Source organism: Poecile atricapillus, chromosome W, assembly GCF_030490865.1.
Source record: "Poecile atricapillus isolate bPoeAtr1 chromosome W, bPoeAtr1.hap1, whole genome shotgun sequence".
In the NCBI taxonomy this organism is placed as follows: Eukaryota; Metazoa; Chordata; class Aves; order Passeriformes; family Paridae; genus Poecile; species Poecile atricapillus.
Window position 1 is genome coordinate 45965758 of NC_081288.1, and position 72089 is coordinate 46037846.

Consider the following 72089-nt stretch of genomic DNA (forward strand, 5'->3'; position numbering starts at 1 on the left):
GGCAGCAGTGATGGGTAACATGATTAGTGTCAGTATCTGGAGTATTTCCCGTGTAGGAATATGATCTTCATATTGGTGGTGTCTTCTTCCTCAATAAGTGATATACCTGAGAACATTTTTATGTTTGCTAACATGCTTTTACCCTTTCTTTTTTCTCCGGTGATCTGAACCTCCACGTTACCACCAAATTAACTATATCAGTGTACATATATATCTACCTGTATAATGTATTATCTGTTTCTTTGTTGTCTCTAAAAAATGGGGATACCCCTAAAAGCAGTTCCAGATGTTGCTTCCTTTACCTGACCACTGGTGAGTTGTTTACAAGCCTGTGTCATAAACAGTCCCAGTGTCAGCCTGTGCCCATTTATCATCACATCTGCCCTTCTCTGTTCTGCATTCTATATTTCCATCTCTTAATGCCTTTGCTATCTTAGCAAGCTGGTATTTCTGTACACTGCATATTTATGGTTGCCCTAAATGTATCATTCTACACAGAACAACGGCTTATTATTGCTATCTCAATAAAACTATGACTTAATACTTTAAAAGGTTAAAGTAAAGTAGAATTAATTAGTGACAACCATCTAGTCAAGAGAAAAAAAGTGTTAAGTAAAACAACAACAGTTCAGAGAGGGCAAGCCTGATGCACTTCAGTTCTGGGCCTTGAAAACTCATTTCAAAGTCTGTAGCTAGGTACAAGCAATACCAATACTGTATTGCAGGTGTACAAAGTCAGAAAGTGTATGTTTTGTAACTACACCATATCTCATGAGAAGTCCCTAGAACTTATTTTCATTCTGTGAGATGAAGGTTGCTTCAGATCACTCTGTATTGTATCAAATTCCCCTACTGAATTTTTGTTGGCAAATTATTGGCAAACTTTCAGTCTGGATTTTTACAGAGCTCTTCTGATCAGCCTGCAGAACACATCCTGACCTAACACACCCAGTTGCTGCCTGGAGTCCTCTTCTGTCTCCAATATGCAGTCTGTGAGAGACCTGCCTCCCTGCTGCTGCATCAACTGGGACTAGAAATTTGCACAGTAAAGGGAAGACAGATAATCCAGACAACCTTGGGAAAGAATTAAAAAGGAGCTGATGTGAGACAGAAATAGGACAGAAAATGGGATTAAGCAGGTTTTACGAATGGGAAGAAAAGGAGGTGTCAAAGAGTCTGAGCTCTTGGGAGAGAAAGAGACATGATCAGCAAGAAAGCTCAGTGTCTATTACATGTGAGGCAGAGAACTCACAAATGTAAAATTAGCAGCATGTTCACCTTCAGCTTCAGAAACCGCATCACTGTGAGAAGTATAGAGCTAATTCAAATACCAGATGAGTAATACTCTTCATGAAATTCCTAGATGAAATGTAAACTAAATGCAAAAAGCTCTACAGATCCACACAAGACCTGAAATGTGATGCATTTCTTCGGTCTAGCATTAAACCACTATTTGTATTTCTCAACACTGATTAATTTTAAAAATGTATTTACTTTCAATCTTAAAACAGTCAGGCAATTAAAATTCCAATCTAAATTTACACAGATCAAGCAACTACTTATGGAAAGTGTTTGATAGGTGTTGCAAAACACATTTATGGTTTACAGTGGTCCAACAAATGCAAAAATAGTCTATGCTTTCAGACCATGCAAAAGAAGCCAAAAACTTGTTACTATGAATTTAAAATATTGAAATAAAATCAATCTTTAACCTAAAATCATCTAGATAAGTGATTGTAAAATTTTTGTTAAAAAGTCTAGATATAGGAAGAGGCTTGTAGTTTCCGAAGTCTGATATCTAAAAATGAAATTACAATTATTCAATTTACTTTAAAAAATACTTCTTCCATCAAAAACCAGTTGAAATTTGCAAGAATTTATCTGCCTTTAAAAGTCACTTTGAGCAACAGCAGTAATCCCTTTTTAGATGGAGAACACTGAAGCTACCTGTAAACCAAATTGCATTTTCCACAGATGACAAGGCAGCTCAGTGTAATGGAACCCAGGTGTTAGACTAATTTCTAATTTAACCATAAATGAAGAAAAGAAAAACATAATCCTCAATGGAAGTTGTTGTGATATTACAGAATCCATCATAATGAAGAAATGCCCCCACTTTGCACAAAGGTTAACTGTACAAATGGCATTGAATCAACGGAAATGTTAATGAGTTTGTGTGGCAGCAGGTAAGCAAGAGCTGGCAGGGAGAAGCTATTGTGGTAGGCAGATAATTACAATGGAAGTCATGTCTTTGGTAATGACTGGGATTCACATCACATATCTTTTCAGTCACAGTACAATTTCTCTAGCTCTGTTTATGGTAATCTATGGGATTATTTGACAGCAAGGTGACACTTTGACTTTGGAACAAATTCCTTTCATAGACAGCACAATTACTGGTATTGTGACATTCAATTAGACACATCTCTGATGTATAATTTTGATTTTAGAAAACACACAAACATAAGGTATATTTTTTCATTAGTACGTGAAGTTATTTTGGTTCTTAATTTGTGTTTCATCATGCTATTCCTTTGATCTTACTTATGTGTGGGAGTTGGGAGAAATTTAAAAGCTGTGAGTTTTTAACCATTCAGATGCAGGATTAGTAAAGAAAAAGGAAAAAAGTTACACCTTACAAACATGTCATTGTCTTAAAGAGAAGTAAAATAGATTTCTAGGAAATGTTTATCTGTGTTATAAACTCTACTACATAACAATAAATCTGTAATATGCTTTTCAGAGGGAATTCTGACAGTAGCTACACGTGCTTTATTATATCGTAGGCCAAATCCCCAGCTAAGCTATTTACCTCAATCTCACAAAACAGTTAAAAATAGGAAGATATTCAGGTGAAGAATCAAACCTCTGTGACCCATTCTTCCCTTTACAGAAGGAATGTGAAATAACAGAGAGAGGACAACGCTGACAACACTGTGGTGGGTTACCTGCTGAAATTCCACCTTGGTCTATGGCAATAAGCAGGGTCTCAATCTGGGTATTTCATTGCAAGAGCAGAGAACACAGCACCCCACCAATACTTGCATGTAAGTGTTCTACACTCAGATAAAATATGTACTTTGGTAAACAGAAAATAGTTTTCTGTTTAAAATTCCTCAATAAATTCTTTGTGCAAATGAAGTTTGGCTTCTGTGGTGCAATGTGTCTAGTCATCGAAAACACCTTTTATTACTTCAGTCCTCTGAGTAGCTCACCTAATTTTACACAACTGGCTCATCTAAAATCTCACTTGCTCCATAAAAATACAGCATCGTAAATATTAAATTTATGGGGAAAAAGAAAACAGGAAAGGAAGATACAAGGAGGAGTATGAATATATCAGAAGCAAAACCTTCATTAGAAGACAAAAGCATTTCTGCAAATACATTGCCTTACTGTATGCACAGCTCTTGCCCTACTAGTGATCTCCCTTCTGCACTTGTAGGTTTTACAATTGAAAGTTGTAAAAAAAAAATTTCACCTTCTTTGTAACTTTGTCTCCGTGTGAAATGATTGTTATTTTAAGTTATGGGATCTAAGTATTTTAATCAAAGAACAATAAGGAACAATAGTCACTCTTACTCTGCATCATTCTTCCATTGAACTTAGCTGTACGCTTTCATACAGAAACTGGATTAGAAAAGTTGGCTTAGGTAACTTATTTATAGTCATGATGTGGAAAAAAGCAATTTGCTATCAGAATGCTGTTATTTCCACTTCTGTTGAGAAATCTGTGACTTGAATGAGCAAAACCTAAGGCCTTAACAGGATGTTGATAGCATTTTTCAGACTAGTCACATTTTTCTCTCTCCAAGGAGACAAGTCACAGTCATAATGATCTTACCTTTGTAGAGTGGTTTTTATGCCAAAGAATACACAAATGCATCAAAACTTGACTAATTACACACATGAATCTTACCATTCACCACTGAATACCAGCAGCCTCTGTTGTGAAAGGTTTTTAACAATACACCGTAAAGTTTGCTTTAGTACAAGATATGACTGCTATAAAGCAGAAAAAATCTCGGCAGGCAGACAATAACACTTTAAATGGAAATGCAAAGAGACCCCTGAAGTTAACATACTGCTTAGGAAGTGTGTCACATCGATTTAATGACCTTCCTTTTGTGTTTTGAGAGGACCATACATGCAATAGCTCACTGAGCAAGTTAGAGTGCCCTTGATACGCTTAGAGCACCATTCTCCAAGGTGCTGAGTATTGTGGTTCACAAGGCAACAAATGGTGAGTCTGTAAAAATGGCATGATTAAATGTAGGTTCTTAAGTGCTTTACTGATCAGAACTTCCAGAGCTGTATAAAACAGTCTGTGTTCCTGAAAGTCTGACAGTCACATCTTGAAAGCAGGATTCTTGAAATAGAGAAATAGAGGCAGTGAAAATGTTTGGGTTTTTTCACTGACACAGTTCACAAGGCCAGAAATAAGTAATTTCTCCCCAAATCCCTTCTCTCACCCATTCCTTTAGAGTTTCGTTTTTGAGGCTACAGCTGAAGAGGACACAGGTTCTGTTAAAAACAAAAAAACGCAAGCCAAAACAGAACAAACAAAGAAAAATAGCAACAAAAAACCCCACTTAAAACATACTAGAAGATATTTAGACAAAACCTAGATCTCTAAAAGACTTCTACACAGCTGTTAACATAACTATAGAGATGCTGGTTTCCACAGACATCTCCAGTGCTGCAATGAAGATTGTACAAGAGAGAGGTTTATGCTAAGCACTACTTTAAGAATTTCTCAGGTGAAAGAAAATGTTCCTGAAGATGGATAGCTGCCACAGCCACTGCTGCTGAAGGGGGTGGAGAGAGTGGACAGCAGTTTGATGAGACTCTCATCAAGATAAGGAGCATGTCCAAGACTATTGAAGAAAGAGGGTCACCACAGGGAATGGTGATTTTGAATAGGAAAATCTCTTACCCAAGTGTTTTCCTAAAGTTCCTCCATAGGTGCTTCAGCCACCCTTGTAAAACATAGGACCATCAATTCTCAAGACACCCAGCCTCTGGGACCAGATCTGTTGCCTTTTATGTCAGCATTTGGATTGGAGTTATATTGCTTACATTAAGCATGTCATGAATGGTGACAGTTACATGTCTCAAAAAACATCAACAAAGGCCAATGTGCCAAAACAAAAACAACCTAAACTAATACTAACACTTCCTAAACATAATACATCCTGAAGTGAAATCTAAAAGAAATGATAAAGAAAGTGTTAAAATTTACCTATTTTCCCCGCATGTTGGCTGTTGCACTGCACATACAAAAGATGCCTTACTTCATGGCGATATATGCAATGTAGAAGTTACATGCTCAGCCTCACTGAATGGGGTTAGCAGTTTTCTAGAAAATGTCCTCATAAAAGTGCATTTTCTATGTGAGATGGGCATTTTAAAAGGCCTGTGAACAGTATTATTTCTAAAAACCTAACTGCACCAAAGACTCAGCTATCCAAGGTTCATTGACTGAACCCAGGAAGGCTTCCTGAGCCCATGTGTCTGAAGCACAGAGCATCTCTTTCTTTCTGAGCAAAGGTCTTAAAGGTTTGAACCTAGATTTCTCACCTTTTGGGGAATATTATGTCATAGTATGGGTATTGGGTATCGTAAAGGAAAGGAAGGGGACACCCTTGGTATCTCTTCTTTGCATGAAGTAGAAGTGTTACAGGAACGAGAAAGAGTTGACATAATATCCAGTCCACTTCAGTTAGTGTCTGGCAGAAAAATTCACTCTATTGGAGGCATCCAAAGAGCAGGAAAGGACTGTTATATTAAAGCTGTCCTTTTAAGTCTGCTTTTATTCAGCAGTCAGAAAAATGCATCAAGATGGAAATATGTACCTGTGACCTTCTTTTCTTGTATTCCCAGTCCTACAGGTAATTAGTCTCCTACTCCTCGTACCAGAAGGTCTAAGGCAGAAGGCGTGAAACCTGAGGGTAATATATATTCTGTGATACCAAGGAATGCTCCAGTTCCCATGAATGAATATTCAGCCCTGACAGAAATTCAATTCAGTATCAGCATGAGGTCTGACAGGTAATCCCCTCCCCCTGCCATGGTTCCTATGGCAAAGAAACACATTCCCCAATTGTTTTCCCAGGTGCATTCCAGTAAAGTGTCAAATCAAGAGACTAAAACGTGGTGAGACACCAGCTGGCACCAACAGTTTGGCATGGATGCAGAGAGTGTGAGGGCACCTGAGAGCAGAGGAGGACAGTAGCAGGAGCTGGGGCACAGGAGAAGTGGGGGAGACACAGTCAAGACGCCTACAGGTATCTAGGTTTATTCATGGGCATATGACCAGAGGTGAGAAGGAAGCTCTGTAAAATAGGACCTGGGGAAGGGGATCACTCACAGCCTGATCCTGGGAACTCCCAGCTGGTTCCCACCAGACCAGATTGAAGCTATCAGAGTAAAATCCAGTGCTGTGGCATTAGGAAGTAGAAATTAAAAGAGGATGCTTGGAAGAAATACTCCTTGTTCTCACACATTTAGCAGATTCATGCTCCAGATAAAATTTGATTTATCCTGTCCCTTGTGTGTGTTGGAGATGCCCAGTGAGAGAAGAAGGATGTAGCTATTAATGAAAAGAAGAAAGGTCATCATTTACTTGCATATGCAAACTGTGGTGGTGCATCCCCCCCATCCTGAGGCCTCAATATGTTCTGAGATAGGCTTGTCAAGCCTCAGCCCTGAGCAACAGCACCTAGACTGAGCAACTGTTGAGTTTATCAGAAACACCATCTGCTCCCAGGAACTTGTACTGCCTAACTCCTCCCCTTTGAACAACTTTGGAAACTTTTTTTTGCCTGAATAGAACTCAAGTGGAATGATATTTTTGTTCTCATACTTTCAAAGGAAGTTTATGACCTGAAGTGTGGCCAAGATGAGACATTGCTATGACTAAAGCCGGCTGTCTTGTGGCCTAAAAGACAGTGGTCTAAAATGAGAGCCTTTGAGCTGTCCTGGACCACGGCAGGCTGTGAGCAGCAACCTCTCTCTGAGCAGAGCACCTCGCAGAGCCAGCCAACTCTCAGGTTTGCTGTACTGATGGATTGCTGAATGACAATAGATCAATGATGACAATAGATGAATGACAACCCCACTCACCAAGGCTCAACTCTTCGCACATTGACAAGATGAAAAGGCATCTGAAGTGAATGTTCCACTACCTTTGAGGGTAATTTTTCATAGGTACTTTGTACAGACTCTTTATGTATATGTGCATTCAAGCATGCATATCAAATGTGGGAGAAATGCTTCTCTCCTTGATTCTTAAGTACTTTGGATTTGTAAGTTAGGCCTGAAAGTAAATTACTGTTGTGATATAGTAAATCCTATATGAATTATTTGCCAAATTGTTTAAGTTATGATGTAAATTAAGTTAAATGTTGTTAAGTTTAAGTACTATCAAATTTAAATGCTGCTAAGTGCTATTGCGCCCTTAGGGTTTGAATTGATTGACTGTGGATTTTTTTTTGTTCTTTTTCCTTGGTGTGCCTTAAACATCTAGTAAGTAGTAGAGTAAACCTTGCCAACAAACTTTGTTGTGCTGTCATTTTTATATTAAACCTGTTCTTACTGATGCCTTTGCTGTTATTTCTTTAAGCAATCTTAAAACACTGATTATACACATGCATAGGAAGAATTTGAGTAGAAAAGAGGAACAGGGGTAACGTATTCACGGAGAAGTAATTCCCTCAAATGAGAAGAAAACAGCAGGACAAAAAATGGAGACAAAGGAAAATCATTCAACAGTGAAACACTCTGGGGGTGGGACCGGTGTCTCTAAGGCCTCCACTTTGCACTTGGAAGGAGTGAGAGGACCACCAAAAGTGCCTGGATACCAGAGGCTTCCTGTTGTTCCTGCAGCCATCGTGCTGCCCAGCTGTTACACAGCTTGTCCTGTTTACAGCCTTTTCCCCAGGCTTTTCCTCCACTCACATGTCTGTGAGTGGAGAACATGGGTGTAAAGCCAGCAAACACTTGGAACTTTTTGCTCAGAACAGGGGTCTGAGCAAGATCTCTTGTCATATACTGGTTCCTTACTCAGCATCACAGTGTGCTTTGTGTGAGCCCTTCTTCTCGTTTTCCCTACTTTCATCTTCTTTCTCCTATTTTCATCTTCTTTCTCCTACTTTCATCTTTTTTCTCCTGCTTTCATCTTTTTCTCAAGAAAAGTGAGAGTAATGATTTAATTCCCTCCTAAGCTATGAATTATTTTCTCATGACCCATTAAAGAGCTACAACAACAGCAAAAAACCCTCAAAAAAAAAAAACCCAAGAAAACAAAAAGAAAACAAAAAACCCTCCAAGCCCCCATACAAACCAACCAACCAAAAAAACAAACAAACAAAAAACCAAGAAAAAAACCCCAAATTATCGAGTAACTCTTTCTTTTCTAGTTTTCGTTTTAATCAGGCATACAGGCAGGCTAAAGGACAAATGCTTGTTAGGTAATTTGGGTGGATATCCAGTGGATAATAACCTCTTGGTGCTGAATTCTTAAATCTAGCAAGAGATAGGACTCCCTGACCATGCCCTGGAAATTTCTGAAATTATCCATATTTCAGAGTTGGATTTTTCTGTTTACTGATTATTTTTGTTGTTTTCACTTATATTGCTACAGTCTCTAAAACCATTTTAAAAAACTACAATCAATATATGAAGGCTCCTGTGGTAACTGACATACATTCGTGCAACTGAGAGCTAGGGGCTACAGACTTTAAAAGAATTCTGCCAAGGAGCTATTCAATGGGGTATGTCACAGCCAGAACTTCCTCTCTAGCAGGAATAAAATACCTGAAGGCTCTTTGTTAAATTACTCTTCTATGTAAAATTATGTATCTTTACTATTTGGACAATAATGCTCTTTTCTTTTGGTCAAAACTTGAAAATCTTTAAGATTTAAGAGAAAAAAAGTTATGATCTTGTGAAAATTTAGGCATGAGGAATAAGGAATTAGGCTAATGTAGTTTGCATGGTTGTGATTACCAATGATGGGTCATTACAACTTCATGTTTTGGTCTGCCACATGCATCCCAGCATTTATTAAAGTGTCCCTGTGAACACAATCACACTCTAAAACAGCACAGATGGCAAAAGTATTTCCATACATGTTTTGAAGTGGTCTTCTAAAGGAAGCAAATATTCTTCAGAAACAGAAAAAAAAAAGTGATTGAAATATGGTTTAAATTTCAACCTCTTTTAATATTAAAATTATGCAAGTTTGATTAAATAGAAATTTAAACTGAGTGAACTGCTCACTGAAGAACAGCTGTGTAATCTGCAGCTGATTTTCCACAGCAGCATGCTGTTCCACAGTCCTTCAGCTCCCTCTGCTGCTTAATTGATTCACAAATTTTTCATATTTGCATGGAGTTTTTACTTGGTTTTTCTATTCTCTGTCTTGATGAGAAAAAAGGATGCAGATTAAAATTGCACCTGAAGCAATGAAATGATTGCTTGAATTGATAAACAGTGTGTGCAAAGTTCCATGTAATTATTGTCCCTCCTTTTCTCAGGGAATGAGAAGAAGCCTGTCAGATTGTCCTGATTGCTTTCTGGTGACTTGCTGTGCATATATTCAGCCATTATAATTTGACTTGTTATAAATGAAAAGTATCTGTTGCTTAAACTGACTTTTTCTGGATATGCAATTTTATTTCATAGACATTATTACATGGAATCAAAGAATCATTTAGGTTGGAAAGATCATTGAGTCCAGCTGTTAACCTAACTAAAACTACACCTATGTATCTTATAAATACTTTCAGGGATTGTGACTCAGCCATTGCTCTGGGCAGCCTGGTCCAATGCTTGACAGCCCTTTCCATGAAGTAGTATCTCCTAATACCCAATCTAAACCTCTCCTGGCACAACTTGAAGTTGTTTTCTCTTGTCCTGTCACTTGTTATTTGGGAAAAGAGACCAAGCCCCACTTGGCTACAACCTGCTTTCAGGCAGTTGTAGGGAGAGATAAAGTCTCCCCCAGGACGCCTTTTCTTCAAGGTAAAGAACTCCAATTTTTTCAATTGCTTTTTTATATGACCTGTGCTCTAGGTGCTTCCTATTTCCCTTTCCTAAACATGCTCCACTGGGCTCAAAACTGACCACAGGATTCAAGGTGTGGACTCACCAGTGCTGAGTACAGGGGGATGATCACTGCCCTGGTCCTGCTGGCCTCACTGTTTCTGATACAGGCCAGGTGCCACTGGCCTTGGCCACCTGGGCACACACTGCCTCATGTTCAGACAACTGTCAGCCAACAGCCCAGGTGCACCTTTCCAGACACTCTCCCCACTGCCTGTAGTGCTGCACAGGGCTGTTGTGACCCACAAGCAGGACCTGGCTCTTCCTTGCCCTAGTGAACCTCATACCATTGACCTTGACCCATCAATCCAGCCTTACCAGAATACTCTGCTTCCTACCCTCCAGCAGATCTACACTCCCACCCAGCTTGGTGTCACCTGCAAACTTGATGAGGGTGCACTTGATCCCCTCATCCAGATCATCAATAATGATATTACACAGGACTGGCCCCAATACTGAGCCTTGGTGAATGTCATGAATGACCCAAAGCCAGCTGGATGCAGCACCTTTCACAACCACTCTCTGGGTCCAGCCACCCCACCAGTTTTTAACCCATGGAACAGTGCCCGTATCCAAGCCAAGAGCAGCAAGCTTCTCCAGGAGAATGTTGTAAGAGAAAGCGTAAAAGGTTTTACCAGTCCATGTAGACTACATCCACTAGGTGACTTTGTCACAGAAGATCAGATTGGTCACCTGCCTTTCATAAACCATGCTGGCTGGGCCTGATTCCTTGGTTGTCCTGCATGTGCATATGATGGCACTCAAAATGACATTCCCCACCCCAAAGGCCAGGCTGACAGACCTCTAGTTCCCTGAATCCTTTTGACCCTGCTTGTAACTGGGCATCACATTTTCTAACCTCCAACTGACCACTGAGCTGTGTCCTTCCCATTAGACCATGATTGCTAATAAATGATGGAACATAGTTCAGTGAGCACTTCTGCCTGCTCCCTCAGTATCCATGCTTGGATCCCATACAGCCCCAAAGTCTTGTCTGTGTCTAAGTGGTGTAGCAGGTCACTGACCATTTCCCCTTGGATTACAAGGGCTTCATTCTGCTCCCTGACCCTGTCTCCCAGCTCAGCGGGCTGGGTTCTCAGAGAACTTGGTCTTACTAATAAAGATTGAGGCAAAAAAGCCATTGAGTACCTCAGCCTTTTCATTATTCTTACTGTGCTTCCCCTCCCATCCAAAAAAGGATCCAGAGTCGTCTCAGCCCTCTTTTTGTCACAAAGGTATTTACTGAAACACCTTTATTGCCTTTTACACAGTAGCCAGATTAAGTTCTACTTGGGCTTTGGTCCTAATTTTCTCACACAAAGCCTCATGACATCCTTGTACTCCTCCTGAGCTGCCTGGCCCTTCTTCCAACTCTCCTTTTTCCCCCTGAGTTCCAGCCAAAGCTCTCTGTGCAGTCAAGCTGGCTGCTCCAGCCCCTTGACAATTTCCTTCCTTAACAATGTCCAGCCTTCCTGGACTCCATCGCCCTTCAGGACTGCCTCCCAAGGTACCCTGTCAACCAAGCTCCTAAACAAGACAAAGTCTGCCCTCTCAAAGTCCAAAACACCAGTTCTGCTGAGTCCCCTCCTTACTTCTCTAAGAATTACAAATCAAATATTTTGTGATTACAGTGGCAAATAATGTCTCCAAATGTTTCATAATGATATACATATATATGTTAATAATTATGTCTTTATATAGCTCAAGGTCCTCTTTATTAGCAATATTTCTTGCAGATTTCTCTGGAACACTTTCTTTCCAAGATTTTCATCATGTTCACCTATCAAAAATGTTAAAGTAAAAAAAGAAGCAGCTTGTATGCTTGCATTTTCTAGTTTTTATTGCTGTATTTTTCATTTCTAAGTAGACTTGATAAAGCTTATCCCAGATAGAAGACAAATGGATATATTCAAACTAGGTATTGGCCAAAATGCAATATAAATGCAAACACACACACATTCATTAAAGCAGGACTTTGGTTAATTAGGTATAATGAAGGGATTATCTACCAGAATGTATGTCAGAAGTATAAAAAACCCAGCATCATACATCATACTGACTAAAATGGTGACTTGAAGAGCAGTAAAGGTTAAGGGAATATTAACACATGCTGTTATGCTGATTTCAAGGCATCTCTGAGGCAAAGGGGTTTTGGAAACTGCAGGTCTATACAGTGGAATATGGGAAGCCTACAAGTCAATGTGTAATTTTCTCCACAGGTATCTGGGTTATTGTACCCATTTTTTTGTCTTCAGATATTCAGCCACGAGATTATGTCAGTCACTGATTAATTACGCTGGGAAAATAAGATTATGAAATCTCCATTCGCAATTTTGTAAAACTACTGAAAGCACAGGTTTGAAAAATCATACTCCAGACCTTACTTCCTCCAGTACAATTGACTTTATGAGGGATCCACATTAATGCTTAGCCCCCTAGAAGTAATGGTTCCTGTAGGTATGAATTATGCTACACCAGGAAATAAATACAACCCAGAGACACTCCAATACAAACTCAGGCAATTCAGGCTTGATGAGCTCTCAGGAACTTTGTGTGTGCTCTGGTTTGTCCTTTGTGAGGATTGTGTTACGTTTGAATCTTCTCATAGCCTTTGCTGCTGATCAGGAAAAGGCAACACTGTTGTCATCTTCAGGCACCTTGTTCCCCAGTGACACCTTAGAAGTGACACCTTAGAAGCAGGACCACTGGTATGGAGACTAATCACATGACTGAATACCTCCCAGGAGGAAATTACAGCATGATGGTCAGATCCAAAACGTTGTAGGCACATGAAATAAATAGGTGAATGGTGGGAGCCCAAGTCTGCAGTCAAACAAAGGCCCTGCCAAAGGCTGCCAAATTCTGGAGATACTTGGGAGTGCCTCCCCCTTTCAGCTGTAGCATGACAGGCACTTGAAACTGGTGCATGTGCTGACATTTCCCCTACCTGAGCAGTTCAGTGCCCCACTCCAGCTCCAGTCTCAGAGTCTGCTGCCCCACCACAGCCAAATCTCAGCTATCCATTGCCTGAAAAAGCTTCATACATTGACTGTCCTGTTGTCACAAATCATATTGGGACACAGAACAGGAGAAGGCAACACTGATCATCATAACCAGTCCTCCACTGCCAGAGACAATCAGGACATGAGCAGCAATTCAAAGCATAAAGGACTCAAGTCACAAAAGCCTTCCTACCACTGGAAATGTTAGATGACCCAAGAATTTCAGGAGGTGATCAAAAGAAAATAATTAAATTTAATTAAATTTTGGGTTTATCCATAGTTATTAAATCCAGTGCATAGAGCCGTAGTTCAGGCGCTCATCTTTTAAAATAGAGTGATGAAGATTACCAAGTTCATGACTGTGTATCGAGGATAGAGGAAATGTAAAGATTTTATGAAAAGATTTATTCAGTAACAACAAAATTTTCAGAAACCAAGTCCGAGTCAGTCAGAGTGAAAAAATTAAAAGCACATTGAATTGTATTTGACAAGTCATTTGACATAGTAAATTATCTTTCTGGAACAACAGGTTAGGAAACAGTTTTTAGTCTTGTTCATTTACTCCATTTACTTCCATGGAAGTTGGCTCATGAAAAATAAAAAATTAATCAATAAGTTTGATAGCTTTGCCCTTTCCATCAGCACTGTGGGCATAGACTGTAACTCCAGGTGTCACTGAACAACCAGGTATTAATGTAATTTCTCATGTGGCTTTCCCTCCCCACCTTACAAATTAGCAGTATAGCGATCTCTGTTCTGAAAGTCTCTGTAAGCACGTTTTGCATCTGCTTTGCTGTGTGGGATTCTTCCAAAAGGTTCCAGATCATTGAAGCAGGCATCAAAAACTTCATCCACAGCTTTTTCTGCTGTTTCTTTACTAACTTTTCTAACAGCCAGAATGGAACGGATTGCTCTGTCTCGCACACAAGTCTAAAGTGAAAAAAAAAATTATGAAAAATGTCATTATTAGCAAAGTTTTTTTCCAGATTTTCCAAATATTAACTCCTATTGTATAGGCAGTAATTTTGTATGAAAGAGTCAAACAGTGCCTGTAACAAGCATTAAAGTACATTTTAGTTCCATCCTGTGTGAACTACGTGCTTTAGTTTTCCATGTATACATAAACCATGAAATAATTAAAAGACATTTCTTAGAGCAGGAATTAAAATACAATTTGTCATTTGTTGTAGGTATGAAGTATTTGTAAAACTTTTGTTTGTAAATTTGTAAAACTTGACCTGGACGCAAAAAAAAAAAAAAAAAAAAAAAATCAGAAAGAAAGACACAAATACCAGTTAGGTTCTTTACAAACTGAAATGCTGTAAAAAAAAAGGGATGACTTCTCTACTGGCCTTCATTTTGACACCTCTCTTTATGGTAACCTTTTCTTACAGTTTGTTTACCAAAAGACAAAAAAATATGTAAACATCATCTACAAGCTAACTGCCAGTCTAACCCAAGCAACTACTTGGGTCTCAATCTGTAGACTTCATACTATTTACAAAAATTAATTCCTACGAGATTTAACACACATGGTTACTTAGAAATCTTCTCATTTTGCTTCCTTAAGTTTTCAAAGACTTTTTCTGAGTGTCACCCGCTTATAGTGGATAAGGTATCTCCACTACGTTTCCTGCAAGCCCTGCTTGTTTGATTAGCCATCCATTGTCAGTGGTAATGCCTTAAAACACGACTAAATATTCAGGGATTTCAATAAAAATAACAAGGTGGGAAAAAAAAAACTTAACATCTATCATTAAGGGTTAGTCAACAGGAAATCAATGATCAAGGGTTAGTTAAGAGGAAACACCAAGCCCATGGCATCTATTTCTTTTTTTAAAGTTTTCAGCTATGAAAGTGCAGAAGGCTGAGACCAAGTAGGTAGAGATGACTCATAACAAATTATTATATTTTAACATCCACAGCCTTTACCTGATGGTGTCCTTTCAATCCAAACTTAAACCTGGCTATTTCATTCATCAGTGTACAGTCTCCACTGAGATTAGCAGCTCGAATCTATTGAGAAAAATAAAAAGTCACAAGATCAGAGAAACACATGAAAATACGAAGTCAAAAAAGTTGTAACAAATGCTTTTCTTCAGTATATTTCTGGTGACTGCTGGTAGAGGATATTCCTGAGGCCACTTTAACTTCTTAAGTACCTGCTAATACCATATCCTTTACATCCATCTCAGCCTCGGTGAACTACAGCAAGTAGTCCTTCCAACTCCTTCAAGTTTCTCCAGGAACTACATCTCACATATCCCTAAAGTTTAAATAAATGAGCAGTAGAGCTTATATGTGTGAGTGTATTTATATATACAAACTGCTAAAAGAATGTGAAAAGCAATATTCTCCCCAGTCTATATCAGAATCTGTTACAAGAATCAGGAAGAAAGGCAGGTACCTTTCAAAGACTACAGCTGCAATACCCAGAAGAGCAGTAACCCATCTGTTTTTAAAAAGCTACATTTAAATGTATGCTTTAGCTTAACTGTCTTGTCCTGTACACTAGAATTTCTTTTGTCTCCTAAATATTCTATACCCGATACAGTATGTTAGAAAATGTAAATAAATCTTGATTTCCTATAATTAAGTACCAGAGTAGAAATAAATGCATGGAAAAAATGAAAAGTAAGAATTAAAAAGCTGCTAACAAAAAATGTAGATACCATATAATTAAGTAATCAAAATACCCAAAATGAAAGGACAATCCTGAAAAGAGCAAGAACATGCACAATCTTGATTTATATAAAACTTATGTTTGAGGTTTACATGCTTTATTCTGCACTGTGTAAATGCTTGGATAATAAAATAAAGTAGATGACAGTTAATAATTCAGAATTATTATATTGACTTTACATGGCAAAATGTTGGCAGTGAGGGGCCTGCCAGGGTGGCTTCCATGAGACTGGAGAAGTGGCTGTCCCTGTGTCAGAGACTGTTTTAACTGGTTTTAAAAGGGACCCACCATTAGTGGTGCTGGTTTGATTGGTGCTGGTTGTATCTCTGTGATGACACGTGTAAGAAAGGATAAAAAAAAAAAACTACAGGGCAGCTGTGAGACACATGAGTGATGAAAATGTGAGGGAAACAGCCCCACAAACACCAAAACAGTGAGGAAGGACAGGGAGGAGGTGCTGCAGGCATCAAAGGAGATTCCCTGGCTACCTGTGGAGAAGACCATGGAGACAGAGGTTGTCTCCCTGCAATCTGTGAAGTAACACAGTAGAGCACATATCCACACTGCAGTCCAAGGAAGACATCATGACATAAGAGACAAGCATGCCCTGAAAAAAGCCCATAGAGAGCCCATGCAGGAGTAGATTTTCTGCCAGGAAATGTGGGCCTTGGGGGACCAATGCTGGAGTACTCCGTTCCTGAAACATTGTATGCTGTGGAAAGAACTCAAGTTGGAGCACGTCTTGAAGAATAGCAGCTCAAGGGAAAGATTCATGTTGAAGTAGCTCACAAATGACTATCCTGTGGGAAGGACCTCCCAAGACCAGGGAAAGAGTGCAAGGATGAAGGAGCAGCAAAGACAAAGCATTATGAACTGACCACAGCTCACATCCCCTAGGTCACTGTGCAACATGGCAGGGAAGGAGATAGAAGAATCAGAAATGAGGGAGTGAAGCTTAGCCTGGGATAAGTTTTTCTGTGACCAAATGGTAAGGATTACATCAGAAATCAAATAAAAACATGTAGACTTTACAGATACATCACCTGTGTCACACACATAGGAGGATGTACTCCATTTAATTTCATCCTAAATTAAAGCACCAAGTATTAAGGCCTTTAATTCTCAAATGTCCTCTGAGACCACAGAATCATAGAACGGTTTGCGTTCTAAAGGACCTTAAAGATCATTCTAGCTCTCATCTCCCTGCCATGGGCAGGGACACCTACTAGACCAGGTTGCTCAGAACCCCATTGAATGGAGATGGATTCATAACTACAGTGTACCAGCAGCAATAAATACCACAATTACTCAAAAAATGAACATTACAGGAAAAGACAAGTTATTTATTAATTAAAAAAAAAATTAAATAAAAACAAGGTTATTGTGATAACTACCAAACATACCAAGACTTGCATGGGATAAAAAGAATTCTATAAGCATTTGATTAATGTGTGAATGTGTTTTCACTTCTAACTACTCTCTTATTTATCAATTACCACTTACGTTCACAATGATCACATTCTACTTAGTATGACATTAACTTACTAATAATTGTGAAAACTAAGTATTTGTTTTACGAACAAACCTCTTTAGGCTGACCTGACAGAAAGGACAAAATGTACTAACAGGATTAAAACAAATGAATTATGTGTAACAGACCATATAACACAAAGCAACCCTAATAACCAGCAATAATTAACAAAATGACAACATTAGAAGCATTTTAACTTACCTCTGAACATGCCAAGTGTTTGACATTTTTGAACCAGTCAACATGTGCACGACAGTGATCAAATGCATGAATCAATTCATGTGTGACCACCCGGTTCATATGGGATTGTTGGCGAATGTTGTTCTGACACAGAACAATCTGCAGAAGAAGAGAGATAGGTTCTCACTAAGTTTCCTCCCTTACTCCTCAGAGACACAGCATACACCACTGACAGGATTTGGGGTGTTTGGATTGCTGTTTTCCAATATTAACAGCATTATCATCCTGAAGGGTACTAGTTACAACATCACGGAACATCTTTCATTTATCTCTTTTCATGAATAACTTAGGTATCAGTATTGGCAGATTTAATCCTAGCAATAAAACACTAAAGAAATTGCAGTCCTTTGAAAGGGGACTGTGTCTAGCACCTACCTGTGATGTGGCAGCATCAAAACCTCCACTAACACAGCCATCACAGTTTTCACAAGAAAAGTGTCGGTCGTTGAAGACAGTGCTGAAAGGCCCAAACAAAGTTACAGAAAAGAATTTGAAAAACTTCAGTCACTACTTATCACAGTGACGTCACTACACAGAACAAGACAAATAAATCTACATACCAACCAGATTGCTTCAGAGCCTCAAGGAGAAGTCGAGCATATGGATCTAGAAAAAATTCCTGCAATCAGTTTCTCTAGACAAAAGTTTTGAAAATCATCTATAAAAAAATATAAAGACAGTCAAGGAAAAAAAAACAAACAAGAAAAGTTCTATACACCCTAATTCATACATTGCAGAATTTAATCCTATTGCAATGCAACTGACATCTGTTACAGATCACGTTATGTGATATAGAATCATAGAACGGTTTGAATTGGAAGGGACCTTAGAGATAACCTAGTCTCAATCGCCCTGTCTTGGGCAATGACACGTGTCACTCGACCAGGTTCCTCAGAGCCCCATCTAACTGGGCCTTGGAAAACTCCCAGAGATGGTGCAACCACAGCTTTTCTGGGCAACTGTCCCAGTGTCTCATCACCCTCACAAAAAATTTCTTCTGTATATTTAGCCTAATTTTGCCCTGTTGTAGTTTGAACCCATTACTCCTCGTGCTATCACTGCAATTCATGATGAGGAGTCTCTGTCTGGCTTCCATGTGGGCCCCTTCAGACACTGAAAGATTGTTCTGAGGTTTCCATGCAGCCTTCTCCAAGCTGAACAGCCCCAACTTTCTCAGCCTCTCTTTGTAGGGGCTGTTCGAAATCGTATTCTGTCTTAACCAAAATCAGCGCTTTGCTAAAGCGGCAGTGCGGGGGTGCTGCGGCAGGAGGGCAGGGCCCTCCCCGGGACCCGCGGCACAAGGTCACCGCTGCGGGCGGCCCGGGCTCCGCCTCGGCACCTCCGCTGCGCCGCGGGGGCCGGGGGAGCGCTTACTCGTTTCCAGGGTCAGCCTCAGCATCAGCTGGCACTTGTTGTGGAAGGTGAAGAGGCTGCGGAACAGGAAACTCTGTGGCTTCTTATTCCGGTCTGGGAAAAGTCTGTAGCCGAAATCATCCTCCTCCTCCTCCGCCGCCCCTTTCTTCTCCGCGGCCGGCGGCGAATCAGCCTCCCCGTGCCCCATGTCCGGCCGTGCTGAGCCGGGCCGTGCCGTGCCGTGCCTGCCGGCGCCGCGGCCGCGCCAATCGCCGGCTCCGCTCCCGGCACGTGGGAGGGAGGGCGGCCGTGCGCAGGCGCCGTGAGCTGCTGCTGCCCGGGCCGCGCTGCACGCTGGGAACGGGCTGGCAGCGGCGGCGGCGCGGGCGGAGCCGCGGCGCGGCTCAGGTGAGGCTGGGACGGGACGGGACGGGACGGGACGGGGCGCGGCGGCCAGTGACCAGCCCTGTGGTCCATGGGCGGCTTGGCTGCGCGGGGTGGCCAGGCGAGGCGAGGTGGGCACACCCTGATGGAGTGAAGGCCTCGCTTGCGACTTGCGGGCGGTGCAGAGGCGGGTGTTGAGGCTCAGAGGGGCTGCTCTGCCTCGGGGCCTCCTGCGGCGCGGCCTCGGGAGCCGCTCCAGGGCGGGCCTGTGCTGCCGGCCGCGCCGCCGGCGTGGTGCGGCCGCTCCAAGGGAATCGCTGGAACCAACAGCCCTCGGGTGTTGGAAGGACACAGCATTGAGATTCGAATAAAAGTGCCCTGAAGAGTGTAAGAACTGTGCTGCAGAGACTGCTGTCAGTGCGTGGATTAAGGTCGTTGCTAAGTTGTGTGCGGCTAGTGGATAACGGAGTAGTTTGACTTTATGGACTCGAGCAGGATGCTTCAGAGTGGCAGAGAACAAACAGCCAGATTTCGTGCTGGGTTTTTGCATGCGTGAGAATGCTGTTTTAGTCAGAGATAGGAAAAAGAAAAGTTCAGCAGATTACAAGCTATTTTTTAATATTTTTATATTTTAAGTATCTTGTTCTAGCTACCTAGAAATGCTAGGCTGTATGGAATTTTTGATGTGTTCATGCACAAGTTGCACGAAATTAGCAGACTGAATATTACAGTGGTAGCTCGGCGTTGGACAACAGTTGAAGGTGGAAAAAAGCATAGTAAGCTCCTTAACTGAAAATGTGATGAAACTTACATATTTTTGGCTTCAATGAAAGGTTCATTTCAACTAGAACTAATATGTTGCTCAGGATAACCATGTCACCAGCTGTGTATGAACTAGGGATAAACACAACTGCTGCATCTACTCAGCTGCTTACTCCTCAGCATGTAAAACCATTTCTGCTTGGGTAGCATTAGTTCAGCAGTAATCATGCAGTGTTTTTCCATCTCTTTGAGACCTTTGTCTGTAATTAGGGATGGAACATTGTACCACAGAAATCATTATATTTGTTTGGCTCATAAATTTTTATATTATTCTGCTACTAAGTTATTGCACAGATGTGAAAAATAATTTTAAATAAAGCATGTTAAATAGCCTAAACTTTTTTCTTCCTGAAAAGCTTTGTGTAGTATCACTACAAATAGCTTATTTAATACTTCCATGAGGCTTGTAACATCCTGAAGCTTGTCCTCAAGAGGTTAGAGTTAGCAACCATTCATAACTCTCTTTGTCTAAGTTCGTATTTAGCTTATCACAAGTTACTTAATCATGATTGTTTTCAAAACATGTTTGCTTCACGCGTTCAGATTTTTGTGCTATGAACTCGACGAACGTGGCGTGTTTTTTTCTGAATTGTAACCAAGATTTTTTAAGGTTACTTTTTAATTGACTTGTTATTTTTTATGATTATAAAACTTCTTTCACTTAAGACAATAAAATTGAGACAACAAAATTTATGAAGACAGTCAAGTGTTGATAATTATTAAACAGTGTTTTAGGGACTTGCTTGCACTTTCAGGATTACCATTTTCTTGTTGGGTGCTTTACCTTCCATTTAGTTAGGAAAACATGAATTGCTGTTTTTTATTTTATTTACTTTGTTTTATCGGAGTTACATGGCTTCACTTCTTTTTTTCAAAGACATTTAAACTGTGTTTCTTCTTAGTCTCTTAGTGTTTAGTATTTCTGCAATGCTATTAGGAAGCCTGACTGGCATGCAAGTCAGACTTTATTTATGAAGTAGCTAGTTTCCTTCAACTTCTTTTTTTCTTGAATTTTGGCAGATCACGATGAGCACACCAAGTAAAGCGATAGAACTGCAGCTGCAAGTGAAGCAAAATGCTGAAGAGCTGCAGGATTTCATGAGAGAATTGGAGAGCTGGGAAAAAGATATTAAAGAAGTGGATTCTGAACTCAGGAAACAGAGTGGGGTCCCAGAAGAGGTACAAAACACAAGACCAGTGTCAACTCAGCTATTCATACTGTGATAATGTTTATAATAATTATGTTTTGCTTTAGCAAAATTACATTTATTGACTTAAAACATCTGAATAGAAGGTATGAACTAACCCATGACATATTCTTCATCTGAAGTTAATCAGAGATTTTTCTGTAAGCTGGACCACCAACAAAGTTGTGGGGCAGTAGCCTCTGAAGGTGATGAGGCCAGTAAATTTTTTATCAGTTCTGAGTAGATCTATGAGACTATTTCTGTTCGCAGCATCAATATTGCTAATTTATGACTGACATTTAGTATACTGAAGTTATTCCTCAGTGCTACTCTGAAGAGATTTTTCTTCTAAAACTCAGTTTCATATCAGACATGTAATATTTGCTATTATGTGTTGAAAGATTTATGCTTGTTGTTGTTAGTGGTTTTGTAGAGTTCATGAGAACAGCTTGCTGATAGATGGATACACTGTCTAGATATAGGTACTGTAGATTCTTCAGTGCAAGTGATTTTCACACATCTGTTTTATAATAAGTTACTTAATTCAATTTAGAATTTGCCACCAATTCGAAACAAGGCTTTTAAGAAAAAGAAGAAAAGCAAAAATAAAGTCTGTTCAAAGATAACCTGTGAGGAAAACAAGAAAAACAAGATCAAGTCATACGACTATGAAGCATGGGGAAAACTTGATGTGGTGAGTCTTAAGATTTGTTTTGTTGTCTGAGTCTTGTCTGCAGTTGATTCTGTGTTAAATAAGATATTGTTAGTGCTGAGAATTCAGTCCACTTGTCAGTATCTTACTGTGCTTCATACTGTATAGGGTAGATTTTTCCCAAAAATATTACATGTTTAATATATGGAATATTGATAAATACTTAGTTTCCTATTGAGTGCTTTTATCCAGCAGATTGAATTTAAGGGGAAAAATGCCTGTTTTAACAATAGACCTATTTAAAGATCATAATTATAGTAGAATATAGGACTAAGCACAGCTGTCAGTAGTGGAGGACACATTAATAATTCTCCTAAAATCTTGCTTGTATTGTTTTGCACTGTTAAATTATAATGAAGACAATGGTTTGTTTTGTTTTTTTTCTGATTCCAGGATAAAATACTTGAAGAACTTGATAAAGAAGATAGTACTCATGATTCTGTATCTCCAGAATCAGACTCTGAAGAAGATGGAATTCGTGTAGATGCTGAAAAGGCTCTTGCAGAGAAGGAAAAGGTTATAGAATTATAGATGTTTATTATAAAGTAGCAATTTTGGTATAGGAGTATTTGCAATTTTCTTTTAAAAGATCATCCACTGAGGCTATACATCCGGTAAAAGAATTGCCTGTTTGGAAGTCCTTCTGTTTTTTTCCCTGCCCATTTTTCCAAAACAGAAAATTCTCACTGCAGTTCTATTCCTTCTCATTGTCAGTGGCAGCAAGCCTGGCAGATTCTAATTAATACATACTTGTGATGACAAATGTATTGATGATGTTTTTGAGAAGTTGAATGGCTGTATAGCGTTGCTATAGACAGTAAACTGGTTTTTACCTGAACGCAACATCTGAATGCCCCAAACTAAATCTGCAAAAATTTAAAAATACTCCTTTGTGATGCCAGTACATCTGGGAACAATGGGTGAACTTCTTTACTTCAATAATGGCAAGTTCATACCGGTTCAGTTTTACCTAATAAGCTAGGATATAGAAAGAGGTTTATCTCAGGCTTCATTGCCATGAGAAAGAGACTAGGTTGTGTAGCAGCTTCTGTGTTTTTGATAAACTTCTTTGTAAGCAATCACCTAACCCATCTGTCAGTCAATATTGACTTCAGTAGTTTTAGCTTTGGTTTGAGTTTTTGTGGGGTTGTTTGTTTTAAATTGTCTGCATGGGTGATATTTTTGTTGTATTCCTGCTACTGTGGGAATTCCTAGACGTGTAATCTGCAGTCTACACTGAGAAGTTGATGTGTCTTTAGCCATTATTATCCTGGCTTCAGTGAGGTCATTGAGGGTAAAAGAGATAAAAGTTGTGTCCCAGAGGAGACAGAAATGGGAATGTTGGCTTGGAAAGCAAAGATGCTAAATCTAGTAACTAAAAACTTAACCCCATTCAGTAATTTGAGTATCTCTGTATGTGCTTATTACAGGTTTCTGGAAATGACCTGGAGATACTGAAAATTATTTTATGGACCCATGTTATAGAATATATAATGAAAATTATTCAATATGGTGGACTTAGGATATATTAGTTAGAAAGCATATTTCATGGTAAAGCAGTACTTCGTGAGAAGCGTTGAAGAAAAATATTTAAACATTTCTAAAATACTTTGATTTTTTAGGGTTTTTAATTAGCAACGTGTCTGCCAATGTACAGTAACTTGCTGAAAATGCTTTTTTCTATTCACAGGGTAATAACTACTTTAAACAAGGAAACTTTGATGAAGCTATAAAATGCTATACTAGAGGGATGCATTCTGATCCATACAATCCAGTATTGCCCACAAACAGAGCATCAGCTTTTTATAGAATGAAAAAGTAAGACTTGTATTGTTAAATCTGTAATATTTTCATACTTGAAATGCTACCTTCAGATATTTGGTCTAGTTTTAATTCTTGATTTTATACATCAAATGCTGTGATGCACTCTGTGTAAGGCTGTTGTAACCTGCCTTCCAGTTTCAAAGTAAAACAGGAATTGCCAGGAGAAGCAATCTGGTAGTCTTCCTCATCAATTTTTCCTTGGTTTGCACACTAGCAGTTCACCATCTCTTGTGTTACAGTGTAAAACTTGAAGAAAAGAGAGAAAGTGAAATTGCCTTTCAGATTCAGTGATCTCTATTTCTAAGGCCTTGATTATTGGGTGAAGAAAGGATACAGGGGAGTTGGTTATTCTTGCTTTGGCAGTAGAGATTCTTGACTGATGTTTGCTTGTGTTGTTTTAATGGATTTGGAATCAATAAACATGTAGCTACTTGGTTTGTGCCCCTTCTGAAGTAAGTAAGATATCCTTGTTATCAAGACCCTGGAGAGGCTCAGAGTAGGATAAACTGCTGAAGTGTTGGGGCTTGTTACCTAGATGTGTCCAAGCTACTCATTTGTTTTTTTGATAGGTTTTCTGTTGCAGAATCTGACTGCAATTTAGCACTTGCTTTAGATAAAAATTACGTAAAGGCTTATGTGAGAAGAGGGGCTGCTCGCTTTGCTTTGAAAAATCTTCAAGGTGCCAAAGAAGGTGGGTCTTTTTTTAATTCTTTTCTTAAAATATATACAAACTTGTGTGATCTGCTTCTTTAATGTAGAGTTTTTCATTTCTTATAAACAAAGAAATAAAATACCATGTTGCATATTCTTCTGGTATAAAAGGTAGAATTAAAGTAGCAAGTCCAAACGATAGCAGTAGATGTTAGTAGTTCTGGAATAATTCAGTTTTAACTGTTTTAAAATGATGCATTCATTGAAATATCTCAGGCTTCTTGGGTAACTGCAAAAAAAATGTATCTCAAAAGAATGCTCTGCTTACTGGTCTGTGCTTCTTACCTGAAACATTTTTTCTGGTCTTCTGATAGATTATGAAAAAGTTTTGGAGCTGGATGCAAACAACTTGGAAGCAAAAAATGAACTGAAGAAAATTGATCAGGTAATAATATTAATAGGCCCTAACATAAATTAATACACAATTAATAATACAATGTTCAATTTACAATGTGTCATTTTTTATAACAAGAACTGATTCAGCAAATTCTCACATGCTTTTTCTAGCATCTGAAGTTCACTGAGGTCCAAATCTTTAATGGAGTTTCTTTTGGAGAAACTCACACATATGCAAATATCAATGTAATGGTGGATCGCAGACTAAGACTGCATGTGTGCAGCATCTGGCCTTTTTTGGATTCTTTGTTGGTTGGTTGATTGGGTTTTGCTGGTTAGTTGGTTTATTTTTTAATTTTCCCCCATTTTCTACTTCCTTTGTTAATGCTTTTTTCAATCACGCTTAGTATTTTGGTATAAGGAAGCACAGCACATGAGAGAACCTGTGTGTTCTCTTGGCCACAAAACTGCATTGCTAGCCTGTTTGTAGCCCCAGTGATTGCTGTGGTCACCCAAACCAGAAAATCGTTCTAAGAACAGAACAAAATACTCCAGTGCAAGTTCATCCCTTTTGTGACAGGGAGGAGAATGTTAATTGTGATGACCTTTGTACATATAAGCTCACTTGTCACTTCTGTATGAATTTACTTACACCTCTTCAACTCTATTTTTGACAGTGCTTGACAAAATTATTTTCAGAATGAAGATGCAAAGTCTCCAGTAATGAAGAAATAGATGATAGGTGAATTAGACTGTATACAAAGGTTCCATGAGTCATTTCACACTGTGTTTCAGAAGTTACATACTTTCTATTTACCAAGCATTTTTGTGACTTGTAATCTCTCATAGAAATGCATTTTCAAGAAACTATTTCAAATTGTTTTTAAATTGTCTCTTCAATTTGCATTTAATTTACCACACAGGTATTTCTGTTAAAAAGCTTGGCAGATTTTCTTATCTTAAAAGTTTGGAAATTATTGTAATTTATGTTCTGAAGATGAAAGGTGGGGAAATACTTACTGAAGGGAAAAAATTAATGTTTTTACAGGCTCTGTCATCAAAAGAAAATTCAGAACCGAAAAAGTTTGAAGATGCAGTCAGAACAGGATTAACGGATGAAGAGAAGCAGCACATTGAAAACCAGCAGCTGAAGCAAAAGGCAATTGCAGAAAAAGATCTGGTAGGTCACAGGTTCTGGTGCAACAGGAGAAACCTAGCAAATAAAAGGGCTGTGTTGTGCTGGTAGTTATGCAAATATATAAATTAAACCTGATACTGCCTTGAATTTCATACATGGAATGTCCTTAAATGTTTCCTATTTTGCCCTCTAGAAAGGTGAGTGGGACAGTGAGTTCCGTTTGGATTTGTCTGGAGGAGTAATTATAAAACATAACTTTTACAGCCCAAATTATATGTGCAAAATTTCAAATATGTGGTAAGACAAGTAGAACTTAAAATGCACTTTACAAAGATCCTATTTCTCCATTATTACAAACATTTTGATGCTTTCTTGTCCAAGGGGAGTTGTAGGCTATTTCTTGTTTTCAAACCTCTGATTGCATGATGAGCAGTAGTTATAAAAAGGACTTCGGGGGTGCAGGCAACAATGACAATGAAAATGTATTTCTGGATACATAGTCTTGACTCATGGTTGGCTTATTGATTTCTCCCTCTCACCACTTTTTCAAGAAATTAAGAACATTACCAACTAAACTAAAGTTTTTCTGTTCATTTACCTAACTATGTAACTTCTGACTTATTATCATTATTCAGGTTTGTGATACTGATTGTAAGAAGTAATTAGTCAAATAAGAATGAAAGTATGCATTAAGGAACAAGAGTTTGAATAAGTTTCAGGAGAGGTATTTCAGTCTAATGCAGTACTTCATTGGCAGCAGAGCTGACTGACTGCAGACTTGTTCCTGTTGACATGGATCCTTGTCAAGTCTGAACTGTGGCCGTTCTGGTTTTTTGTCAGTCAGTAGAGTAGTAGCAGTGCAGCTTTGAATTAGTACTGAGAAGCAAAAGCTAATTTTAGTCCACCCAGAAACAAACAAAAAAGTAATGTAGTTTTCTTGTATGGAGCATTAATTAGAAAACAACAACATCATTTGGACCCAAGTAATATTTGAGGATAAGTTTTATGGAGCAGGATAAAGATGAATTTGTGCAAGAAGTGCAAAAAATCATCTTGAAATGGGAATTGTAAACGTTTAGCTTGTGTTTAAGTTCATGAGGTACAGAGTAGGTTATCCTGCACATCAAATAAAAATATAACAAGCATAAAAAATAACAAGTTATAGACTTAAAAGTCTGCATTTGAACTATGCATGTAGCAAAGGGTTTTTTTTTCCTTGAAGTATTACAAAGCATTAAGATACTTTTTGTGTTCTGCCTCCAAACTTAGATAGGAAGAAATAATCCTGTAGCTGTCTACTCTGAAGTGTGTGTTCTTTGCAATTCATCTTCACAATATTGTGACCCTTTCTGCAAAAAAGGGTAAGAAAAAGTTCACTGCACTAGATTTTCTTAATGCTGTTTTTTTTTTTTTTCCCTGACCTAAATATTCCAGGGTAACGGTTATTTCAAAGAAGGAAAGTATGAGGCTGCAATAGAATGTTACACCCGTGGTATTGCAGCAGATGGCACCAATGCACTACTGCCAGCTAACAGAGCCATGGCCTACCTAAAGATTGAGAAGTAAGTGGAATTGCACATGCTGTGTTGTTTGTTTGTTGCAAATCAGGAGGAATAATGATCCAGCAGATTTTCACTTGAGTTATTGTCACTCCTCATTTCTGTTAAAATTCAGTGTAGAATAAATCACATTAAAAGCAGTAAAGGAGAGGGAACAAAACTGTATGTGTGATCTTGAAATGCAATTTGTAGGAAGGGAGTTCTGAGAGAATAAAATAATACCAGTATGAAATAATGGTTTCTGAAGTTGAATTTTTGTTCTTTCATGTGTGCAAAATTCAGATACTCACCTCTCTAAAAGGAATTGCCCAAAGCTTTGTCTTTGACTAATGAAACCCAGTCAGCTTCTAAATGTTGCACTGTGAAATAAGTGGATTATAATTTCTGACTTTGAGGAGAATGAATAAAAGCTTTTTCTGGAAATTGTTACCTTTTCAAATGTTTTTTTTAACTTCACTGATAGAGACGTGTATGTGTTGCTTGTTTATTTTTAATTAAGTGTTATCCAGATAACCCAGAAACTGCAGGGAAATTCATGCTTTCAGGGCAAATTAGATAAGTTCCATATGGCCAATGTTTAGGTGTGAACTTCTTTTGATTCTGTGATGGTGTGATAATTTGAAAGTTGTAAGCTGGTAGCATGAGAAGCAGAGAGCAGAAAGTTATGTTGGTCATCTGTTCTAATGTGACATGGCTGAGTATCTGTAGAGACAGTAGATTGATCTCAAATTAGGATAAGATGGGTTGCATGGATAGTGTTTCTGACACAACACTTGTAATTTAAAGGACGTCAAAATGCAAATAATCTTCTGTGAGATTCGGAGGAAGCGATACTTTAATTGAATGACGAAGCAAGAAAATTAATTCCCTATGATAAGTCTTGTATCATGGGTCTTTACATTTGAAAGAAGACCAAGCATAGAATGCAACAAAAGCCAGTTGGTATTCTTACAAACTGCTAGTACTGAAGAGAATAGCAAATAAAAATAAATTTGCATAAATTTAATGATAGTTTGAACATGAATGAAAATACTTTCATAAGCACATAGTTGGAACCATGATCTAATGTAACAGTATAAATGGGATGAGGAAATTTAATCTTAAAATAAAGCAAATGACAGTAATGCAAGCATATTCCAAATTCTCATTCTGAAATAGTTATGGACAAGTCACAGAATTCCAAGTGTAGGGAAATTTCTCATGCATATTTGCTTCTCCTCTGTGGTATGTTTTCTTTGTTTGTAATGGTATTTCTGGTTTTCAGAAGTACAAAGCCAAGGTACTAAGTTTGATTTTAAGAATGTTGTTGAATTTTTAAAGTGGACTCTGCTGACAAGCTTTAAGTGTTTTTTTTTCTTTACAGAGGATGTGAATTTTTGTAATGCTAAAAAGTTAGCACTTTGTTATGAAATACCAAAAGATACAGCTAAATTTCAGGGTGCTGAGAAACCATATTTTATGGGAGTTTTTTAATTCACATCTTAGCTCAGTGATACGTTTATGTATGTAAGTAATGAAGATCTACCTTTATATTTTAATTGGTTTGGGTAGCTCTTTCTTTTCAGTTGAAACTGCCTGTTGAAACTGATCATTAATTTTGTACTCTGCTTTTGCTGAGGTACAAAGAGGCAGAAGATGACTGCACACAAGCTCTGCTCTTAGATGCTTCCTACTCTAAAGCTTTTGCCAGAAGAGGAGCTGCCAGAGTTGCTCTTGGAAAGCTAAAGGAAGCTATTCAAGGTATGATTTTGAATTAGCCTAAATGTGGTAGGTAAGAGATCAGTATAAGGACATGCTGATCTTTTTTTTTTGCTCTGACTTACCGAGTTTATCAGTGCAATACTTAAGGATTAAGGGCTACTCTTGGATTTCACTGAACATGTATAAAAACTCCTGTGTTGGTGCCCTCATAATGGGAAGACAGTTCTGTGTGGAATTACAGCTGTTGCTGTTTATGATAAGTAGTATGAAATAGCTTAAACAGTTCCTTTAAAAAGTAAGTCATGGTATAGGCATTAGGATGACTTATAAGGGGACAGTGAGGTACATTGAGAACTGGCTGAAGAACAGATCCCAGAGGAACTTAATCAGTGACAGGTCTCCATCTTGGCATAAGGCCTGTCACTAGTGGTGTCCCTTAAGGTTCAGTAGTGGCCTACAGTGGTTTGACTGGTTCATCAGTGACTTGATGAAGGGGAAGATGCGTCCTCGGCAAGTTAAGTGATGACACAAAGCTTGGAGGAGCAGCCAATACCCCAGAGGGCTGTGAGCCTTCCAGAAGGACCTTGACAGATTAAGGAGATGAGCAGAGAGGTACCTTCAGAAATCCAAAAGGCAAATGCAGGGTCTTGCACCTGGGGAAGAGTAAACCCTGCACTAGCACAGGTGCAGGGCTGACCTGCTGGGAGAAGGACCTAGTTAACAACAAGCTGTCCATGAGCCAGCAGTGCCCTTGTGGTCAGGAAGGCCAGTGGGATCCTGGGCTGCATTAGGAAGAGCATTGCCAGCAGGGCACAGGAGGTGATCCTGCCCCTCCACTCAGCCCTGAGGAGGCACATCTGCAGTGCTGTGTCCAGTTCTGGGCTCCTGAGTGCAAGAGAGACATGGAGCTCCTGGAGTGGGTCCCACAGAGGGTGACAGAGATGATCAGGGGAATGGAGCAACTCTCTTATGGGGAAAGGCTGAGAGAGCTGTGTCTGTTCAGCCTCAAGAAGAGATGACTGAGGGGTGACCACACCAATGTTTATCAGTAGCAGAAGGGAAGGTGTCAAGAGGATGGAGCCAGGCTCTGCTTGGTGGTTCCAAGCAATAGGACAAGAGGCAATGGGCAGAAACTGATGCACAGGGAGTTCCACCTGAACATGAGGAAGAACTTTACTGTGCGGGTGATCAAGCGCTGGAATAGATTGCCCAGAGAAGTTGTGGAGTCTCTCTCACTGGAGATACTCAAGAGCTGTCTGAATTCCATCCTGTGCATTGCTCTCCAGGATGACCCTGCTTGAGCAGGGTGGTTGGACCATATGACCCACTGGTGCTCCCTTTCAACCTTGCCCATTTTGTCACTTACCTGCCTTTAATTATTTTTAGATATATGAAAGGAAGATAGGCCGTTCAAAAATCTGCCATGTGTACATTGTAACTTGAAATATTTACAGTTTACGTGTTGTTTTTCACTCAGATTTTGAAGCTGTTCTGAAGCTGGAACCTGGAAATAAACAAGCAATAAATGAACTCACGAAAATAAGGAATGTATGTATGCTTATTTGGGTATAGTGGAGTTTTGTTTGTTTGGGAGTTTTTTGTGAGGTTATAGTACTAGAAGGTTTTTATTCTTTATTACATTATTTTTAATATACCATGTGTTTATTCATGAAACACCTGATCTTTTTGATCATTTTTTTTCAGGAATTAACTGAGAAAGAGCAGCAGACTCACCAAGAATATCCTGCAGTATTGATAAAAGAAGCGGAAATAAAAAATATAGTGAAAGTGATAGATAATCCATTACAGATTAAGTCAACAGTAAGTTGTTATGTGAATTACTTTCTATAAGGATGGGAAAAGTAGAGCTTAGAATTAAAATCTACTTTCTGTGTTGTAGACTAACCCCTGATAGATAGCTTTGCCTGTGGAAAGCCAAAAATCTATAAATTTACTCTTGATATTTCTCAAGAACATATACACACATGGAAATGGTGAAGTTCACAGCAGTGGTGGTGTAATCACTCAGCCTGTAGTACCACCCTCAGCAAACATGGTGTATGCCTACATTTGTAGTGTGGAATAGGCAGGCAGCCCCAAAACCCTGTCTTGTGCCCATAGGTAACATTGCAGTTGAGAGTAAATACGTAGCAAATGCAATTGAGAAGCTCTGGGTAGACTTTCTTTTGTTTCTACTGCTGTTTTCAGTTTTTACAGCAGCCATAGTGGATATAAGACACCTGCAGTTGCCTGCTTGTGTCGTATGCTGCTGTCACGTAGGGCTACTTTCCAAAGAACTTTGAGCATGCATTTTCATCCATGTAAACTGCAGAACAGCTGGATATTAGTTTTCAATAAGCAATGTATTTGGACTGTGAATTATCAGTGGTTACAGTCAGATGAATGACTTACAGATGAAAAAATGTAATACCAGGTTTCTTTATGTATTAGGCTTCCTCTTTTAGTACGTTTAATCTTCATACATTCAGCAATCAGTTGTGTAAATACAAAAAGTGCTCGTCCTTTGTATATGTATGCACTCATGCTATTTGAAAATGTTTACCCTCATAAATAATAAAATTCAGATGGATAGTTTTAGTAGAAAATGTGTGATTATTTTGATCCTTTGGGAAGAGGAAGTCTTATGTCCTCTCTTCAACTAGAAACATTATTTCTTTAAACCTAAATGAATTCATTGTGAAGTACCTGAAATGCTATAGACAGTTATATTTATTAAGTGTTCACTTTGGCTGCTAAATTAAGTGAAGATGCTAGGTTTGTTGTTTTCCTCTTGTTATTCTGTTAAGGTAGAATAAGTATAGATGAAACATCTGTGCTTTTAGTACTTCCATTTCCTAGAAGTCTAAATTGTTGAGTATGTTAAAACATGTGCATTTGCCTTTGTATTTCTAGAGCAATACATACTCTGTTCATGTTCAGGAAATGAAGTTCTAAAGTAAGAAGTGATGAGAGCTTTTTTTCTAAGACCTGTGATGGTGGCACTAGGTGATGGTCAAAAATAATGAGGATCATGCAGAGATTAACTGAAGCATTTTAGCATGTGGTGGAATTAATTACCTTAGGATGTATGTAATTTGGTCAATCAGCAGGGTTGAGTTTAGATATTCATTATATCAAAATTTTAAGTTGTGGGTCAAGGCCTGTGTTGTTGGATATTTTTCTGTTTTCCTAAATTGCAAAGCTTGACCACATAATGGGACAAACTATATGATAGATCTTGCCTATTCAACTTTAGTGGGAAAAAAATACACGTTTTAAATTATTACTGGGAAAACCAGACTCTATATGGAGATCCTCTAGGGTAAGGATATACTGGTTCATGAGGGTAAAGCAATAAAATTATCATATCAGGCTTCATGTAGAATTTTATGGTTTCCTGGTTTTGCCATTTACCTTTATGCAGTGTCTTCTCTGTGCACCACTGCAGAGGTAACTGGTTATCATGTGATTATTTTAAGTTACAGCTGTGTCGGGAGTCTGTTGAGTCCCCATGTGACATTAGGTCTGTGCTCTGTTTAGAAGCCATTGCGAAGAATAGATATTGAAGAAGTTGATGATGATGCATCAGATGGTGACTTGCCCAGCACTACTTTAGTCAATAACTGGAGGAATTCAATGAGTGTTGAAGCAACAGAAACTCTAGATCAGGATGATCTGTTGACTACAGTTGATATTCCAAAAGCAAAGCACTTGAAAATAGAAGAAATCAGTGATACATCAGTATTACAGTAAGTATTGTAATTGTGATCCTCTTTTAAAAAGGTAAGTGTAGTTGAAATGTAATCTTCATTTCCAGATGTCTACATGTGGTGAGGTATTGAAGAGACTTTGGAAATCTGAATGAAAAATGAAATGTTGAAAGAAACTGCAGTTCTTGTACAGCTGCCTCTTTGACCACTCAGTGTTTGAGACAAATATGATCTATTTAGTGTCATGGAAAACTCTGTCTTATACAAAGGAATTCATATTTTCCTGCATTCTGTACTCTGTATTCTTCTTTGCTTGAACCTCTCCATCTTCCCCAGCTGTTTTTACAATTAGTATTTGTAGTTTTTCAGAAGAGATTTGGAACAGGGTTCCAATATTCTTTGTACACCAGTTGTATGAGAGAAGAGGAGCAGATGTGTGTCACCACCCTTTCCTCTGCTGAGGCAGGTGGTAGCTTCAGATGTGCTCAGTTTCTAAGTCACACTGTGTTAGTTAGGCAAACTCAAGTCTGTCTTGCTGAAACTAGGCTGAAATACAGAACTTTATCTTTGTTCAGTCTTAGAACTCGTCCACTGCATCAACACTGCCTCATTCTGTTCATATAAAGAATCCTTACCAAAGAATTTCTGTGAGAAGCACCGACCCTGACCTTTTCTAGCTGTTAGATGGATTTACTGTGAAGTGTTGAAGAAAAGAATGTGTTCTTAGCCATGTCTTAATTTCTAAAAGATCAATGGACTTAAATGACAAATTATAGGACAAAAAATAGATCTAGCAGTGTTGAAACTAGTTCACCTGTTTGACATTGTTACTGTTTTGCATTATGAAATTGCAGAAAAAGTGATTTATTTTTTTTACAGGTATATATGGGAGAAACCTTCTATAAAATGCAGTTATTTCCAGAAACAAAGTAGAGAGAGACTGAGTAAATTTAAGTATTTGCAGATGTGTTTTTTTTAGAAAAAGTGAATTGAATATAAAGTTTGTATAATTAGAAGGAATTTTGAAATATCTGCTTAAACTAAAACACATTCTTTTTAAGAAAGTTTTCAGTTATTTTAGCTTTTAATGAAAGATCTCCAGTTAGGTCTCATTGTAGAATTCCCTTAAAAGTTGATTTGATGTGTTTCAAAATACTTTTGCAGGCTGCCTGTAAATGTGAAAGGAATTTCATCAACACTGCATCCATCTTTTCCTGCAAGCAAACAGAGAGAAAAAGAAGTCAGAAGGTCATTTACGTCTGCTTCTCCAGTTCCTCCCATTCCTGCAAATTCTTTCCAGCTAGAATCTGACTTCAGGAAGCTGAAAGACTGCCCTGAAAACATGTACTTGTACATGAAGGTATGAAACACAGAGTATCAACACTGGACAGCTTCTTCAACATCAGTTGAAGAAACAGTACCCTTAGGTAGAAGGGATAGCTTTGTTTAGAGTGTCTCATTTGTACAATAGTCCCTTTTCTTAATTGTCTTCACATAACAATAGGTAGTCTTATGTGCATTTGAGTTTTTCTTCTTTTGCAGCTTTTTATTTGCTTTAAGTACAGACTCTGTATTTTTTTTTAAATATAGGCCCTTGTTCCTTAAAGACTTAAATGCATTAGTAACTCTATTAAATTCTCATTTTTCAAATGAGTGCTTCTAGGGTAATTAGACATAGCAACATTTTTAAACTGAGCAAATGCTTGAAATACAGCACTCTACTTAATGTGTACTTTTGCTTACATGTATTTGGGAAAAAAAACACTTAGAATTTTTTAAGAGACGTTAGAAATTACCAATACAAAAAAAAAAAACAAGCAAAAGTTGTTGCTTGATGTCAGATTGTGTGATTTGGTTTTTTGGCTTTCATGCACTTCAGCATTGTCCGTGACCTTCTAAAAATGCACATGTAATTCTCATGACTCAGTTGTATTTTTTTTGTCTAAAATTAACTTTTTAAATTTTTCCATAGCAAATAGAGCCCTCGCTTTATGCGAAGCTGTTTCAGAAATCCTTAGATCCAGACTTATTTAACCAGATCCTGAAAATTCTACATGACTTCTACATTGAGTAAGTTTAACTCCTCCTTAGTTTTATATTGCTTATTGCTATTTCTAAAGAGTTTTGGGGTTTTTTTTGGTAGGGGAAGGTTGTTTTGTGTTTGGGAGTTTTTAATATTCTCTCTAGTCCCATCCTTGGGCTTACAAAATTACATTTTCTAAAACGTAATTTTAATTAAATTTTAAAATGTAAAAATTACATGCAGCATTACATGAGCATAATGAAATCTTTGGAATTACTCAGTAGTTGCTTCTTAAGAAGTGAAACTGATGATGACACATCAGGTAGAAATGTGAAAAAAAACTTGTACTGAGTGTTGTTGAATTGTGCTTTACTAAAGAGCACCAGAAACTTAGATTAGTCTGTATGAAATAACTTTTGTTTATATTATTGTGTGTGTGTGTTCTGAGAGCACATAGACTTCCTCATTGTCCTCTATTTTAACTTTCTAAAGCTGAGAAATTCAGAGGCTTTCAGTTTTATGCCACGCTTATTGTGATCCATTCAGACTTAATTCTCTGCTAGCATTTTACAGTTGCCTGTAGCAAATGTGTATTGGAGACTGAAGTTCTGATAAGACAGGACCTGACAAGTTATTTTTGAAATTTCTATGCATGCTACCATTTGAGTCCTAAAGTTCATTTTGTCTGTCAGAGGCAGTGTACTGCTTTTCTGAATTGCACGGTCTGAGAAGCACACACTCGATGTTTTTCAGCATTGTTTTATGGAGATAAGCAAGCATGTTTATGAAAGGCAATCAATGTTTGCCTTTCCCTTGGTTTCCTTAAAAAGTAAAGTACCCATCACATGGGTGAAAAATGCTGTCTTAGAGATACAGTCCTGCATTTGGTGATACAACAAAAAGGCAACAGAAAAAAGCTGAAATTGTTTTCTGTAAGGAAAGAGTCCTGTCTTCCTCCAAAATAAATGTGAAGTTACAAAAGAAAATTACTATTTGTTAGTATTTGTAACAAAGGCAATACTTGTTTACTGTTGACCAGAAAAATGTAAAATGAACACAATCTAGGAATTTTCTGTATGGGTGAAAATAAAGGCAGCTGTAATTGGTTCAGCTTTTCAATGAGTTTCCTAAGGCACAGGTGCTGCTTTCTTTTACACTACCTGATACATATAAAAATAGTGATGTTATGACCAAGTATAAGCATTAAGTCATGTAATAGGTATTCTGTGCATGACAAGCAGTCAGTTTGCATGAATCTAGGTTTTTGTATTTCTTTGCTTTTACTCAGTAGAACTATAATACCTACATAAAAGTTTCTGTATATTGACTTTCTGCTTTGTGAATGGACAGATGAACAGGAAAGGCAAAGACAGGGAATATGAAAGAGAAGGAAATTCTTTTGGTCCTTTAATTTCTTGTTCCTGAATTCTTCAATATTGCTTGCAGCTACTGAATATTTTTAATCAACAGTGGTTATTTTTATATTTGTAATAATCTTCAGGAAAGAGGAGCCATCGCTCATCCTTGAAATCCTCCGGAGGCTCTCTGAATTAAAAAGATTTGATATGGCAGTAATGTTTATGTCAGCTTCAGAAAAAAAAAGTAAGTAATTTTGTAGTGTCTTTGTAAACTTACTTTGTGATACTGTAGAATCTGGAAAAAAATATGTAAAACTTAGCGCTATTCTTGTTTATTCTACGTAATAATCACTTCAGTGACTATTATTATTATTATTATTATTAATTATTTTAATTATTTTAGAAGTTAATATGAATGTCATGTAATTTGTCTTAATCCTTTGACTCCTTATTTAGTTTAGACTAGAAAGCTACAGCTAAATCCTCTTGCTTTTATCAGTAATACCACTACATTTTATTCTAATAAGCTTTGTCAGTTTGTAGCTGATAGCATTACAAATTGATGAATTTGTATGAAATTCTACATCTGAGTTCCCAGGTATCCAGATTATACACTTTCCCCAATTTACAACTATTTCTTGACAAATCCTGACTTACCTGTTGGCAAAAGAATGCAAACATCTCTAAAGCACTCAGCCTGGTTGTCTGTCCCGTTCCGGAGACATCACTCACATCAGTTTGCAACTTGTGTTGTCATTGGCTTGAATTCATGGTTTATAAAAGTGGGTTTTGTCTCAAACTTTTTCTTTATTTAGCACAGCAGACAGACAGTGTAATAGTGAGACACAAGCCAAACATTTCTCTGGGACAAGGGAAATTTAAATTTACTGTCTACCACTGAGTTTCACTAATAGCCATTATACTTAAAACTTTTTTTGAAACATGAATCTCCTTAAAATAAAATAACTTGACTTACTGAAGTGCAGTGCCTCTTACAAATGGCATTCACACCTTTACCTTATGTAAGCTTTATCTGCCATTGGCATTAACATTTGTCTTCTGCATGTAGTGGCATACTGTCAGGGTAGTAAAGAAACAAATCTGTCTGTTGCCTAGATTATACACTTGTTTAAGGAAGTGTTGTTAGGCAGCTCCTGGGCATTGAAACAAAGTGAGAGTTTTACTTAGCTGCTTTTGTTCATCCTCCCAGTAGTTTAAAAATGTATTCATATTTCATCTGTATAATCCATACACCCCTTACTCTCACAGAGGAAAGAGTTGGATTAATTTACCTTGAGTGCGAGTCACAAAAATAACAGTTCATGTTGGGATTTTCTTTTTCAGTTACACAGGTATTATTCAATCATGTAAACCACATGGGATTAAAAGATGCTTCTGTTGAAGAATTGGAGAAGAAATACGGCATTTTCTCTTAGCAGGATGACTGACAAATGTTTGGATTTGCACCTTTTTCATGTGGAAATTAGCTAAGAAGGATATAACGACAGCAATTTTGTTGCTTTTTGTAAATAATGAAACTCTTAAACTTGGGCTAGCCAAATGGCAAGTGCCTGGAGAGATCATTATTTGGTTCTGCAGTACACTTGTCTTCCAGTACCTGAAACAATATGGATCTACATTTTCTTCAATTGAGTCTGTTTGCCTGAAAAGCAATTGGGCAGATTGGCATTCAGGATCTGGACTGTAGATAGAGATCTTTATTAAAAGGAAAAAAATATTTATAAACATGTCTTTGGTAAGAATCAAACACTGTATATTAGAATTATGCATGGGTTTTTTATTTTAGAAAATAAACTGAATGTTGAATTGAAGATACTATATTTTTAAGGATTACTTTTTATTAAGATGCCTAAATCACTCTTCTGTAAAGGTCCATCACATCAGAACTTGTACTGTGCAAAGTGAACCAGAAGTATGATGGCAAGAAAATTCCAGAATTTTTACTTGAGTTTATCTAAAAGTGAAGTTTTAGCACTGGTAGCTGAGAACCTCTGAAGCTATTCCTTTGAACCTCAAGTGTAATTGCAGAATAGAAGGAAGACAAATACTGTAGAATTAAACTAAAAGTTTAAAGAAAAACACTTTCTCTCATCTTTCAAGAGTACTTTCAAAACAATCTGGTGAAACTTAATCCTTGTGGGTCAGTTGTTCCTGACTAGGTAAACCCCTTAAGATGACTTAGGAGGCTAAGCAAAATACCTCAACAATAGAAGAAGGCAAAAGCATGAAATTAACTGAAATTCTTAGATAAAAGTGAGCATGAGGCATAATAAATTACTTGTACTGCTCACATGACCAGGTGGAAATAACAGCACTTGTCAAGTATACTCTAACTGTAGTATCCAAGTGATGGTGTAGGCTTATCTGCTGGCTCTTCCATCCTGCAAATGTTAATATCCTGCTGGTTTGCTTTCATCCTGATTGAGCCCTTAGAAAACTGATTTTAAAACATTTGCAGCTATGTCCTAGTTCAGATGTAATCCAGTTAAAAAAAATTAGCTGAGCTGCATCCTCAGGCCTGGTAGCAATTGACAGGAATGCCATTAGCACTGGACCCCTAAGGTAGCTTCCAATTAGCCCTGGACCTTAGCACCAGACCTTTATGGTATGGCATGGGGAATGGAAGAGCCCCTATACAGCACTGCTTGCAGGCTACCTATAATAAGAACTGTTACTTCTAGGTGTGCCCTAAGTTACTGCTAACAGGCTATTTATTCCCCTTACTGTAAAGCGTTTCAGATAAGGTATTGGGGATACTGCTATAACTCATAAATGGTGGGGCATGCAGTAGTTACCTGTTAATTTTATAGGTAGAGATTTTGTAATACAGTGTACCTTCCTGTGGACTGTTACAGGTTGTTCTGTGTGGAGCAGAGGTGTTTGCTTGACTAGGTTGTACTAATAAGCCATTTGGTACATTCTCAAAGGCTGTTTTTGGAAGTTGTTGTATGAAAGCAGGTGATTGGAATAGGGACCTTCAAAAGTAAAAGCAAGATCATGGCAGAAATATTTGAGACTGTAGGCCAAGAGTCACCTACAACTCCACTGTGCTGTGCTCTTAATGAAAATAAGCTGTCATGGTTGGGTTTTGTCAAAACTGCAACTTTTACAGAGATTTCTTTTCAGGATTTGTGCCTGTTGAGGAGGGCTGATAAAGTTTCTCAAGCATGTAGAACTTCTTGAGGTGGATGAGTAGACCTGGCTTTATGTTCCTACTGAACTTAGGCCACCAAGATTAATCTTGAAGATGATATGCTACTGTAGAATTTTGCTTTTATTTTTAAATGCAACATCTAAAGTTACTGAAGTTACTTTTCACTGTATAGAAAACAGTGCAAGACGGAGAGCAGAGTGCAGGTATTCAGAGAACTGCCAGCTCCACCTGCTCCAGGAGATGGCAGTGTTTTTCCCTTTTAAATTGTTAAAGACTATGAAATTTCTGAATTGTAGGGTTTGATAAAACATGGAGAAGATTCATAGATGTGAATCCTTTTTGAGGAGAGAAATGGAGGGTTTTTTGTTTTTTTTTTTTTGTTTTTTTTTAATCCAACACACTCTACAGTGGTTACAACCCTATTGTTTTGGGGAAAAAAAAGGTTACATAAACAGTGTGAAGCAGTTAAATTATGAAATACTTTTTATGGGATTTTTTGCTATGTTAAAGCATTCAGGGTATGAAAAATGTGGGTTCATGTTTGCTGCAGTGATGGATTCAGGCTTGAGTTTTGAATGATTCTTTTACTTAACAGTATTAAATTATGTTTTTCTAGATAACTTTTTAATTCATCAAGATATTTTTTTAAGATTTTAATACTGTCCTCCGGTAGATCTCTGAGACAGTCAAATTCCATACTCTCTATTGATTCCATAAGCCAAGTTGTTAGAATATTGAGGGAACTTATCCTAGGACTTACTTCTGTAGAACATGCCTACAGCTTTGCCTTTTGACTGTAAACAGTGACTTTATTTTTTGTTTTTTTACTTTCCAGCAACTCTGGATAGCTCTGCATTCATAAAGTAATTGTTTAATTTGAGTTGTGTTTATCTTGCTTAAAAGGATATCCAGTGACAGTCACACATCAAGACAAAGACACTTGGTTTACTCCTTTTTCATTACATTACTGTCAAAAAAACCCCATAATTTGTACTTGGCAATATTTGTGTTAGTTATTGTGGAAAGCATAACATAGTTTGAGTAATTGTTCCAAAAGATTTTTTAGGGTTGAAAATTAATGGTTGTGACACTGCTCAAGGAGTTCTTGTGCTTCTTGTCTTCTTTGTAATTTTACTTAAAAATAAACATTTCAGTTTGCCAATTCTCACATCAACAACTACTGTTGATTTTGAAGCTACTTTAAAAATATTTTTATAAATTTATATATAATTTTAATAACTTTAATATTAGTATAAGGTTAACATACCAGTTTTTGATATTTAGACTATGAGTCTTTGGGGTCCAGAGAACCTGTGACTATCAGTTTCAGGAAACTTAGGTTCTAGCTTATTCATCTCCTTTACTAGGCAATGAGCTTTGTTTGTCATTGTTGTGAATACAGTTGCTTGTGGGTGCCATCAGTAGAGAATACTGAAATGGAAACATACTGAACAGTTCATTAGCAGTGTCATCAGCTGTCAGTTGTTTCCTTCCATCTTGCATGACTAACATTTCCTTTGTTCAGGGTGGGTTTTTTTGTTTTCTTCTCATGGTTCTGTGTTTTCTTGTTACTGCTACTTAATAATTGTTAAGCAGTCTGTCCTCATTTCCCTTACTTACATGCTTTCCTCTTCTGAGATCATTGAAGAGTCCTTTGTTGTTCACCTTGGTCCCTTTTCACACTTCCTGTCCTTTCTTTCCATTGCCATAATTTGAGCTTGTTATCTTAATATTATTTGGTAACTGCCAACTCTGGTGTACCCTTTTCAGCCCTTTTATTTTCCTCCATTGAAACCTTAATGAGCAATGTTACAACATCACTGTTGAGGTAGAGAAAAGATGAAGGAAATGAAGCTTTTAAAATTTTGTTTAGGTGCTGTGGTGTCTAAGCAGCTTGGGATTGCTCTACTGTCAGTATTGGAATCCAAGAGTGTGGAGCATTAAATATATATCCTCTTTTCTCTCCTTCACCTGTGTCCCTTGCAGGGGCAACTGTGAGGCAAGGGCTCTGTTCCTGTCTCTTCTGCCACTAGGTTTAGTTTGGTTTCAGTAAATTTGTGCTTTTCTAGGAATAGCAAAAAAGACCTTAATAATAGCATAGGGCTGCACATTTATTGACTCTTACTTCTCCCCAGGTAAGATTCACCCTGTAGCGTTTTTTTCGGAGCAGCTGTCAATACGCTCTTTCTCATATCTTAGAGAGCAAATAGTGTTTTGAATTGCATTCTGTCTTTGCTATTTTTGCATGACGCTTTTTTAACTTCCTTAAGGTGTGTTACTCAAGAGGACACTATTTCCCTGCAAAATCCTTTGTTAGTGATTATCCTTGAGAGAGCAGGACACTAGCCTGGCCTCTAAGGAACACATTCTAAGCTGGAATCTAGTCGTCATGCAAGTCTGCTAAATGACCTGGAATTGCAGTGATTGATCTGATTTTATTTCCTTGCTGGTTAGACTTAGGGAAGGTACAGCTTTTGGGATAAAAGATGGAGGTGTATTTTTCACTGTTGTGTCTGCTCTTGAGCATGCAGTTCAGACTGATTGAAATAGTAAAGTTTTATGGGTTTTATGCATCTGTCGTTTTTTTCTTTGTACCATTTCACATAAACCATTTGTATCAGATCTTTCTTGTTACATCTGTCACTATGTGCTGAATCCCTCTATGAATGTCATTTTCAGTGTTCCCTTTCTGTTCAAAACATTGTATTCTTCACTACCTTCCCTCTCCTGTCATTAGTTGCAAGCATCTCAGCTTCTGAAAGTGTCATTTGGAGGCCCCTTCTAGTTTTTAAATATTTCTCCTCAAAGCTCTTTGTTTCTCAATGCTCCTTTTAATAACCTTGCTTCTTCAGGCTCCATTTTGTAGAAATACTCCACTCTAAAGTCTGACTTTATAAACTGAAGCAGATACAGCATAAAACCCAAGAAAATTCCTTTTTTCTTTTTTCTTTAGCTTTCTATTCAAGTGATTGCTGAGTTCAGTTGTGGTTGAATGCTTCCAAGTCTTTTGCTTTCTTAATAGCAGAAAGTAGTGTTTTCTTCAAATTTCAGACCTTCCAGTCTCCCTTCTGGTAGCTGTTGCATTCATGAAGTTTAAGATGACAGCATAACAGATAGACTTGGTTCCTTGTCCCAAGTGAATCTGCCTGGTTTTTAAAGCAAGAAATGTACCATGAAGCACGAATAGTGTTACATTAACCAACAATTGGATACACAAAAGTCTTGCTTGTCCTGATGCCTGTTAAGGTAGATAGATGCTCTGCACAAAAAAAAAAAAAAAAAAAAAAAAAGTCTTGTTTTGTGGCCCCTTATTTAGCCAGGTCTTCCACCATGAGCTGAGCATCAGGTCAGTCTAAGTGAGGAGATCCACAAAAACCCCTTTGAGGGACTGACATGTTACTGGTTAATGGCTCAAACAATTGGCCAGTTGCAGGGGTGCTTTGCTTAGGCCAGGTTTGCATCCCCCAGCCAAACAGGAGGAGGAGAGGATTTTGTGTGTGGTGAGGAAACCTCTGACACCTACAACTGACTGAGAGGGTGCTATCATCACCAGAGAATGACCAGGACAAACCAACTTCTGTTTAGCAACAAGCTGGATTTTGAGCCAGCTAAGGGAAAAGATTGATGAGAAACAGATCCTGTGAAAGTGGGGTAATGCTTTTATCTTGCCAATGTCCTTTACACAAATGGCTCAGGTGTAGAATTCCCCTGAATAAGGTATTCATCCCTTCTGAAGGGGCATGCCTGGCTCAACTACAGTGATGTGAGAGGTAGCTGTCATGTCTTAATAAGGTGTTATAAGCCATCAAAGACCCTTGAAGTGCCCCCTGACACATTTCTGGGGCCTTCTACCAGGGGGTGATCTACAGTGTTGAAACAGAGTGGTTTATAATGAATTGCTATCACTTTTGGAAGAATCACTAACACCTTACTGACTGAGAAAAATGTACTCCAGAGCCTTCATTGGAAAGTGAAAAAGCTGCTGACTCTTTCTAAAATAGCCCGAAGTTTAGATGTTCAAAACAAAGAATGAGCTACTGCTGTACACCGGAGCCTGTGTGTAACACCGTGTAGCATATGAGCCTTGAGGAGTCCAATTCTGTCCTTAGTGTTCAGATTTCATTGCTTTTTGTGATTGAATTCTGGTGGTTGTGAAAATTAGCCAGGCTATTACTGCATTATATCATACTAAATGCTGTATTTAAGTGAAAGTGTGTGTGTTGTTTTCAAAAGATGGGTAAAAACATTATACAGGACACCCCCTGAACTGAGAGGGGCAAGATGATGGATATTTCTGAGCTCTCATGGACGCAAGTCCATCATCTGACATCACGTCATCTGGGATGCAGATGTAGACTGCTCCATGTAATCCAAGAGCTCAGTGACTGGCAGCTGAAGGAGAAGTGTATTTCCCTTTCACAAGACTCAAGATCAGCATATTTTTTCAAGCTTTCAGGATTTCAGTCTCAACATTTCTCTCTATTTCAGTAAAATCTAAAAATTGATTAATGTTTTTTAACATAGGATTTGTGGAAACTATGAGCAGAAGCAGAAATTCCACTAACCCCTTTTTAGCAACTTCCACTAGCTTTCCTGTCAGAATTACATTTTTGTCCTTTTGTGCTTGTGCCTGTCACATGCTGGGTTTATGTGAAGCTGACTGTGCTGAGGACAGATTCCTGCAGTCAGTGCTCCCATTACTGGACTTTATCAGGACAGCTCTGCTGCTTCAGGCACAGAAAAATTTGGCTCAGTAAGAATGCCCACATGCTGCATATAAAACAGCCAAGCTTTGACTATTGCTACCTTGTTTGTGCTGGTAGAGATGGGAAGCCATGGTACCACACAGCCAGAGCTCCAGTCTCAACTCCTTTCATAAGGCTTGCAGTAATGCCAATGCATAATATCACAGGGATCAGCTGCTGTGCTCAGAGGCTGATGAGAGAGCTTGTTTGTTCCTGTTCAGCTACCTGGGGTTACAATATATGGCTCTTCATCTTCAGATCTCACACTTAAAGAGGTTGATAAAGGAAGTTTGTTTATCATTCCCAGCTGCCTAATGCATAAAACAGAGTTTGTTCTAGTCTTCATTACTTTCCCCTGCTAATTCCCTGTGCTGATAATTTGCCATCCTTCAGCCTGCCTGTGCTCTCTGTCATTGCCAGTTCATGACTGAATATAATATGTGTTTGTCAGAGCAAGGAGGATGTTTTGAATAGTGTCAAAATAATAGACCAAAGAGTATTTTCAGGCACCTCAATGTGTTCAATATCCTTGTGTACAAAATTCCCCCAAGTAAATAATGCACACTCACAAATTTCAAAACTTAATAAGATAGATATTTCCAAACTGATGAGCTTCTGTTGGGACATTGTCAAAGATGTGACAAGTAAATGTCCATGTGCCTCTAAAACACAGGAAAAAACAGCTGCATTATGGAGCCTATGGGAGCAGTGCTACGTCCAATTTTGCAGACTTATTACAGGCCACAGGCACACTTGGACTAATCAGTCTTAGGGAAAAGAAGGGAAACTGGGCAATGAAGTGAGTGATGAGACCAAGCCACCCATCATTATTTTCCATGATTTTAGGGAATTGCCTCATGTTGAGATTTGTCCTGCTTTTGTGGCATAGCTTCATGTTCCTACCTGGAAATATGTTGTCCTCTAAGTTCAAGACTTGGATTATTTTGTCACCATTCCCGTACTTGTGTGCTACCACTGCTGTTTTAGAAGCAGGTTGTCACCTGTGAAATTTATAGAATCACAAAATAGTCTGAGTTGGAAGGGACCCAGAAGGATCATTAAGTCAGCTCCTAAGCAAGTGGCCAATATGAGCCCAAGACCCTGGTGTTATTAGCATCGTGCTCTGACCAGCTCAGGTGGAATATCTGAGGCTTTCAGAGAAAATTAAGAGACTTGCCCAAGAGTAGAGATGAGATTCTTCTCACTGGCAGGAGAAGGTAAAAATGTTTTCTTCTGATAGGGAAGGCAGCTCTGGGTCTGCAAGAGACTCAGGACAGAGGACGTACACTGAACTTCTCAGTGGGGGAGGATTCTGGCAGGAGCCAGATGGAAACAGAAAATTAAAAGGAAAAAACCTTAGAGCAAGTTTTGGGCTCATGTTACAGCTAAGAGGGCTACTCATTGAAGATTGTATTTGATTAAATACACTTTTCCCTTCCTAACTATACAGCTGACATAATGATTCAAGAAAATCCGTGGACTATTTATGAAGTGAATTTTGTGAAGGGAAAGCTATAAACTAGATTTGATTTGTTTAATTTATTTGACAAGCTCTGAATCTGACCCAGCTTGGGAGAAAGGAAATGCTGTGAGGGAAAGAGAGCACAAGGCCTTTATCTTCACTGAATTATTTCTGGCAGCAAAGAAAACCTTTGGCTCTTCAATTATTTCAGTCCCATCCTGGTGTTTGTTTCTTATCACCCAGTCCTGGATCATCTGATTTGTCATATAGGGTCATGGTTGCTTTTTCCTCTTCTATCTAATGCTAAAAATGAGAATCTTGATTTCCCTCCTTATTCAACAGCCTACCAGTAAAACATACTGTGACAGTAAATTTTGAAACTTCACAGAATTGCCTAAAATCCTGTATCAGGGGAAACTAAGACCAGACAGCTAAGGCACAAACGTGGAAATTGGTTTTCCAGGGGTAACACAGCTTGGGACATGGCTACTGGTATTAAAGAGCAGCACAAGAGGGTTAGGCATGTAGGGAGGGTGTAAATGCCAGGATAAACAGATAGAAAGAGACAGGAGTGGCCAACTGTTGGCTCAAGGGAAGATATTCTTCCCTGAAATGACTCACTGGCACTATTTAAAGACAATAAACAAGTCAGTAGAGAGCCACAGCTTTCTGCTCTGACAGAGAAGGGCCACAGCTTTATGCTCTGATAAAAAGAGCAGTTTGCCACAGCTTCTTGTTCTTTCTGCCCTGATTTATCCCAGAATCCTCAAGATGCCACACTAGCTGATGCAGATTTCTTCTGATAACTGATTCATTCTCTCAATATAGTGTGTTGATTTATGGATAAATAGGATGCATTGGCTGTACTGAGCCTACTTATCCTGTTTGAACACAGTCATGGAAACAGTGCTTCTTATTAAAGTAATATAAATAGAATGGCAAAGTCAAGCACTCAAAAGGCTTATATTGCCAGTAATGCCCAAAGTGATACTTAGCTTTATTCAATCCATTTGTGTATTTTTCATATGATGGTATAATCTTTAATTACATGCTTCACCAAATTTCTTACCTTCTAGCAGCCACAGCTTAGAATGTATTTGTCTTCCAAACATGGATGGTTTGTTTGAAACACTGTAGCTTTTTTCCAGGAAGATTTTTGGTGCCTGCATTTAACCACCAAGAGGGCAAACTCTCTGCAGCGCAGTTCATGCTTTTGAGCTTTTCATAATACAGTTGTATTATCAAAAACATCTAGCTGAGTTGCAGCCACAGGAAGCAAAGTAAAATGAAACTAGTTGTCCTTCCTCAGCTGGGTTTTATAAGTTTCTTGATAGCATGGGTGACAGCCGTGCACAGTCACCCTGTTCTCCCTATTGAAGTGCTCCTCTGTTTCCTGTCTGTTTGGGACCAGAGAGTCACCCGACAGACAGACATGCACACACTTTTGTGTGTGTGCTGGTTCAGCTGGACCACGTGCCAATGTGCGTTTTCTTTATGTTAGACTGGGAATGAAAGATCAAAGTAAAATCTAAAACATCAATATATTTCTAATTAATTTTTGAGTGCCTTGCTCCAATAGACCTTCATTGTTTTGGTTTTTTTTTTAATTTTTTGTTGTTGCTATTACTGCTCTGATTTTCCTTCCTACTTTTCTTTTATTCATAAGTACTAATTAACTGTGCCTATGAGCCATAACGCTTCCCTAATGAACAAGCCATGAGCTTTGTCAAAGTACCTTAAAAGACATGGAAAAAACCACTTCCAGCTGAGCCAAACACAGCACATCTCCTCGTGTCAGTCAGGCTGAGAGCAGCTCCATTGAGCCGCCCTTTGGAGAGTTGCTGGAGCAATTAAAATCAAGCCTGAAAGCAGCCAGAGCAGCGGTGCTCAGACACGGCACCACGGGTGAGTACCTTGCTAGGAGAAACACTGGGGAGGCTGTGCCAGGAGCAGGGGGGCTTCCTGGGGACCTCCTGAAGCTGTGCCTACTCTGGGGACATGGCCCTCCAAACTCCCCTGAAAATTCACCACAGTTAAGGGAAAAAACCATCTGAGGACAGAGTAAAAGGAAAATGTTTCAGGGAAGAGCCAGCTCAGCAGGAGGATGTGGAGCTAGTGTAATTGGGGGTGCATGGGAGGTTCATGCAGCTTCACAGGAAAGGCACTGTAAATGGAGAGGAAGGATCAGTTCTTTCTGAGAAAAGGCAAAATTGGAGAAATGGGTTGATTTATTGCCTCTACAATAACAGAAAATGAGATGTGTCTGTATCTCCATCCCTTCTTTTTCAGACAGATACAAAAACAAAATAGCCCTTCAGTGCTTTTATGTTCTGTAGCAAAATAGGCAAAAGAACGTACTGTGAAGAAATAATCTAATTCACACTATTTCCTTATTTTTTATGCATTTTCAATGAAAGATCCCACGTTGAACTCTTTACAGTGTTGACATAAAAGTAATGGGAAAGAAAGAGTAGAAATGGGCCTCCATTTGGAGAAATTAAAATCTTTAAATATAATATCAAATGAAATTGTTATTGTGAGTCGTGTAGCAGAGACAAAAGCAATGGATGTTTGATTTGCAGAAGTTCCTGCTTTTCATTCAAGGCAGATGAAGCAAATGCAGTTATATTGCTCGAAGGAGTTTTCTTCAACTGGCTTAAGCTATTATGCACTTCATTTAGACCAGACATGCCATAAGAATGAATGTTATGTAAAATAGACAAAGGTTGATGGAAAGCTGCAAGAATGAAGCTTCAAGGGGCTAAAAAATACCTTTCCTAAATTTCTACAGTTCTTGCACATTGTCCACAGAACAGAGCCTGGAAGAAAGCCATAAACAGCATTTCTCAGGCTGTGCTTGCTCTTCTGTATGGAGAACATGTCTTCTGCCATACAGCCGCAAGAATGGAAGGTGAAGAATGGTGGGGGACAAAAAAGGATCAGGACCCTCTCTTTGGCTGTCAGACCAGTGTCCAACCTTTTCTACACCCCACTACTTGTTGAAATCATAGCAATTCTTCCTGTGCAAAGGCAAGTTTATGAAACACTGAATGAAAACTCTGCTTTCAGGCATAGAGCTTTGTCACCCATTACCCTCACCAGCTGAGAGCTTCCAATAGCATATGCAAATCACATATTTTCCTTCTGGCTTTAGCATCACTTTTCCTCAGTTAAAGACACCATGTGAAAACATGACAAATATGAATATTTTGTGATTCTTTGGTGCTTCTTTGGACTTCACACTACAGTCTTGTTCATGACACAAAGAAAAACAGGGTTAGAGCAACATTGATTTTTTTCTCATAATGCTCTTTTATATGTGAACATTAATGGAAGAAAAGCAAAGCAATGAATAGCTTTATAGAGAAGCTTCCACCAAAGGGAAATTAAAAGAGGAAGATGAGATTAAGTTTGTGTGATCACATCAAGTCCATTGTGACTTTCTATTTGGTTGCTACGCTGTGCTGGAAAGCCAACATTAAACCTGGTATAGAAAATAAACATGCAGAGAGGAATGTCCAGTCAGAACAACCTGACTGCCAGCCTCATAATTACATTTGTAGCCTGCAACTTCTTTCTTGGTCTTCCTCAAGAAATATATAAAAAATAAATAGAATAAGTAAAAATTTCAAATAAAAACTAATCTTGAAAAAAAAGAAAAAAACAAAATAAAAAAGCACCATCAGAAAAACCGGCATAATGGAAACAGCAATAAAACCAATAAAACAGGCTGAGCACATTACAGTGTGCCCAAAAGCCAAGACTTTGAATGCAAATTAAGGTAAAAATAAAGTCTGGCTTTTTCTTTTTCAAGCTGTTCTATACTCTTGACTTGTACAACTTGCATTCATGAGCACAACTCTTGCTATTTCACATTCTTATTTAAGAGGGCTTTTTATCCTGAGGCATTAAAATTACAATATTCCTGCTGGAGTCTCTCAAGTTGTTTAATAATTCTGTGGTTTAATTATTGAAATGATTGCAATTTACATTCAGCAAGTCCAGCAGCATGTTGGGGATTTGAAGGTTATGATATATTCTCAGCACTAGAAGAAATATAAACAGTCTGCAGTCTTGTTGGCTTCTTCACATAAAATAATGATGGGAAGAGAGGCTTTTTGGAGGTTCAACAGCACAAAGAGGACTTGGGACCCAAATTACTATAGCAGATCTTCTCTTCCACCCTAAGAGGTAAAATGCCTTCAGCACATCAATTTCACTACTGAATTTTCAGTCAGCTTATGTTCCTCACAGTGGGTACATGCCGACCACCAATACCCAGAGAGGACAGAGCTGCATAACCCTCAGCAGATGCTGAAACTCCAGTTTGGGGTGCATCTTCCCTACCAACAGGGCTTAATCCTTTAGTTTAACCATACCTCAAGAGAGAACTTGGTGCCTCTACACGCTCCCTAGGATCAGATGGATGAATATCGGAGGGAAATATCCTTGTTCAAGTACATCTGTCATCCTTGCAGCACAGCCAGTGTCCTAGGATATCATAGGCAGTGGGTCCTAAATGCCTCTGAAAAATCAACTTTGAATGACTTGATTAGATCATTGGATAATTGTCTGCTTTGAAAAAAAATGTGGAAGAATATGATAGAATACAAACATAAAAATTTGACCTCTCTTTAGCTTCTGGGAACAAGTTTCATGACTAGTTTATAACGGCATAAATACTGGATTGATTGCCACAGGAGCAATATCCAGCAGGTATCCAGGGCCACATATCTTGTGTAAAGTTCCATGCCTATGGATGCTAGCTTTGGAGCAAGCTGCAGGCCCCATGGCCTCTCAGACCTGCCTGAAAGCTAGCCTGGGAAATTCATAGGAGGATTTCAAAACAATCCTCAGAGACAGAAAACAACTGCCAGGTGCTGTTTGTCTGTCCTCTTGTTTTCCTTGCAGGAGAAAGTCAGGGGGTGGTGAACCCCACTGACCAATGATGGTAATGTAGCACTTTACTAACCAATAAGAGTTTCTTTTCTGTACTTTCCACGATCTAGTCTATATAACATGGCTGAAGCAATAAACTGGGGATTTCTCCTGTTCTGACTCCCTTGAGAGTCCATGTCATTCTTTTTGCCGTTCCTAATTAGAACAACACCATGCCAACACTGAGGGAAACAAAGCATGGTGTTTTCTGCAGAGCATTCCCTTGCCTTAATATTGGTTGTACTTGTAGCAGTCAATCTTGGTGTGCATATTGGCCATTTGACTTGGATGTATATCACAATCTTTCCCTCTCATCTCACTCCTTTCTACTGTGGAAATAAAACCCAGACTCAGGGGGAAAGGAGCATGCAGTAGGTTCTAGGCAGACCTCCAATCTGGATGGCCAAATCCCAGATTACTAGGTGTGGTGGTCCTCTGCTGGAAGACCTGTTAAATAATTTTCTTAGGACCTCCACTGAGGTCTCCACTTGCATTGTACCAAAAAGTCTTCATTCCCAGGGTAGATTCCCCCATCTATCTCCAAAAAAAAAGTGAAATGGGTTGATGAAGAACTGAAACATTCTGGAGACAAAGAGTATGGGTTGTCCAATGTGTTTGTAGGCACAGTAGGAATCCATGCATAGACATAAATTATCGGAGAGAGAAAATACCTCAAGATCAAAGCCATGTTCAATGCGGGGGAGAGCCTCAATATAGTTCAAATATAGCACAGTGAGCAGATGTCTACTACCATAAGTGTGCTTAGGCCTCCCTGGATTTACAGTAACAGCAGAGAATCACAGTCTCTTTCATTCAAAAATTATAGCAAAAATCTATGACGCCAGTCACCTTTTATATCAGAATACAAGGCAACAACACTCACCTACAGTAAGAGATCTGCACTAAAAACAAAAAGAAACAGGAGAAATTAATGTAGGGAAGATTAAATTTCCATTTCTCCTCTTGAAGCCAGACTTCTTTATGTGGAGAATGCAAAATTCCTTGCAGCCAGTCTCAGGAGGTGTGGTCTAAATTGTAAGGCCTCAATAAGTGGATGTGCCTCAAAAGTAGGTATAACTTGATAAAAAAAAGATATAACTCGAACTCATCAGGAGGCATTTTTTCACTGAAAGGGTGATTAAGCATTAGAAAAGGCTGCCCACGGAAGTGGTGAAGTGACCACCCCGGAGGTAATCAGGAAATGACAGGATGTGGCACTTAGTGCTATGGTTTAGTTTACATGGTGGTATTCTGTCACAGGTTGGACTTGATCATCTTGGAGTTTTTTCCAGCCATAATGATTCCATGATTCTATGATTCTATGTCAAGTTTCTGGAAAGTATTGCTCCACATCTACCCCTCCAGCTTTGAAAAACTCTCCAGAGTCAGAGTTGATAAATACATAGCAGCAATAAACCAAGGTAACAGGAGAAGCAAGTATGATGTTTAATCCCTCCTAGCACCTTTCCTCTCAAACATCGTAGAAGTTGTTTAAAATGAATGGTTTACTTCAAGTTTTGTTGAAAATACTATCTAAAACCTCACTGAGTATGGCTACTGTGGACACATTGAGCTTTTTTCATCTGTCTCAATTCATTGGACTCTGTGATAGACAAAATTAATGGAAGAAGTTTCAAATAAAACCCATGGGTGATTTAGTATACAAAATTACTATTAATGAACTCTTAAGAACAGGACTAACATGAATTCTTTATGAGGATGTCTTTTAAAACTATTTTATTTTCTATTTTAAAGCTGAATTTCTGGAAAACAATATTGAGGTATGAAATGTTCCCATTTTATGACTATTCTGGAGTTATACAATAAAATTTTTCTGGCAGATTTACTGTTTTTAATTAGAATCAAAAGTGCAGACAAAAGTCATGGTTATAAGAAAATGTTATATTTTCATTAATATTTTAATAGAGACATTTTCTGGGCAGTCATTTTGCCCAGAATAAGTCAAGTCTTCAAATATTTGATTTCAAATGTAAGTGGAAAAAAATATTGATTTAAATACAAAGTATTAAGTATATGAACCAGGTACTGCCTTGAGGAAATAAACTAGTGTGGAACAACAGCAAAAGAAAAAGAACCAATTTTGATCTTTTTATTAGACTGCTGGCAACAAATATATGAAATTCTGACTGCCTGAAATCAGGTCTCAGACAATTTCTTTTTGTAATATAAATACAAATATGTGATTAATGTAGCATTTCCTGAATGGATACTAAAATTACTTCATCTTTTTGATTAATCTCTTAGGCACATACTGCAGTTCACATTGAAAAAGAAAATCCCATACAAATGTACTGAGGCAAGAATACATCCCTCCTAGTTAAAATGCAAGCCTGCTCTGTGTGCATCCATTGTTTGTAACCCACTGTGAGGAGAGGAGAATGGTTCTAAACTGTAGTGGTAGCAAAATCCAGCCTCTTCCTCCCCTTGCCCACCATTGCTTGTCACACCTCTAAAAATGCATATGGGATTGTGGGTGAAATGTAGTTTTCAACTGAGTATGAAAAGCAGAGGACTTTCATTTACTCCTACATAAATTGGTTTTCTAATCTCTATTTACATGAGATAAACAATGTCAAGATTAGTTTTATCTATTTTTTTTGCACTATAAGGGGAATTTGAAGATCCTTTTCAAGAAGCCAGTCACCAGGTACATGAGTACTTTCCAAAAGTGCTACCTTGAATCCTGAAACTGTAAGTACAGCACTATGACCCAGCGAGTCAAAGGCAGCTGCCAAATTTCTCTCAGCAAGCCTGACTGTAGGCTTGAGTGCCTATCTCTGTGTTGTGCACCATTACATAACCATGCCCATCATCACACCTGGCTGGAGCTGGTTCTCACAGTTTCCTCCCACAATTGCACCTCACTCCAGTAAATCTCAGCCACTGCAGCTGCAGCTGTGTGCCTCAGGACTGCTCTTGTTTTTCCTATCACCCCATGAGACATCCCATTTACAGGAAACTTGATTTATCTTTCTTGTCTCTGTATCAAGACCAATAATTACATTCAGACAGAGCAGATGACAGCATCTGGATGTGATCTGAAGATGGCAGGAGAGGGAGAAACGCCTGCTCTTTGGTTGTGGTTTCTAAATTTCAGTTCATTACTGAAATGACTTCCTAAGTTCTAGCAGTACTTAAGCTGTAGCTGGAATACAGCTTAACTTCCAGATACTACTTTTTATTAGGGTAGGTTAATGATCTCTTAAGTATCTCTTGTTTTCATTGCCCCAAAGTGCTTATGGGTGATTTTTAAACTGTCTTGGCAAGTTTGGTGAATTTCACAGCACTTTATAGTGTTTCCATACAACACCATTTTCACCAGAACATTTTGATATTTAACATATAGATTTATTTGTCAGGGAGCATAGAACCACAGAATTATTTATGCTGAAAAAGACCATTGAGATAATTGAGTTTATTGTATGAGAATATAGGATGAGAAATTAAATAAGGTATAAAGGTTTAAAGCATATCTGCATTCAATCTTAAAACCCTCAGGACTAGTGTGAGGCCTATCTTTTAAACCCCTCTGTTAGTTCACACCATGCACAGCAGCATAATGCTAGGGCTGGCATATATCATGGGATAATGTGCTTTTAATCTAAACTGTGTTGAGCTTGTGTCCACACTAAGAGCCATCACTGTGACTCTTCAAGTGGGGTTAGCTCCCAGCACCACCTCTTGGTGTCCTTGCCCACACCAAGCTGAAGGGCAGGACAGCAGACCGTGTGTTAGCAGAGACCAGGCAAACACCAAAAATGTGTAGTGCTAGCTCTGCATCCCAGACCATCCTCTTCCACTGGCAAGAGCAGCCAGCTGGCACAGGCACAGTCTTCTGACTGAAATCTATCTGCACAGTGCCACTCAGATGTGGGTGTGGATGTGGATGTGTTTGTGCTGAGCTGGGCTGGGGCTGGCTGGGATGTTTCTGAAGACCTGCTCCTGGATTCAGGAGATGGTCCATAGCAGCAGCTCTGCTCAGGGGAGAGCTCAGCTTGGAGTGCTCTTGACAAGCAGAAGTGTTAAGTTGTTACAAGCAATCCATTATCACCCTGGACTTGTTTGGCTCCTTTCTGTATCTTAGGAGCACTGCAAAAGCCAAAGTTGTGTTTACATAGCTCTGCTCCTCCTTGGAAGTCTCCTTAATCTTTTGGAAACTGAGTGTGGCATAAAAGTGACACACAGAAGGCACAGGTCTAGTAACCCTAACTCTGCCTAGCCTTAAAACAAGCAGTATACCAGAAAGTTTTGTCTTTAGTCTATCTTTCTGAAAATAGTACTGGAAAGACACAGACATTCTGTTTCAATTAAACGACATGAAGATGCCATGAACCAACCCAGAAGAAGACAGTACTTTGCTGGGTTTCTCTGCTAGCCTCAGAAAGACTACAGTATTTTTCCAGTCAGGGTTTGTTGTCCAGTGCCTTGCAAAGGGTTGGTAGGGATCTTCAAGAACCACAGAAAAGACCAAGACATTTCCATTCTCACCCCTTCTCCTCCATTTGAAGGTTTGGTTTCCTCACCATGAGCCTCATTCAGACTTGGATGCTTACAGCACTTTTCCAACAGGCATGCCAAGACAAACACACAATCTTCTATGGAGTGTAGAAAAGATGCTAAAATCTTTCCTCTGGCCTGGAAAGTAAGGATAGAAAATAATTTCTCATCATTTCAAGGTCAATATCCTACTTGTCTAACTGTTTTCTCCTTTCATTTAATGAAGCTTCAATTACTCTGTTTGAAATGAGATGCTGTTAACAAAAGAGATGAGGAATGTCCTTCTCTGCCCTGTTTCTCAGGGTGGTTCAAAGTTCAGGGATCAGAAGAGATATGGAAACTGAATTTCCTCAGAGGAAACAGGGAGTAGTCTAGAGATTTCATGTGATGTGTGACTCCTCTCACTTCAGAACAATTGTGTAAAAGAAAAAAAAAAAGGAAAATAAAAAAAAAAAAAAAAGAAAAAAAAAGTAATCTTTGCATACTTCCCACCCTGGCTGGAGCTTTTCTCCAGTCAGATGATTCATTACAACCTAACCAGACCTGAAACTGAATATATTTGTTCAAGTCTTCTTCACAGGAGCAAATTTCTCACTAAGACATCTCCATATGCTTAGTGCTGTAATATAGTAATTATTGAAAGATCTCACTAAAGGAAAGTCATTCATAAGGGTATTTTTAGAAGAGCCTCCTGCTTTCCTCATGCTATCCTCAATTATTTTAGGTCTGAGGATTGTGAGACAGGCTAAGAACCCTCTGCTTTCTGACAGAACAGTTCTGCTTAATTAGAATAACATAATTTGGAAGAACAGACACAGATCAAATGGTATAAAAAGAAACCAGACCACAAAACAAGAGAGTAGGCTCATATTTGTCACCAGATCTGATTTTTACCTCTTACCCTTCACCAACACATAGTACACCCATTTGAAGTGTTTTTGCATTTCTGCTATATGTGATGCTACCAGATCTTAATGAGCAATTTTCAAGTGACAGAGTAAAATAAACAGGCTCCCAGAATGTATCAGAGACACCTTCTCTGTATATTATTTTCATGTCAAAATTAATTCTTACAAAGATAAGTTGTGAAGGGAGCCTTACAGAAATTATTCTGAAATATTATGCCACTAAAACTGAAGCCTTATTTCCTTAAACTATCTGCAAGATCAGTATTTTTCTTAGATGGAGAATCTGCAGCATTGGCTAAAAACACCTAAGCAATTCCATAGCCATTTATTTGACTTTTTGAAAGTTATTTTCCATCCTCATATTGCAATTTCTTTAGCATACTATTGAAGGAGTAAATGTCATTCCTGAGTTATTCCCCACAACTCAGAATTTTTAATGGTCTCAGTGGGAGCAGGTTTGCTCTCAAGTAATGTATTGCTGTGCCAACACAAAATATATTTGGATGTCAGTCTTGTAAAATGTGAGAAATGAAGCCAGAAAACTTATATGTACTACCAAACTTCTTCCAGTCAGATCCCCAGACCTGTCAAACTTAAACAAATGTCACCAACATTTGTGATACCCCCTTGACATCAACAGGATGGAGAACTTACTTCTAAAGGACTTTGGGTAACACTGGGAGGCTTCAAGCTGTCCAGGAGCTATTAGACCAAGTTATCTTTCAGCAGAAGCATCTCATCATATGCAGAGCAGCTCCTGAAGCTCTTCAGCCTACAGAATGGCATGTTCACACAGCCCATAAGGAGCTTTGCTTTGGTTGTGTGGGCTGGCAGTCAGGAGCTACACACACGGTTCTCTTGTTGCCATAGAGGTGGCACGGCCACGAGAGGGGCTGCCGAGTAAACAGGCGCAGTACGCAGCCATATCGTTTTAACCTACTTGGTTATGTGCAAATCACCACCCACACTCACTGAGTGAAGGGAAAAAGGAGAAAAATAGCAGTGAAATCCCTAGTTATTTCCCATCTGGTAGGAAACTCCTGGCACCATGGTAGACCTGGTGGCAGCAGAGGAGGAGGAAACCCTCCATCACTCCGGTGCAACTTGCTGCTTGTTCTTACAGTGAGTTAAATCAGCATGCAGGTTGGACTGCATTTATTCTGGTATATCATGACATAAACTACTGAAAAAGCAATCAAGAGCCATTATATAACAGAGGGATTGATCTAATGGAAGATTCTTTGTCTAAAATTGTGGTTATTAATTCTTGTACTCCCACGATATGTATCAGCTATGCTGGATATGCTCATTCAAAATCCCAGTCCTATCCAGACAAAGATATGCTCATCTCCTGTGATTTATTTTAGCTGCTTTGTCTCAGTATTAAGCAACCTCCTTGTTTAATATTGTTGGAGCAAGTGAAGATAAAGAGAATGCCAGTTTTTACCTTAATGAGTTGTCATTGCCTAAAAAATTGTAAATGTTGGGCTGTTGCTTTCATACAGTATGAGATACTGTTGCATAGACATTATTTTATTAGGTCATATTTAAATCTTTCTCTACCTTCTATAAGTGCATTTGTCAGGTCACAATTAACAAACTATTTATTGTGAAGTCAGTTCATTGCACTTAAAGTAATGGAGTCACTCTTCTGAAATTTTGCTACTTTACAAGGTATTTGTCTTTATTCATGAAGCCTGTGGATACCCAGGTAATTTTATTTTTAAACATTCAAACTCTGAAAATGAGTCATTTAATACACCCTCTTCTGTCTCATGTAACACATATTAGCTTCTTACAGGAATAATCCTGAAAAGAATATCTCTTTATATCACCCAGAATACATTTCCCACATTTGTTTATGCCACCGTTGATAGAATTAATTTTTTAATGTGGGATATGTGTCTAGTCTAAACATGACTGAGAAATAGCACGTTTCCATAGTCATCCAAGATACATAAGGTATTTCCTCTTTGCCATAAAAAACAGGCCTGAGAAAAGAATGCCAAGAAATACCAAATGCAAATTTCACAGACCCAAAAATTAGATGGCTACACTATTTTTTGAAAAAGTTACATTAGCTAGTAAGGAGAAGTTACCCTTGAGCTGAGAGCTGCTAGTCAGTACAAAACTAATATTATTTTCCCTTTTTTTATCTTTTTAAGAAAAGAGACAAGGCTATATCTTCTGGACCCTTAAAAATAGCAGTTGTTATATGAGCTGATTCCACAATAATACTTCTGTTGTTAGAACTCCCAATAGGGACTCCTAGCACTGAAAGGGTGTCATGGGGTAGCTTCACCTTTAAGACAGATTAGAAAGAGGGGAAGTGAAGCTGTTGGTGGCTGATGGGAGTTTTTCCTCCTGACCAATTATCAGTCATTTCTAAGAATTGACAGCAGATCTGACCATTAAAAAGTGAATTCAACTTATAAACACCCCCTTAAGAAGTACACTCAGAGCTGTCTGGCTCTGTTTGGTTTCAGGCTTCTGACAAGGTAGCAAGGCTCTGTCTTGGCCTCCTCCCCCTCCAGGCCGACAAGGCTTTCTAAAGCTTTTTAATTCTTCTACTACGTGGATAAACGTACAGACTACTCTTTTTTCCCAGAAAGACAGAGAAAGAGAGACAATCAACATGTAAGACATCATAAAACCACCAAAAACAGTGAAGAAAAAAGTTAAGTTTAAATAAGAAAGAGAGAGAAAGAAGATGTTTGCCGCTGAAATATCTTTCTGTTAAAGCTATGGAGATGGACAATAGTAGTTTAAAAAACTCCTTTAATTCATGACTAGAGTATGGGAGGAATAGAGTATTCAAAGTGCGGACTTCAGAGAAAAGAGAGAGTGGTTGTGATACTGTGAGTTGCTGGAAATTACGAGTAAAGTGAAGATTTTAAAGCCTTGAGGGGGCAAGGGGATGGCTGTTTTCTAGGAAGGCTTACAGAAACAAATGAAGAAGACTTCCACCTTTGAATAACTTACCCTTAAAAATGGCATCCCTGGACTCATTTGACCCATGCACACCTCGGAGTAGTGTGGGATGGGAGGAGTAAACTCTTAAAAACTCCATAGATTGGCAGAAAGAGACTTCTGTTTCTCTACAAAGACTGATGAAAAGACTTGTCGTGGTTTTAAACCAGTAACAAAAAATTACTTATTTCTTGCTGTGAGATATGGATTAAAATAAGAGCAAAACAGGCTTAAAACTTAAAAGGAAGAAAGACAGTTTATTAACAAACTACAAGAATAAGAATACCAGAATAAACTTCCGGAAAACCCTTTTTCAGAAAACCCAGTCTTTTCATCAGTCTTTGTAGAGAAACAGAAGTCTCTGATAATTGGTCAGGACATGACCCCATGACAAGACTCTAGAAATTAGGACTGTTTTTGACCACCAAGATTCTAAAATTTTTTGTCTCTATGTTGTTACGTGTACAAAAAAATGGTCAAGTAGTGGGAAGTAAAAGGGTTTTCTGAAAGTTTATTCTGGTATTCTTATTCTTGTAGTTTGTTAATAAACTGTCTTTCTTCCTTTTAAGTTTTAAGCCTGTTTTGCTCTTATTTTAATCCATATCTCACAGCGAAAAATAAGTAATTTTTTGTTACTGGTTTAAAACCATGACAAAGGGAAAGAAACGTATTTTCCATCTATCTTTCTTCATGGCCAGGGAATGTAATCAAGTACAGCATTTCCAAAGTGGGTTGGTTTGGTTTTTTGGTTTGTTTTTGTTTGGTTGGTTTTTTGTTTTTTGTTTTTGTTTGTTTGTTGTGGGGTTTTTGGTGGGTTTTGTTGTTTTGTTTTGTTTAGTTTGGGGTTTGTTTTTGGGGGGGAGTTTATTGGTTTTTGTTTGTTTTTTCCCTTTATGGGTTTTGTTCTGTCCTCTGAAAGCTGTATACCTCTTCAGGTGAAAATTAAAATTCACTTTGCTGTGTTTGAGTGATGGTGAAGGATAGGAAATGTCCATTTATGTTGAGTAGGATTCAGAAGCTTGAGTAGGAGCTGGGCAGAGCCTATCAGGTTAAAACTCCAGGTGCATAAGTTATGGTTATGCTGCTGCTGTAGTCTGGAGACCATTGTTTGCTATGCAGCCAGATGATACTGCAATGTGACAGCTAAATTCACTTCCTCCCCAGCAGCCTGGCTACGGGCATGCTGCCACTGCCAGCTCCATTTGATGCTGTCCTGGGACAATAGAAGTCACCACATCTACACCAAAACCAAGCCAAGAGCACTGTCTAACAGCACTTCCTCCTTGCTGATATTTTACTAAAGCAGATTTAGTATTTTAATCTTAGTATTTTAGGTATTTTACTAAAGCAGACCCAAGCTACAGGACTGCCCTAAACTCTTCCAATGATAATTCAAGCCCTACTGTCTGAAACTGGCATAACATCTTACTGGGAATTCTACTAGGTGATAGGGCAGGAAAATATCAAGTAACAAGACTTATTGTCAGACATCTTTGTTTTCTATTCTAATATTTTTTGCAAATGAGTCTTATCTCTTGAAAAAAATATCACCTATCCTGTCCAATATGCATTAGAATCACACAACAGAAGAAGGATGGGGTGTGGGAAAAGTTCTTTCTGCCACAGAAACAGCAGGACTTGGAGACATTCAAAAAAGATTTCTTCCCACTTTTTTTATTTCCTATCTCAGTCCACAATTTCAGTTGCTAGCAAAAGAGGAATCAAAGATATTTCACAAAAAAACAGAAGATTTGCTTTCAATTTCTATTTCTTTTGTGACCTACAAACAATATGTTTCTTTTAAAAGAAGCTTATTTTTACTTGAGCTCCTCGAATTGCATAAACTGCTTTCTTACAAAGAAAACTACAACACTTTTGATCATGAAAGGTAGTTATTTGTGTGAAGATCAATATAAACTCTAAAGTTACATTTTGAGAGGCCCAAGTTACAACCAGTATTGGACATTTGCTGAAAGCAATTTGGCCAAGTGCAGAAAATGTTTTTACAAACTTACTGAAGAGGTGATGCCATGTGGCACTGAGGGAGCACTTCTAGAACAATAGCAGATGTGAGAATTAGCTATTTGGAAAAGTGTTGCAGATTATGAACTGGCTTGGTACAATGCAATCGACATCAGAATTTGAGTTCTCTTAATCCATACGGAAAAATTAGAGTCAAAATATTTTATTCAATGTTTTTGATACTGCATTTAAAAATCATGTTAATTAAATATAATTAAATACAACCAAGAAAAATTCAAAAGATATTTTGATTTTTCTACTATGGACAACTAATTTTCAAAGTGATGATTATTTTTCAAGGAGCAGGGAGAAAAGATAATTTATAAGCAAAAGAGAAGAAACCTCTTCATGTTAAAGGATTGTTCTTCTGTTTTACCATTGATTAAAATGAAAAAAAATTTTACAGTACTGGGACTGATAATGAGCCTAAGTTTTTCACCCATAGTCATGCCATTTTCCAGAATAATGAAGGAGAGCAGCACCTGGTACTTAATCAAGACCTACCTTGTTTTTTTCATGTAAATCTGCATTGAATTTTACTCAGATCTGTGGCAAAAATAATTAAAAAATCACATCCTGGGATATACTTCTAGTATCACCTACTTTAAAGTAAGTGTAATGAAACATGTAATTTTTATTTATGTATATTTTTAATATATCCATGTATGTATTTAAATCATGCAATCTTTAATTAGAGTTTCATAAAAATGAAAGAATTAGGATCTTTTGACCATGAATGCAAGTTGCAAAATAAAGAAAGAGGATAAATAAATTAGTATCTAGATAAACTTCTTGATTAAATGAATCTTGTTAAAAGCACCAGATGCAAAAAAGACAAAAGACTGATTGTCAGCATCAGTGATGCTAATTGAGTGATTGACTTGCTGGTTACAATGAACCACTGCTGTTAGACTTCTGTGAGAATTGTTTGCTCTTGAATTATTGTCACATGTTGAAAATGCTGTTTGGAGGCGTATTTTATATGCAATTATTTTGTCTATTTATGTAGAACACATTTTCCCGGGAAAACATCTCTTATTGTAAGTTGGGATTTTTGTAGTATGCAAAAGTAATTTTTCTATAAACAATATTGACTAGACTAATATTGGATGGTTTTATTTTTAAAACTCTACACAATGCCTAATTTGTCTACATTTGTCATAATTTTTGATCCATGAACTTCTTCTAATTGCCACTGAATGTCATTTGCAATCTCATGGAAATTTAGAAATAATTAGTGAAAAATCAGAAGCTCTTCAGCTAGTGGAAGTTAAGAAATGTTCAAGACATAGCAGAGGTTCACAAAATGACATATTACTGAACACTCATAAGTGAGAAACCCTCTAATTAGACCTAGCTGAGCTGTGGGAATATAATCAACAACCTCCCATTGATAACAATACTTAATTTGAAAGATCTTCCAAATATATGACTTTGTCACGTCATGGGTTTAATTGATGTAATTGGAACAGCAAAAAATATGAATAATTATCAAGAGACTGACTGGATGTGGCTGTCATGTTCTTAATGGTACTAAAAAAAATGAAATTAAAAGCCATGAATATTTTCAATAATTGGAAAACAGCATGTCTTTGCTTGTAGATTTTGCCTTGTCTTCTGTGTTGGTGCTGTGCAAATACCTAGGAGTACTCCTGAAGAGAAAGAGAGGAGAAGATATCTGTTTTACTGCCTCTGTGTTTCTGAAATCCACTTTATCACGTCTTTGTATACAAGGATTTTTCTGCTCCATAAAGCTCATACTGGCAAGTGTCTCTTGTGTAAGAGCTAGATGGATGATCAGGAGGAGACTGAAGTCCTTAAGACCCAGTCAAAATGGTAGAAAACTCTGACCTGATGTTTTGTCCTGCAGGATTTTTGCACTTGAACTACATTCACAAGAGCTTCTAGCTCTCCAACTTCAGTTACCCCATTACCAGGTCTCATAGCTTAATTCTGCCTTATGCACATCTGGGGGGAGAAAAATGTTTGAACCAATCATTTTGGAGGAGCACTCAATCATAATAAAGAAAAGGCAAGGAGTAATGGCAGAACCTGAAGCAACGTATTATCCCAAACATGTTTCTCTCTTTGTATACATCCTTGATGTATACAAATGAACCTAGATTTGATGGATTTATCTCAAGGTTTCACTTTGCACCTCTGCAACCCTCCCTTGGGCAGCTTTGCTCAGGCTCAAAGGATCCTGAACGAGCCAGCTAAAGAATTGTGTGCAAAGAGACTCAGCGAGCAAGACATGCACAAATTCAGAGTGCATTTTCTCACTGGAGAAATCTGCAGTTACTGGTTTTATAAGGACAAAAATGCTAGAGAATTTTCTTATTCAGACTAATCACAGGATTTTGTGTCAGTCATGGAAGACTGCCTGAGGTGGATCCAAAATAACACCTTGCCTTCCCACCTACTCAGCATTTAAGTTTACTGTGTACTGTGCATAGGAGTACAGAATAAACATGTTATTTTTAGCATTTTTTTAGTTAGTATTTTAATGACTCTGGGATCTCTAACAGAGAGAAAGCAAAGGAATCCATCTTGTGTCTTTGCATGTGGTGTCACGTGTGTACCAAACAGAAACACTCTGGAGTCATCAAAATGTTCTGTCCTTTTTCTGCAACTGAATGTGCTGAGGTAATTTCCTCAAAAGTAATTTTTAGGAGGAGGTGTTAATTGTTATGTCGACATGTGGAAGCTTCAATATTATGCAAAAATGTTGATTTAATAGCCACACTATTAATCACTCACAAAGGGATCTGATGAGTTTACTGACATGCATAGAAAGATTTCCATTTTCTTCCAAGAGCTAAGCATCATTATTGCTAAGCTAATGACTACTTTGAGGAAATGTCTACCAATGACAACTGGAGAATTTCTAAAGCTGACGTCTGTTCTTGACAGAAATCAATTACTTGTAAGGCAATTATGGTAAATAAAAAATACTGAATTCAGAAAATGGAGGTATTGTTAGCCTGATGTGGCCCACATAACTGGAACATTTGATACAAGAAAATAATACACAATAAAAGAAATTACCCTTCTGTGAAGCCATTGTTACTATGTGTACAGTTTCTACAATGCTAATCAATTGCTAAGGAATTAAGTGAAAAATACTCTGCTCTTTACAAAGGGATACCTTCATCAGTATTCCAGCAAAGACTTTCTGGAAATAACTACGTGGGTCTGAATCAAAGCCTAACTCTGAATATCACCAAATTTTGGCTGAAAATATTGTGAATTTTCTCTCTTCTCCTCTGGGAACAATCACGTCTGTCTTTGCATTTTGGAGCTGTCTTCTCTGCCTTGAAGTTAGTTTAATAAGCTTCTGCAAACTGAAGATAAAATGGGTTGCAGAGCTGTCTCATCAAGAAGCATCCTTGGTCAATTTAGATTATTAAGACCCTAGCAAACTTTCATTATTGCTGTTCTCAGACTCCAGATATTACGGGAGCAGGAGGAATTGTTTGAACATCAACTTTGAGATTAAAAAATAATGCTGTAAATCAATGAAATGAAACCAGATGAACAGAAATATAACCTCTTTCATCTTGTGGAGCCTGAAATGAGGTTTCTAGACTCCTTGAGCTATCGCAGAGACAAAATCAGGGGCCTTAGAGTGGTTGTCAATATATTCTTTACAAAGCATTACAAGACTCCTATGTTGTTTGTATGCGAGAGTTTTCAGTTTTGATGTTAGCTTGATCCTTCTCTGCAGAGCATTTTTATTCCAGATTGTGCAAGATCTCTCCACAGAAAAATAACAGCCAGAGAAAGATGGAATAATTTAGATCTAGAAGTAGCAGAGCTGTAGCCAAGCAGTTACACTGCATTACACAGCGTGTGCCATGCATGAAGAATTGGGCCTAGTAAAAGTGACATTAGACTAGACTAAACTAAACTTTTAGATGGCTAAAGCTAAGGTAGAATTTATCACAACTTGGATATCAACTCCAGAATTACAATCCTATCTCAGATACTAGATTGAAAACAGCAGTCCTCAGTGTCCTACCTAAAGGCACTGGGGACCTCTCCTTGCACCCAGAAGCTCCCTGAGCATTTGGAGAGCGTAAAGCTCCCACCAAGCAAATGAGGCACCCAAATCCCATCCAGTTTTACATGTCACCTAAAACTGATTCCCATGGAAGGTCCAGTTCAGTGCATAAGTAAGTGCCAGGCGCATTATGTTACAGGGTCTGTCTTTCCAAAATACTGCAGTTCCACCAGTAATCACAACAAAATGTCACTGTTTCCAAGTCCACTTGTTATCATGCAAGAGTGTTTTTTATGGGAAATAAATGTCAGGTTTTGTCAATTGAAGGCTGAAAAGCACTTGTCAGTGACCGAGGATGGTCTGTATTATGTTCACAGTATAATAAAGAAATAGGAGAAAATGCAGGAAGCATGTGATGGCTGCTAGATGTATTCATGGGAGAGAGAATAGATGCAGATCAGCCTCTTTCTAGAAGCACCTATCTGGCAGTGCTACATCAGTGAACCATGAGTAAGTCTGAAAACTAGAAACCCCAGTATGGAGAATGCTTGGACTTTACCACAGTGTTTCAGAACGCGGCCTATATTTTCTTTCACAGGACAATGAACATGCTGTATCATTACAATTTCCCTTCCTCTGTCCACAGTGTAGCTGCATTCAACTCCTGCTTCAAAGGGATTTTTCCATCAGCCAATTCTCTGATCCTTGAAGGGGATGGAAGAATAATCTTTGCACTGTTTGGGCTCCATTTTGGAACAGAGGGGATCCTGCTGAACATGTCTTGTCAGTAAATCAGAGCGGTAACTTGTGAATTGTCTGGGGACAATTTGCTCTGGACATTGTTAAAGCCTGGGATTAGCCTTGCAGGTTTTTGGGACTCTGCTTTATTAGAATTTTGGTTGAGTTTTATGTTCAGGCAAAATATTGGAACAAATGCAACCTATGTGTAAGAGAAGAATGCTTATCTAACTGTTTCGATCTCAGGTTACACCCCTGGGCTCACTTGGTTTTCCCTCACAACAAAAGCCAGCCAAGTCCTGCTCAATCATAACCCTTGGTCAGGATAAAAGTTGTGAAACTTGAAAGACCCCTACTAGGAGTGTCCTGAGTTTCTGTTTCTCTCTATCCTATGTTTTTTGGCAGCTTTGGCAGCCTTGTCTTCCTAATGACCTAATCTTTACTTTCATCTTGGTAAACAGTGCATTTGCTTTCTCTCCCTCCCACTGGTGCCCACAATAGCACACCCACTTTGTTTGCTGCTGTAGGAGCCTCCTGTGCTTCCTCCTGTCCTGGGTGCCCTGCCCATCCAGCCCCTGTTCTCCAGACCTTCTCCTCAGTCCACTGTCCCGCATATCCCTCAATTTGTCAGTCTCTCTTAGAGCCCAACCACCCCAAAACTGGGCTCCGTAATCCTTTGTTCATGTCTGTCCTCCTGTACCTCCATTTTCTCACCCTTACATTCTGCCAGTCACCAAGAGATGGGACATCTTGTCATCTGAGGAGGAGAGGAGAGTCGTGGGCCATGTGTGATGAACCCATCACAGCTGTCCTCTACTTGCACTTCAGGCCATGAGTGGCACATACAGGAATTTCCTTCATAGGTGGGTGGGCACAGGCACATCTCCTTCTCCATGGACTCACGAGCCTTCCTGGCAAAAGGTAGGCCATGACAGACTTGTACTCCAGGTGCTTCGGGTCACTGTCACTCTTCCAATCACTCCAGATCCTCTTGCTGAGACTTTGGCTGCACGGGTCTTCTCACCTCTTTCTTCCTCTGTCAGAGGCCCAACCAACACAATCCATCTTGTATCCTGCATCTGTCTATGCTGCCCATTCCTGACATCTGGAGGAGGAAACACAATGTGGAAGGGGGTTTGCTAAAAACCTAGTCATGCTCGCTAGTCATGCCTGCAAGCAGTACCTGTCAAGCAAGCATGTCCCCAGCTCCATGGATGCCTTCTAGGACAAGTGGGTGTTCTCAGATGTGTTTTGCTGAGTATCACTCACCAGCTCCTCTGACACCCATGTCTGAGGCCGCAGCCCTCACATTCCTGGATTTTTCATTCATTGTCCCTATTAGCAGCTGTCTGCCCTTCTTGTGTTTCATTTTGCATTGTTCTCTCCCTCAGGAGAGAACATCACCTACAGGATCACCTACAGGACTTACAAAGCTCTTTGTTCACTACTATTCACCCTCCTGCAAACTACTTCTAACTGCAAATATGCCTTTGTTGGCATTTCTACTTGTCTTCAAGAGAAAAGGATATCCTGGAGAATTCAGAAAACAACCATGAGAAATAATTTAATCCCGGAATTAAATTATGTAACTGATTGCAGTTCATAAAATAGACACTCCTAAGACAAGGAAAAACCCTCTACAAACAAGTATGCAGGAAAATCCTTTGTCTGTACATGACTTTGGCTTGAAGAACATGCACCTTTGTGGTTTTGATGAATGTTTCTTTTAATTTAATTTCATAAAGAACCATAACTGGTTTTAATATAACACAGTATTGCATAAATGATGTTAAATGTAGTGAGTTAACTGAAGTTGCCTTACTATGTATTTTTTAATAAGTACAAAACATTTAAAGTCACATTTTTATTATAATTCAAATTTTAAAATGCAAGTTTCACACAGTTCAGATAAAATAAATGATTCCCACTTCTCCCTTTCTTTTTTCTTCCTTTTTTTCAGTTTGATAGTCAACTATTTGAATTGCTAAGTAGATTATATAAAATTTACAATAAAATTTAGGCATATATTATGAAATAAAAGAAAACAATTACACCTATTACATTGTCTTTTAAAAATATTATCACATATTTAATATTCAGTAAGTTCTTGAGCCTATAATACCTTGTCAACACTTCAAAGTTAATTAAATTACATTAAATTTTTGCTTTGTACTTTTATAATACTCCATATCCAAAAGTTCTAGAAATTTCTAAACTGCTCCACCTCAACAGCTAGGAAGGTAAGGAAGCAAATTCCATGAATTTCTGATCTTTTGGCCTATTCTTTTTGAGTTGCAATTTCCATTTTGATGAATTAGAATCACATTTGAATTTCATCTTTTTCTTCTTTAAAATCTCATCTGTTATGAGTTCCCATATCCATGTGCTTCTGCCATCTCTGATTTTTGAACCTCCCTTCATGATATTTTGCTATTAAGGAATTCTGAAAGTAAAGATGCAAAAACATGAGTGCGGATTGAATGCTAACACTGACTTGATTTCTACTGTTTAGTTACATTTTGCAGTAATTTAGCAAACGAGTTAAGAATTTCACACATAATATATAGAGAAGCTTACCATGAAGAAGCTTATAGGTTTACAAATGGTCCTGTCCTACACGTAAGCTCTTCTGTACTCCTGAAAGGTACTTCATTAAAAAAACACTTCACCCAGATGGAAGCAGATGCCAAAAGCAGACAGCAGATCACTGCAGTAAAAGAATAGGAACCAAAATATGAAAAAAAAAAATGGTGTGCATGAGGGAGTATATGGATTTGTAAATCTGAGGAAAGTTTGAAGAGAGTGGAGAAGAAAGGGATGTATCTTAATGAGGCAAGGCTGACCTGGCAGATCTCTGAAATGAGAATGCTAGGCAGTGATAATGGCATTTTCCAACTCACACAGCAGCAATAACAAACATAGAAGCATCAGGTAGCTTTTCCCAAAGCCAGATACTAAAGGCCACATCCCTAAGCTGATGAGCCAGATGCTCCAGAGGGAGAGGAAGGCAGACCTCAGGCAGGACAATTGTAATGTTTTAATACAAAAGGAAGTTCATGTGATGAAATTATATTGACAAGAACAGTTTAACCACAGTTAAATTACATTCCTAGTCTTACCTTTCTTCCCTTTTTCCAACAACCTTTTATTAAAATCAAATACTGAGAAGCTAATTTGTCTGTGATTCATGCAGAACTTTTCTTCTTTGCCTCTCATTTTTATTCCCACACAGACAGGCACAATACTGCTCACAGTGATATAATTGAAAACACTGCCACTGAATTTGGTAGGAGCAGCATAACATAGGTGCGTTACCCCGTTTCCATGGGATATCTATTGTCTCTATTCACTGCCAGTATCATGCAGCCCTGCTACAGGAGCACAAAGTACCATATGACAATTATAGCATTAAAGATCTGTGCATTGTAATCACATCCAAATTGTCAGTCCTAGAGTACAGCAGTGCTTAAAGCAGAACTGCTCTGCTGCAGATTAATGCTCAAAGAATGGAAGTACCTGAGTGGTTTTGAGATACAAGAATCTGTGCAGCGTCCAGTTTTCTATAGGAGAGCATCATCAGGAATTATCTGAGTCATAATGTTAATTCCAGTTAGGGTTTCATGAAGTTCAAATTCATATAATTCATCTTTGAAGCTACCATGTGGATTCCATAAACTCACAAGGCAGCAATGCTTGGCTTTCAAGCCTTTTTCATGAAAAGCTGTGGAGTCCATTTCAAGCCACAGAAATGAACAGTTATTTTGACAGCCAAGGCAGTGATGCTGAGATACTAAGAACTACTTTCCACATCATTAAACATAGCCTTTACCCCTTGCTAGAGTAGCTGGTAGAAAAAGGGAAGGCTGCTTTTTGTCATGACAGCTTTTCAATGGTTCATTTTCTAGGGTATTAATCATGAATGGATTTCACCTTTCAAAAAAATTGATGTTGTTTGCATAATGGACCAGGCATAATTTTTGCCAAACTGGCATACTATGATAGACACCTGAATTACTGAAGTCCAAAAAAAGGGTCAGCCAGTCCAAAATGTACTTACTTTCTCAGACAGAATTTCACTACAACACAACTCAGCAATCAGTGGGGACTTCCCAGCATACCTCTTCTTAATCAGAAAGGTCAGTTTAACAGTCCTCATGAACTATATACCTTCAGTAGAATCACTAAAATTATCATGAGAGCTTTCCAAGCAGATGATTCAAACCTGGACTTCTTTAAAAAGAATGAAAATCATTTTATGAATTTAAGTCCTTGATGTGCAAAATTCCTTTTCTTTGTCTTGTCATGGCAGAGGGACAGGTGCTGAATACCAAGACCTTTATGCGATCATGTTTTGAAGCACTGATTGCATTCACAAGTCTGCCTTGTCTGCAGAAAATTAAAAACAGCCACGAGAGTGTAACACTATCTCTCAGTCATTTTCCATCTCTGTTACTGCCTGTTTGCTGGAATGGATTTTCAGTGTATTTGGCTTAGGAAAACCCCAGGACAGGATAGGTGCTCCAGGATAAATCTATGCATGCTTTGCTCCACTTGTAACTTGATCAGAGTGACCTGCTCCCTGAACATGCACTTGGACCTACACCAGGACTTCAGGGGCAATCAGAGCTAAGACTGAATTTTCACCATGTGCATTAATAATAATAATAATAATAATAATAATAATAATAATAATAATAATAATAATAATAGTAATGTATGAAGAAATAGTCTGACAGCAAACTTTGGCTTACGATTTAAGTCCTTAAAGCTTTTTTCTTTGGAGGAAACAGCATGTTTGTCTATAGGGCTCAGCACTGGATAGCAATGAAGACAGACAGGGAATGCAATAGGAATCTAAGGCTTAGTCGGTGTGCAAGCTGCACTATGTGCTCAAAAAACCAATTGTATTATGGAAGCACTGGCATGAAACAAATTTTGTTGTATTTATTAATATAGGAACTTGGTTGCTAAAAAGATATCTCAGAGGATGATAAATAGGTTGTCTTTTTTGTATTATTATTGAGTATAGTACAGTTAGCATTGTAGGCTTAGAAGATGAACATAGGAGATCTGAATTCCATTAATTTCCTGGCTATTATAATGGTACGAATAAACAGAATTTTCTACACCAGGGAACACACTTGGCAGAAGGGTCAAATCCACCAGGATATGTAGGTACTGATAAAGAAGATATTGTAAACTCTGTTTGTCTACATCCAGGGTGAAAAAAAACATCTAAAGAAAAGAAAATTTAGTACCATTTTAAACATTAAAAGGTGCCAGAACGTCCTGGTGCTCTTGAGGAATATAAAATAAAGGCTTACTGTTATAAAGAGTTCAGTATTTATTTCATATCTGCAGAAATTCACCATTTTCTCATGGGGAAGATTTTTTTTCTTTTTAAAAAAATGAGTGAAATTTAAGCTGACAATATTTCATCAAGAACTTTCCATGGAGAACTACATGACATAAGATTGTTGGACCATAACTGTAATTATCAGAAATATACAGGCTCGAACTGTGTTTTTCACACAGCTATACTCCTGGAAGAAGTCCTAAATGCCTCAACTGCAGCATTCATTTCTATTAAAGGCACTTATTCACAGTGTTCTTAATGATGATAAGTATGCACTAAGTGGAAACAAAACAAAAATACTGAAATTCTTATATACTGAATGAGGATTCAGATATCCAGGACAAAAACATCATCCAGCCATGTGCTGATCCTCCAAATTCTGAGGCACAAACTGCTATTGTCCTCTGGTTCAACTACTCTGTCGTAATCGGGCTCAGTAACTGTGTCTGACAGGTTCATCAACAGAGTCACCCAGGGGTGTGCTGTATCCATGTGCACTCTTGGCCCCCTGGTAGAAAACAGTAGCTGGTGATCCTTGCAAGAGTGCTTGGCTGCAGGGGTGCTGGGGCTGCTGACTTCACCTTGGAGTGGCAGCACAAAATTCAAGTTGGCAGAGTGCAACTGGATATATTTGATAACGAATAATTTAGACTGTTCTTTAGAATTTTCATGCAAATGAAATCCCATCAAGATTTACTGAACCATCTAGATGTAAAAAATCCCCTAATATTTTCAATCTGGAGCTGCAAGCCTCAGCACGCTGTGAGCAGTTTTGAGAGCTGTGAACCATCCCTCTGTCAGCAAAACCTGAAGGGTGGGAATGCTAACATTTTCTTATTCCCTGCCACAATAATCCATTCACAAGCACAAGGT

General features: G+C 38.4%; 2 protein-coding genes across 6 annotated transcripts; one reads left to right on the plus strand and one right to left on the minus strand.

The window, feature by feature from the left end:
* Window positions 1-13493: 13493 nt before the first annotated feature.
* LOC131591619 (mitochondrial inner membrane protease ATP23 homolog) lies at window positions 13494-19124 on the minus strand. 2 transcript variants are annotated; one of them, XM_058862500.1, is made up of 6 exons: window positions 18938-19124; window positions 18124-18169; window positions 17939-18020; window positions 17525-17662; window positions 15042-15125; window positions 13494-14039 (listed from the first exon to the last, which is right to left on the minus strand). In XM_058862500.1, exons 1-6 carry the CDS (start codon window positions 19122-19124, stop codon window positions 13836-13838), a joined length of 741 nt encoding a protein of 246 aa, XP_058718483.1. In that variant the 3' UTR covers window positions 13494-13835. The 2 variants fall into 2 exon arrangements, with proteins under 2 accessions (XP_058718483.1, XP_058718484.1); XM_058862501.1 differs by having other exon boundaries at window positions 18124-18221; window positions 18938-19077.
* Window positions 19125-19199: 75 nt separating this feature from the next.
* LOC131591618 (RNA polymerase II-associated protein 3-like) lies at window positions 19200-38216 on the plus strand. 4 transcript variants are annotated; one of them, XM_058862499.1, is made up of 17 exons: window positions 19200-19324; window positions 21143-21301; window positions 21863-22003; window positions 22415-22537; window positions 23712-23839; window positions 24415-24536; window positions 24871-24941; window positions 25941-26072; window positions 27465-27592; window positions 29208-29329; window positions 30768-30838; window positions 30995-31111; window positions 32831-33039; window positions 34165-34360; window positions 34973-35070; window positions 36525-36625; window positions 37726-38216. In XM_058862499.1, the coding sequence occupies exons 2-17, from the start codon at window positions 21149-21151 to the stop codon at window positions 37815-37817; spliced, it is 2004 nt and encodes a 667-aa protein (XP_058718482.1). In that variant the 5' UTR covers window positions 19200-19324; window positions 21143-21148; the 3' UTR covers window positions 37818-38216. The 4 variants fall into 4 exon arrangements, with proteins under 4 accessions (XP_058718482.1, XP_058718481.1, XP_058718478.1 ...); XM_058862498.1 differs by lacking the exon at window positions 19200-19324 and adding an exon at window positions 19357-19431; XM_058862495.1 differs by lacking the exon at window positions 19200-19324 and adding an exon at window positions 19449-19731.
* Window positions 38217-72089: the final 33873 nt, after the last annotated feature.

Excerpts from the sequence above, each read along its gene's own strand:
- LOC131591618 (XM_058862499.1), top strand. The coding sequence starts at position 21,149 with ATGAGCACACCAAGTAAAGCGATAGAACTGCAGCTGCAAGTGAAGCAA. Across the intron at positions 24,537-24,870 it reads TCTTCAAGGTGCCAAAGAAG|ATTATGAAAAAGTTTTGGAG; the intron begins GTGGGTCTTTTT and ends GTCTTCTGATAG. Across the intron at positions 26,073-27,464 it reads CAATTGCAGAAAAAGATCTG|GGTAACGGTTATTTCAAAGA; the intron begins GTAGGTCACAGG and ends TAAATATTCCAG.
- LOC131591619 (XM_058862500.1), bottom strand. The coding sequence starts at position 19,124 with ATGGGGCACGGGGAGGCTGATTCGCCGCCGGCCGCGGAGAAGAAAGGG. Across the intron at positions 15,126-17,524 it reads AACACTTGGCATGTTCAGAG|ATTCGAGCTGCTAATCTCAG; the intron begins GTAAGTTAAAAT and ends TTTTCTCAATAG. Across the intron at positions 14,040-15,041 it reads GATTGAAAGGACACCATCAG|ACTTGTGTGCGAGACAGAGC; the intron begins GTAAAGGCTGTG and ends TTTTCACTTTAG.